General features: G+C 41.7%; 1 protein-coding gene across 1 annotated transcript; it reads left to right on the plus strand.

Annotated features, from left to right (window-relative positions):
* Positions 1 to 5,979: 5,979 nt before the first annotated feature.
* LOC124581194 lies at positions 5,980 to 37,980 on the plus strand. Its single transcript, XM_047131289.1, has 4 exons — positions 5,980 to 6,079; positions 16,594 to 16,805; positions 30,372 to 30,668; positions 37,324 to 37,980. The coding sequence occupies exons 1-4, from the start codon at positions 5,980 to 5,982 to the stop codon at positions 37,978 to 37,980; spliced, it is 1,266 nt and encodes a 421-aa protein (XP_046987245.1).
* The last annotated feature ends 34,109 nt before the right edge of the window (positions 37,981 to 72,089 follow it).

Consider the following 72,089-nt stretch of genomic DNA (forward strand, 5'->3'; position numbering starts at 1 on the left):
CATTCAGCACATCAGCTAGCGCTAGTTACCCTGCTCTGAGATCGCCTAGCAGAATTTTTAAAAAAGTTAAAAATGTACACTGAAATTATTCTGCTGTCCATCAGTGCTGTGCTGATACATTTTTTTCCGGTGTGTTTTCGATGATTAATGAGTTGAATAGTTGTAGAAACTGAGACCTAACATGGAAATAAAGCGTTTCTTGACCCCTGTTCATTAATCACCAATTGACGGCACAATCGAATTCTCGCCCCAAGTAGCAGGCAGATTCAGAGCATCTCTTGTGTTCCTGTGTCGCTGAGGGCGCTCATATTTGCTTAGAGCGCTAACACCGAGGTGGAGTGTGGCCAAATGCAGCAACAGAGGGCAGTCTGTTCACCAAAACTGTTTCGAGAACAACTTGACCCGGTATTGGGCAGCCATGGGCAGCGGCGGGCAAGAGTTTGGTTTCGGTACTGGGCGTGGCATGGCGCGCCACCATAGCACGGACTAGGAATTGGCGGTGACAGCACTGCTCTGTATAGTTGATGGACGGGGCAGCCGCTATCGTCATCAGTGAAGAGAGCCTCGATGGAACGGAAGGAGTCTGGAAAGGTGTAAACGGCCTATCGATGTCGACCGTTCATACGCCTGATTTCCTCTACCAAGTAATAAGGCTAGGGAGAAGCAAAGAGAAATTTAGCTGAAAAACAGAATCAAGCTATAAGTGGCAGATTAGCCGTGTACTCGTTGCTTTGGAACCTGTTATAGAAAAAAAAGCGTAGTGCCACGCAATGGCCTGGAGCACTAAGGAAAGAAGTACCTGTCCTCACCAGCACGTGCGGTGAGAGTAAGGCGACAATAGACTGGCCGCCAATGACCATCAGGACGACACTGCCGTCATTCAAGAAATGATAAAAATGTTGTAACCGTCAGTTGTTATACTGTCGAGCTAGCTGACAGACGTAAAGCTCATATGCTGCGCCAGGCCAGGCTATTTAAAGAAAACTGCTGTTAATATGAAATGAAGCATTTGAATGTGCGTAGGGAAATAATGATGCATTGTGTGTAGTGTTTATTTAAATAATACATTTCAAGTGCATTGTCCAGCATTTGGTGCTTCTTGTATCATTTCAGACACGAAATTGAATTATTTTTCAAATATTATTACTATTCCATAATAATGTAATACTGATTACATAAGTTCCTAATAATTAATTTTTTTCAAATACTACCATTAACATAACCATGTAGGCTTCTGCGGCCAGTGTCAAGATGATTAACATACTTCTGGATGTTGTAACACGTCAACGCATAAAATGTAAAACGCTTTTAAATCTATAAACTACAAAAAAACTAGCATTATGCGTGTCACGGTGTGGTGGAAGTTACAGCTTGCGAAACAAATGTGTGAACGACATGTTCCACACATAGTGCACCCTCTATACGCACACTTTCTACTTTGTACCATGCATCTACTTATATGAAATTATAACTTATACGTGTACGTTACATATGCTTAAATGTCTCACGAAAATGCTTATTTCAATTTGTACCACAAACCGCTTCATTATTCGCTTCGCTACAGACAAACGAACAAACCGACGCACAACAGTAACTATGTAATTGCTACTTCACTGCTGTAGACTTTATCTTGTATTCTTGTTATTTTTCTTGTTCTTCTTCTTCTTCTTATTATTATTATTGTCATAAGTGGAAGCGGTCAGGCACAAAGCTATGGTAGCCTGAAGTCTCCCAATTTCTGTCAGTTTAGAAGCAGGGGGTCCAGTAATCAACTATAGTACTATGTTGTACCTTGGGAGTGCTCGGTGTCGGTGAAGCAAACGCCGCTGGGGAGAGGAGTGGTGCAAGGGAAATACGTTTTGTAACAAGACTCTAGCGTCAATTTAGATACACTACTGGGCATTAAAATTGCTACACCAAGAAGGAATGCAGATGATAAACGGGTATTCATTGGACAAATATATTATACTAGAACTGACATGTGATTACATTTTCACGCAATTTGGATGCATAGATCCTGAGAAATCAGCACCCAGAACAACCACGGCATTGAGTCAAACAGAGCTTGGATGGCGTGTACAGGTACAGCTGTCCATGCATCTTCAACACGATGCCACAGTTCATCAAGAGTAGTGACTGGCGTATTGTGACGAGCCAGTTGCTCGGCCACCATTAACCAGACGTTTTCAATTGGTGAGAGATCTGGAGAATGTCCTGGCCAGGGCAGCATTCGAACATTTTCTGTATCCAGAAAGGCCCGTACAGGACCTGCAACATGCGGTCGTGCATTATCCTGCTGAAATGTAGGGTTTCGCAGGGATCGAATGAAGGGTAGAGCCACGGGTCGTAACACATCTGAAATGTAACGTTCACTGTTCAAAGTGCCGTCAATGCGAACAAGAGGTGACCGAGACGTGTAACCAATGGCACCCCATACCATCACGCCGGGTGATACGCAAGTATGGCCATGACGAATACATGATGACAATGTGCGTTCACCGCGATGTCGCCAAACACGGATGCGACCATCATGATGTTGTAAACAGAACCTGGATTCATCCGAAAAAATGACGTTTTGCCATTCGTGCACCCAGGTTCGTCGTTGAGTACACCATCGCAGGCGCTCCTGTCTGTGTTGCAGTGTCAAGGGTAACCGCAGCCATGGTCTCCGAGCTGACAGTCTAACAATAACTACTGCAAACGTCTTCGAACTGTTCGTGCAGATGGTTGCTGTCTTGCAAACGTCCCCATCTGTTAACTCATGGATCGAGACGTGGCTGCACGATCGGTTACAGCCGTGCGGATAAGATGCCTGTCATCTCGACTGCTAGTGATACGAGGCCGTTGGGATCCAGCACGGCATTCCGTATTACCCTCCTGAACCCACCGATTCCATATTCTGCTAACAGTTATTGGATTTCGAACAACGCGAGCAGCAATGTCGCGATACGATAAACCGCAATCACGATAGGCTACAATCCGACCTTTACCAATGTCGGAAACGTGATGGTACGCATTTCTCCTCCTTACACAAGACATCACAACAACGTTTCACCAGGCAACGCCGGTCAACTGCTGTTTGTGTATGAGAAATCGGTTGGAAACTTTCCTCATGTCAGTACGTTGTAGGTGTCGCCACCGGCGCCAACCTTGTGTGAATGCTCTGAAAAGCTAATTATTTGGATATCACAGCATCTTATTCCTGTCGGTTAAATTTCGCGTCTGTTGCACGTCATCTTCGAGGTGTAGCAATTTTAATGGCCAGAAGCGTAGTTACCTTTATTTTCTGAGAAAGTCTCGTAGATAGCACTCACAATCCACTTAGAATTGCTTCGTCTTCCATAAGAAAATGTTGCTAGAAATAATCAGTACCAGTTATTTCATTGACTCACTAGTTCGTGTTCTAATAAAACACATACAAGAGCTAAATAATCTTTTATCTTTCATCTTTTTGGAACAAAAGAGTTTTAAAAAAAGTTGTTTTTCATTCAGAAGTTTAGTAAGGAGCTAATCTTGGTGTTGATCGGGGCGAAGGAGGTGGAGGGGAGGGTACGAGCCAATACGTGATTACACTTTGGGGTAATCGTCTCAGAAGTGTTGGGTACCGATGGTTTAATGTGACCTGTGTTACCCTGTAGTGCAGACGGCTGTGTCAGGACCGGCCTATTTAAGCCAGTAAGTTTGTGAAATACAGCGAAACCGCTGCTGGGTCTGATGTATTCAGTCGGAAAGGTTACGTTTCGTTCAACCGTGCTTAGTGAGAACTTTTATCTGTCACTGCTTCGGCTTTCACTGTTTTACTGTCCTTATGCACTGTTTTCAGCAGAGTCTACTTAATGTTTGTATTTTGTCTTTCTTGTATTGCTTGTCTAGCGTAAAAAAATGACGGCTTTGTTTGGGTACATTTTAGGACTGGGTTCTGGGATACGATCCTTTGTTGAGCATGTTCGTATTCCTCTTTTTCTGTGTGCTCCTGTTTATGTGTTTTAATTCATGCTCATAAGACGAAGGAAGTGAATTTTTCTGTATGAGTCCGCGATGATTGTGATTTTTTTTATGGATAAGGCTTCCTAAATTGCTTAATAAATTTTTATATTTATTACTCCGTTTCGGCTACTGCCATCATCAAATGTCAAAACACGTAGAAATTGCAAAACAACTTTCAGCGTCACTATTAACAACTATGACCCAATGGATAACAGCTGGAACGCTAGAGGGACCAAGCTGCACATCCACAAACCACAAGCCCGTAACTTACGAGAAATACTCGAACAGTGCGTAAACATCTGGCGTCACATACCTCCTAAGATTTAGCGACGACTTATCGAATACATGTCACAAAGAACGGCTGCTGCACTGAGTTCCAAAGGCGGACCAATGCGATCTGAGCAGACGGTCACACTGTTTATGCTCGTCGGTGTATGTCCTTCCTTCAGGCAAAAAACGAGAGAGCTTGGGCTTATTCGTTGAATGCTGGACAAATAAATGTGAAAAATAACTCGTCGTCAATGTCTGAAATGATTTAAAAGAAATTCGTATGACTTTATGCAGCAATTTTTTACTGTGAATGAAGCCCACGCCGTGAAACAGAAATCAAATCAGTGTCTGGAAATCGTCGGTCCTGCACCAAAGAAGACAAAGTCTGAAAGGTTACGATATGTGTTTCCTAGAGTTGAAAAAAAGCGAGCAGTGTACTTACTGATGCCCTTGAGAAGGGTAAGCCGGTCGGGTTGGCCGAGCGGTTCTAGGCGCTACAGTCTGGAACCGCGCGACCGCTACGTTCGCAGGTTCGAATCCTGCCTCGGGCATGGATGTGTGTGATGTCCTTGAGTTAGTTAAGTTTAAGTAGTTCTAAGTTCTAGGGGACTGATGACCTCAGAAGTTAAGTACCATAGTGCTCAGAGCCATTTGAACCATTTTTTTGAGAAGGGTAAACAAAGAGTTGGTGACTAGCACGCAAGAGTCCACCTCCGTAGCTGATTGATTAGGGCGGTTGACTGCCGTGCCGACGACCCAGGTTCGAGTCCCGATACTGCCAGAAATTTTTCCTTGGTGGCAGGACTGGTACGGCGTGCACTCACCCTTGTGAGGCGAATTCAGGCGCTTCTTGATCAATTACTAGCGGTTCCAAGGTCATTAAACCCGACAGCGTGCGCGAGAGTTGCATGTAGACCACGTGCCCCTTCCGTACCACATCAAATGATCCCATTGGCAGAGGATGACACGGCGGTCGATCGTGCCCGATGCACTCGTTAGGGCAGAACGGGGAGTTTTACCTTCCACTCTCCAGTTCACTTGGTCACGAACATATTTTAGCAGTCCTTAAGTATTTGAAGCGCGTACTCTAGGAACATCTACTCTATTCATCTTAATTGACACCCTTTGCTTTTCACGTTCTTCTGCGGCTAAAGAAACTGGTGTGTGGAAAACACATTGTAAATTTGTACTGTGCATGAATTCCAGAATCGAACTGCCGGGATGACATGTAATCAACGAAAAAAATGTTGACCGAACCACTGTTGAACCATTTCGAGAGAAACGAGTAGCGAAGTCTAGATACTCTCTACCTATCCTCGTAACTCACTGATATCTCGGTGGAGAAGTGTAAATCGTCCGATTAACAGGATTTCTTTTTTCTCTAATTACCGTCAGGGGTTCAGAGCTCTACAACCATCTGAGTGGAGTGTAGTGCTTTACAGATGCAGACTTAAAAACGCGCAAGAATATCATGCCTACTAGTCGAAGGACAAATATCGAAACAACGCAAGATTTCGTACAGTGTCGCTTAATTAAATACGCTTAAGTGCAGCCACTTGAAATCTTGATTACGAAGACTTTGCATACGTACGTGACAATTAGGTTTTCCGATGTACTTGAGAAGTATGAGACTAACAAATTGCTACGATAACGGCTGCCGTGGAAGATAAGAGAGATTTGCTATAAAGGACACTAGCGGCTGCCAAAGGGTAGGTTGAGATCATGTGGAGCCGGGGTCGTGACGTCCAGCTGTGTGCCCTTGTGGTGGTGGCGCTGGCCACCCTCCAGCAGGCAGAGGCGGCCGCATTACCGCCCGCAGCAGGTACTGTTCTCTAAGGCTTTAATCTTGAATTTGATCGTTAAACCAGAAGATTATCTCATCATCTTTGAAGTGTCTAAGATCCTGTACTTATTCATCGCGCTATGGTGTTATGTTTTCTGGTTTCAGAATTTTCCATAGTTATTCATTTGAAAATATCAGCCACATGTCGTCATTGTATTCACTGTGAGGTGTTGTTCTTATTACCTATCCCGTATTCCGGTCGCATGAACTTTGTCACCATATGAAGGCCTTCAAAAGTTTATTTTTATTTCTTAATGCACTTCCCGTTGAGCTCAGTGTATGTAATTTGGCAAGAATCAAGGTTTTACACTGTCAATAAAGGAAAAAATGCGGTAATTTTAATTTGTAAGTATATCACACGAAATTTTTGTTTTTGTTTGCTTTCCAACTGTCTGTCTGCCCGTCCGTCTGTCTGTTAAAATCCGTTTCCATGAGGAACCGGTAGACGTATCAAGCTGAAATTTATGTCACTTACTAACATGAATGGCCCCTTGGCGGTGCAATGAATGTAAGCTAAGTCAATGCCATTTATGTGACATATTTTGATCCTTGCAAATTCACTCATCAAAAACTATAGGGTACTTTACGTTGGCCTAGAGCCATGAAACTTAGCAAGAGCCGAGGTTTCCCAGTACCAGTAAAGCAAAAAAAATCGGAGAACTGTTAATCTGTAATTATATCGCACGAAAAAAATATTTCTTTGTCATTTGTTGTCCGACTCTCTGTCTGTCCATGTGTTGAGACTTCTTTTACCCAGGAACGAGAAGGTGTATCAAGTTTAAATTAATGCCCGTTGGCGGTATAAAAATTTAAGTTTCTGTGTCAACGCGATCGAAACAAAGGCCATTTATGCCGTATATTTTAATTCTCGCATACTCACTCATCAAAACCTATAGGATAATTCTCATTGACCTAAAACCATGAAATTTAGCAAGAAGCTGGGCTTCACAGTGCAATAAACGGGAAAAAATCAGAAAATTGTTAATTTTAAACTATATCACACGAAAAAATATTTCTTTTGTTGTTCGTTATCCGACATAAAACTTAAAACATTCTGGGAAGTCTAGGCATTCCCAGGACCGATACCTTGTCAGTATTAATGTCGATAACAAGCAAAAATTTGTCGAGATTCTCGACTTCTGGGATGAACGTACTGTGTATATACATAATTAAGTTCGTATGGAATCCTCACAGCGCAAAGTCCTACTCTCTCCTGACCATTTTTTTGTTCAAAACATAAGAGGTATAAAATGAACTTTCATGCCATTCGAAACTAATTTCCATCATCATCAGTGCGAGATGTGAACCGTCCCTACCCCTCCTTTCTAGGCACGGATACACTCTTATATACACTCAGCCTCCGAATGTGATCTTGAGAAATTCCTTGTCATGCCTGAGACATCTGTTATGTCAGTTAATCAAGACTGAGTAGCTTCCTGTGTTGTCAAGCAATATTACATCTGACCCTGGCTGTACACCATGAGGTGTCTGTTGTGTGCTGTATGGAATCAGCCGTAAACGATAGATGGTAACTCGAGATTTCAGACCAGCTCCCAGCAATCTGTTCCCGACGGTTAGTTGTGAACTCACTGCCTGTAACCTCTGCCCTGATTCCAGCTGTTGTCATCCGTCATTCACCCAAGCCAGTCGAACAGTTCTACGATCTTCTAGTGGTGTAGCTGTTCTGGGGGAACCTACTCTCCTCGCCACAAAGTTCTCAGTCCACCTCGTCACCAGTCGTTGTGCATTCACTGCACTGAAGCAGAATCCCTGTGTGGTCTATCGATACGGTGCACCCGTGTTCTTCACGCCAATGATTCGGCGTTTCTCGATGTCTGAACTGTGGCGATAAGCTGCACGATCACGTCCTATGGGTACGCTGTGTTGCGACCTCCACCTGCGCAGTTCAAAAAATGGTTCAAATGGCTCTGAGCACTATGGGACTCAACTGCTGTGGTCATCAGTCCCCTAGAACTTAGAACTACTTAAACCTAACTAACCTAAGGACATCACACACATCCATGCCCGAGGCAGGATTCGAACCTGCGACCGTAGCAGTCGCACGGTTCCGGACTGCGCGCCTAGAACCGCGAGACCACCGTGGCCGGCACCTGCGCAGTTCCAGGGACGTTAAGCCACACCTGCCAGCCATCACGTACACTCACCACTCTTCATCTGTAACCATGGACTTTTTTCTATGTTGAAAATAAGCTCGCTTAAGGACGAAACAGTAATTAACATACTTCACAGAAATGGAAATTCTGGTGTAACAGTTTGGTAGTGTTAAGCGAGTGTATCCACGGCGTAAGACCTTCCAGTTCCTTCAGTGTATTTCTGAATCGCTAGCAAACTTGTTTCTCTGATATTAATTCGAGGCGCCCTTTCCCTTTTTCGTTATATTCGCTGAAACGTTTCAGTTATAGTTTTAATTTTTTACAAATCTCTCTATTGGAAAGTCCGTCTGCACTTGCACCTTTCCTTGCTTTCTTTTCCAGCTTTCACTGTAGCGTTCTATACATATTTTTTAATTTATTGGCTACGTCACTGGCGTGCTTAAACGATCGCGCCCTCGTACTTAAGCACAGTCTCTTACACAGGAGACACCTTGTAACCACACATTAAAGGTACATATCTAGCTTGAGCACTGTGTTTAAATGCTCATCCGAGAATAATCAACTTTTTTCAACAAAACACAACTTATATTTATGCCTGCGTGACTTTCTTTCTTTCTTTATTTCTCGCAATCTTGCCTAATATGTACATTTGTATTCTGGAAATATACGAATCACTACACAGTGTTTAACTTTACCAGTTCTAATCTCCACACACTGACCACTTCTTTTCGACGATGCCGAAGAGTGACTAACGATGCATCGTCGTGTAAGTCCGACTTCTCTTTCTGCAGAAGTGGTCACTGAAAAAGAAGATTGTGGGAGGAAGTTACGCATTTCTTGGCTCATCTTGCTCTCGGAATTTTAATGCACAATGCAACAGTTACCCATACAGCTGGCTGTTCATTCCTGTGAAGCTCTCGCGCTGACTGAAAAAATCCCTGACGAAAATTCTGTTCCATGTATTCAACTTCTTAAGTAAAGCACTCGAAATGCGGGATGGAATAAGTACATAATAGTAATGACTCTGGGCGATCTGTACTACTTTTCATTTAATTTGTGAAGCCATAGGCTTAACTTAAAATATGTTGATTGTAATTAAAACATCTTCACCTTCACAGTCTTGTGATCTATCCAGTATTGTCCGACCCTGGTAGCTGAGTGGTCAGTGCGATAGAATGTCAATCCCAAGGGCCCGGGTTCGATTGCCGGGGGTCGGAGATTTTCTCAGCTCAGGGACAGGGTGTTGTGTTGTCCTAATCATCATCATTTCATCCCCATCGACGCGCAAGAGTTGCCGCAGTGGCGTCACATCGAAGGACTTGCACCCGGCGAACGGTCTGTCCGACGGGAGGCCCTTGTCACACGACATTTATTTATTTATCAAGTATTATGTGATATTCTTACACAGTTTGCTTTCGGCCTCAAGACGATTATTCAGCGATAGATATACTTGTTCTGCGTCTTTATATGTGCATCTAGATAGAGTTTATTATCTCTGCTATGGCAGGGCATTACAGTGAGACACAGAAGTCATCAATATCGAAAGATAAGATTGTTCACTACGTGGCTGACTTTGTAAGTTTCTATCATTTGCTGTTACTTGCCATTTCGTCCAGTAAACCTTCTTGAAACAACTAAAATAAAAATAATTTTTACAAACTTTAAAAATCTACGAAGTTTGTAAACAATAGTGTGGGAGTTGATATCACGTGAATTGTTACAAACAAGTTCCATCTTGGCAAGGCTTTGTGAAAAGCACACAAGGTCATATATAGAACCCTAAAATGGGCGAAAGTTTCATAATAATGGCAGTAGATTAAGTACTGTGTTGCTTCCAAGACTATTTGGTATATTTTATGTATACCGATTGTATTACTGATTATTGCTTATTATTCTTCAAAATGTTATCAGAAGATAAGCATATCATGCTCACGTGCACTACCATCCACTCACTTGGTTATATAACTTTTATCCGTTTTGCCGGCCGGGGTGGCCAAGCGGTTCTAGGCGCTACAATCCGGAACCGCGCGACCGCTACGGTCGCAGGTTAGAATCCTGCCTGGGGCATCGATGTGTGTGATGCCCTTAGGTTAGTTAAGAGTAAGTAGTTCGAAGTTCTAGGGGACTGATGACCTCAGAAGTTAAGTCCCATAGTGCTCAGAGCCATTTGAACCATTTTTTATCCGTTTTAGGGTTGTTACCTTTCCAAACTCTCTGTCCTCTAGACCTCTACCTTACAGTCTACAAACATCGAATTTACCTAATTAAAACAATGAAATAGCTTGAATTAATACTCCACCCAAAGGTTACTGAGAATCCCCACCTTACAAAAGAAAACCGACTGTAGACTAAAACTACTATCCGGCCAGATGTAGGAACTATCACACCTACAATGAGCTCATCCATCCTGTCTGCGCTATGCAGGTGATGCATTTGTGTATATCACTCTTAAGCTTTTCCCATCTGCTCCCCCAACTACAAAACTGGTGATTCCTTGATGTATCAGAGAGTGTCTTATCAACTGATCCATTCTGTACTCAAGTTGTGCCATAAATTTCTTTTCTCCCTAATTCTGTTCAATACTCCTCACTATTTACGTGCTCTACCCATCTCATCTTCACCGTGTTTCTGTAGCACAACATTTCAAAAACTCCCGGTCCCTCCTTGTTTAAATTGTTTATCAATCACGTTTCACTTCCATATAACTGCAGACAAATAACTTCAGAAAATACTTCCTAACATTTAACTCTGCACTCGATGTTAACAAATTTCTCTTCTTAAGAAATGCCTTTGTTGTCATTGCAAGTATATATTTTATATTCTCTCTGCTTCGACCATCATCAGTTATTTTGCTACTCAAATAACAAAACTCATCTACTACTTTTAGCATTTCGTTTCCTAGGCTGATTCCCTCAGTATTCCCCTGATTTAATTCGACTACATTCCAATACCTTTACTCTGATTTTTTTGATTTTCGTGTTATGTCTTCCTTTCAAGACAGTGTCCATTCTGTTCACGTGCTCTTCAAGTCCTGAATTTTAAGTCCTTCTCCAAATTTTCCTTGGTTTCCTTTGCTACTTACTCAATATACAGATTAAATAACGTCGGAGATAGGCTGCAATCCTGTCTCATTCACTGCTTTCCTTTCAAGCGTCTCGACTCTTATAACTGCCATCTGGTTTCTGTACAAGTTGTAAATAACCTTTGCTATCTGCATCTTACCTCTCCTACCTTCAGAATTTCAAAGAGATTATTCAAGTCAACACTGTAAGGCTTTTCTAAGTCTACAAACGCTAAAACGTAGATTTGCCTTTCCCTAACCTATCATCTAAAATAAGTCGTTGGGACAGTACTGCATCGCGTGTTCTTACATTCTTATGGAATTCAAACGGATCTTCCCCGAGATCAGCTTGTACCAGTTTTTGCATTCTTCTGTATAGAATTCGTGCTGATATTTTGCAACCATGAATTTTTAAACTGATAGTTCGATAATATTCACATCTATCAGCACTTGCTTTGTTTGGCATTGGCGTTCTTGATTTCTCCTTGAAGTCTAAGAGTATTTCGCTTGTCTCATTCATCTTGCACCGCACATATTGCACCGCATTCGTAATTTAAATATAAATTTCCGAAACCAGTCTGTGGACAAAATCGACCTATGCACACAGTTGAAAGAAATATTGTAGCTGCAATAAAGTCTTCACGGCTTTGCTGCCGTACAAAACCTTGGTGTGAGCGCTCTCACTGCGATGTTACGCGGCAACAAACCCATGAAGATTTTATCGCATTGCCACGCCTCGAAAACTTTTATAGACACGAAACATGTAGCTGCTGGGCAGATGTCTTCTGCTACTAAAATGATTATACCGTTGATGACCAGTGCAAGCATCCACTACATGCAAATGCTTCTGAAGACCACAGCGCCATATTCCTTACAAGTCTCAAGACCAATTACATCTCCATGTCCTTGCGACTAAAATAATATTTCTCTTCTCATAAATGTATTTTAATCAATTTTTGTGTATTTGATTGTTTTAATAGAAGGCTAAAGAGCGAAAACATGGCAGCTGCCAGCGATACCCTCCCCGCTCCCATCTTGTGCAAAAGGGGAACGAAAATTGCTATGTCCGCGGACCTGATGGGATACCAGTTCGATTTTACACAGAGCACGCGAAGGAACTTGCCCCCCTTCTTGCAACGGTGTACCGTGGGTCTCTAGAAGAGCGTAGCGTTCCAAAGGATTGGAAAAGGACACAGGTCATCCCCGTTTTCAAGAAGGGACGTCGAACAGATGTGCAGAACTATAGACCTATATCTCTAACGTCTATCACTTGTAGAATTTTGAAACACATATTATGTTCGAGTATAATGACTTTTCTGGAGACTAGAAATCTACGCTGTAGGAATAAGCATGGGTTTCGAAAGAGACGATCGTGTGAAACTCAGCTCGCGCTATTAGTCCACGAGACTCAGAGGGCCATAGACACGGGTTCACAGGTAGATGCCGTGTTTCTTGACTTCCGCAAGGCGTTCGATACAGTTCCCCACAGTCGTTTAATAAACAAAGTAAGAGCATATGGACTATCAGACCAACTGTGTGATTGGATTGAAGAGTTCCTAGATAACAGAACGCAGCGTGACATTCTCAATGGAGAGAAGTCTTTCGAAGTAAGAGTGATTTCAGGTGTGCCGCAGAGGAGTGTCGTAGGACCGTTGCTATTCACAATATACATAAATGACCTTGTGGATAACATCGGAAGTTCACTGAGGCTTTTTGCGGATGATGCTGTGGTATATCGAGAGGTTGTAACAATGGAAAATTGTACTGAAATGCAGGAGGATCTGCAGCGAATTGACGCATGGTGCAGGGAATGGCAATTGAATCTCAATGTAGACAAGTGTAATGTGCTGCGAATACATAGAAAGAAAGATCCCATATCATTTAGCTACAATATAGCAGGTCAGCAACTGGAAGCAATTAATTCCATAAATTATCTGGGAGTACGCATTAGGAGTGATTTAAAATGGAATGATCATATAAAGTTGATCGTCGGTAAAGCAGATGCCAGACTGAGATTCATTGTAAGAATCCTAAGGAAATGCAATCCGAAAACAAAGGAAGTAGGTTACAGTACACTTGTTCGCCTACTGCTTGAATACTGCTCAGCAGTGTGGGATCCGTACCAGATAGGGTTGATAGAAGAGATAGAGAAGATCCAACGGAGAGCAGCGCGCTTCTTTACAGGATCATATAGTAATCGCGAAAGCGTTACGGAGATGATAGATAAACTCCAGTGGAAGACTCTGCAGGAGAGACGCTCAGTAGCTAGGTACGGGCTTTTGTTGAAGTTTCGAGAACATACCTTCACCGAGGAGTCAAGCAGTATATTGCCCCCTCCTACGTATATCTCGCGAAGAGACCATGAGGATAAAATCAGAGAGATTAGAGCCCACACAGAGGCATACCGACAATCCTTCTTCCCACGAACAATACGAGACTGGAACAGAAGGGAGAACCGAAAGAGGTACTCAAGGTACCCTCCGCCACACACCGTCAGGTGGCTTGCGGAGTATGGATGTGGATGTAGATGTAGACCTAACCGAATCAAGCGCGCCCTGCCGTCGCTCAGCCTGGCCGCACATGCGCGGTGGTCGGACTCAGCTTCACGTCGCGGTCGCCGGAGGTTCATGGCGTTATCTCCGGCTGAAGACGTCGCGCCATTCAATAGTTCTTGCCTGCAGCTTTCTCTATGGCCACAAGATATAACGGGAGCACAGACTGGACGCCACGGCCACTCGCTCTTGCTCGCTAACTGTGTCAGTATCGAAGTGTTATTGTATAGGCCGGCCGGAGTGGCCGTGCGGTTCTAGGCGCTACAGTCTGGAGCCGAGCGACCGCTACGGTCGCAGGTTCGAATCCTGCCTCGGGCAGGACATCACACACATCCTTAGGTTAGTAAGGTTTAATTAGTTCTAAGTTCTAGGCGACTGATGACCTCAGAAGTTAAGTCGCATAGTGCTCAGAGCCATTTGAACCATTTGTCATTGTATAGATCTTATATGACAACCTTGGGCTTAGAACTTGCAATAGACGGTGTCTGCTTCAGTGTGGAGAATAAAGATAAGTAATCTTCCTGAGTGCTGTCGCCTTACTTTGAGACTAATCTTTTCTCGGCCATCAGATCTTGCGTCACACCCCGGTCACGTCCTGCTACCAATTCCAACTTATGTTTGCTACTCCAGGCAGACATATAAGAAATAACATACAAAATTTAGGTTATACATAGGATTTTATGTGTTTTGACAAAGTTTTGTCATAATGCAACTTGTGTACTCATAACTTACGTATGTGATAAAAATTTCCACACTGTGCTATTGTTTTCTAACTCTGAATATTCTTTAAAAAGATTTAAATTTATAAAATGAGAAATGTGCAACAATATATTGGTTGAGTGAGAGTGTAGATAACCCCCTCCCCTAAAAAAAATGAATTGTGTGTCCGTAACGTACTGCAATTACCCAACTGAGAAAAGGGTACCTACAGCTTAACACGTAGTCCGAACCGCCTGTTGTTTCTGGTGACTCCTCACAACGTTGAGAGGTGAAGGCTAGATTAAAGCGAATACCGAAAAGTCTGTGGTACGACCGAAATTCTATCACGAGACTTCTCGGTATCCTCACACACGCTTTATCACTAGGCCACCAGGCCCCACATACATATAGATAGTTTCTCTATATGTTTTGATGCCGGCCGAAGTGGCCGTGCGGTTAAAGGCGCTGCAGTCTGGAACCGCAAGACCGCTACGGTCGCAGGTTCGAATCCTGCCTCGGGCATGGATGTTTGTGATGTCCTTAGGTTAGTTAGGTTTAACTAGTTCTAAGTTCTAGGGGACTAATGACCTCAGCAGTTGAGTCCCATAGTGCTCAGAGCCATTTGAACCATATGTTTTGATAAGTGACAAATATGGCCATATCCTGTTATTCTACTGACAAAATGGTTCAAAAAGCTATGAGCACTACGGGAATTAACATCTGAGGTCATCAGTCCCCTAGAACTTAGAACTACTTAAACCTAACTAACCTAAGGACATCACACACACCCATGCCCGAAGCAGGATTCGAACCTGCGACCGTAGCGGTCGCGCGGTTCCACACTGAAGCGCCTAGAACCGCTCGGCCACTCAGGCCGGCTTCTAGTGACAGAAGTTTAAATTATTTGCCCCGCCAAGGGCCATAGAACTAAGTATTAGACATAAATTTCAACTTTATACTTGTATCTGTTCCTGAGAAGAAGGGGTCTTTACAGACCGCTGCATCTTCTGTTTGCATTGATTTGGAACCTTAAAGTTTTGGCAATACCAAGGAAACATAGACCTTATCACAGCATCTGACATAAATTGCAACGTGATATCTCTACTTGTTTCTAAGAAAGGGAGGAAAGACAGATAGGTGCACAACAAATGACAGAAAGAAATTTTTTTGTCATAAATAAATCCAGAGTAGCCGAGGAATTGCAACATAAGGTGGTTTTATTCAACCTCTTATCATGATTTCGACAGATGTAAATCTGTCTTATTCATTAAAAACGTGTAACATAATTTCACATTGTAAAAACACCAAATAATGAAGCTCTCTGGCATGTCATCCATGTTCAAAATATTGATATTTTTTATGTGATTAATTACAAATTTTCGAATATTTTCCTTATCCTGTACTGTGAAAACTTGTTTCCTATCAAGTTCATGATTCTAGGTCCACGGGGGAGTGGCCTTTGGATACGTACCACCGACTGGTTATAATCACTTTGTAAACACACAGCGTCATTGACAACTGTCAAATATTACGTGACTTTCTTTTACCATTATAAAAACAGAAAACCTGACCAAAGGATTCATCAATGACAGCCAGCCAGATGTAAGTATACATGTGCTGTTCACACTACGTACAAATATCGCAACTGTAATATTCCCAGGTGTACTTAGAAATACCAATATTGCCGAAATAGGCCGATTGTATGAAATATAATAAAGTTATTAGCAGCTGACTTGGAAAATTAAATTTAAAACTGACGACTAAATTTGTGAGTACCGAAACATGTGACATACATGGCAGTATCTTTTGAATGAATTCACTTAGAAGCTTAACTTCATACTGCCAAAGGACGTAGATGTGTATGTGAGATACCTGTATCCTTTTCTGGGAAAGAGGGGTCTTAACAATCGGAGAGACAGAAAGCAGACAGATGGACAAACAACAAAGTAATATTACTAGGGTACCGTTTTACCGACTGGAGTACAGAAACCTTTTTAGGTTCAATTTCTTTTTGATTTTTGATTTTTTGCATTTTCCTTTCAATGACGCGCCCCGCCGATGCCCCAGGACGAGCTGGAGGCTGCTCGGTGGACATTAACGACGAGTCAGCGTTCCCGGATCCGCAGCCACTGTTCCTGCTGCCGGGCGGCAGCGCCGACGCGAAGGGCTTCTGGGAGCCGGAGGTGTCCAGCGAGCTGCTGACGCTGCAGCAGGGCGACCAACTCAACCTCGCCTGCACGGGCGCCGGCAACGTCCTCACTGTGCTGGGCGTCGCAGAGGTGAGGCGGCGAGCGCGTTATGACTCAGTTACACCGCGTGGACACCCGCTACATCACGTGCCCGGTTTAAGCTTCGAAGTTTCCGGCAACTAACTGTAGAGTCCGCACAGCATACGGTGATCGAGGCGCAGTGATAAATTTTCGTCCGAAGCGCTGGACGTGTTCATTCGTTTGTTCAGAAGGGGAGGCCGACATTGTTTTCCCGATTTCGGCCTATCGACGACGGCAGAATCGAGGCGGATGCCCTGCAATCTTCCTCTGACGATTTAAGAGAAACTACTCAGTAAGAAAGTTACATTTTTGCGTTACTCACAGTTTTACATGTTAGCCTCGTGAAGACGTGCCCTTTATTTCGTTAACGGTCATAGTTATAGTGATATTTCAATGTAAGACACTGCCCGAAATTCTAAAACGTTTGCAATGAATAATTGGAGTCTCTGTGGTCTTGCGTTTGATGTGTATTACATAATACACTACGGCCATTAAAATTGCTACACCAAGAAGAAATGCAGATGATAAACGGGTATTCATTGGACAAATATGTTATACTAGAACTGACATGTGATTACATTTTCAAGCAATTTGGGTGCATAGACCCTGAGAAATCAGTACCCAGAACAACCACCTCTGGCCGTAATAACGGCCTTGATACGCCTGGGCATTGAATCAAACAGAGCTGGGATAGTGTGTACAGGTACAGCTGCCCATGCAGCTTCAACACGATACCACAGTATAGTAACGAGCCAGTTGCTCGGGCACCATTGACCAGATGTCTTCAGTTGGTGAGAGATCTGGAGAATTTCCTGGCCAGGACAGCCATCGAACATTTTCTGTATCCAGAAACGCCGCCCGTACAGGACCTGCAACATGCTGTCGTGCATTATCTTGCTGAAATGTAGGGTTTCGCAGGGATCGAATGAAGGGTAGAGCTACGGGTCGTAACACATCTGAAATGTAACGTCCACTGTTCAAAGTGCCGTCAATGCGAACAAGAGGTGTCCGAGACGTTGCACCCCACACCATCAAGCCGGGTGATACACCAGTATGGCGATGACGAATACACGCTTCCAATGTGCGATGTCGCCAAACAAGGATGCAACCATCATGATGCTGTAAACAGAACCTGGATTCATCCGAAAAAATGACGTTTTGCCATTCGTGCACCCAGGTTCGTCTTTGAGTACACCATCGCAGGCGCTCCTGTCTATGATGCAGCGTCAAGGGTAACCACAGCCATGGTCTCCGAGCTGATAATCCATGCTGCTGCAAACGTCGTCGAACTGTTCGCGCAGATGGTTGTTGTCTTGCAAATGTCCTCATCTCTTGACTCAGGGATTGAGACGTGGGTGCAGGATCCGTTACAGCCATGCGGATAAGATGCCTGTCATTTCGAGTCCTAAGTGATACGAGGCCGTTGGGATCCACCACGGCGTTCTGTCTTACCCTCCTGAACCCACTGATTCCATATTCTGCTAACAGTCATTGGATCTCGACCAACGCGAGCAGCAATGTCGCTATACGATAAACCGCAATCGCGATAGGCTACAATCCGTCCTTTATCAAAGTCGGAAACGTGATGGTACGCATTTCCCCTTCTTGCACGAGGCATTACAACAACGTTCCACCAGGCAACGCCGTCAACTGCTGTTTGTGTATGAGAAATCGGTTGGAAACTTTACTCATGTCAGCACGTTGTAGGTGTCGCCACCGGCCCCAACCTTGTGTGAATGAAAAGCTAATCATTTGCGTATCACAGCATCTTCTTCCTGTCGGTTAAATTTCGCGTCTGTAGCGCATCTTCGTGGTGTAGCAATTTTAATGGCCAGTAGTGTACGTTGCTGCATATGGAATTTAGCTGACGTATTGAATTTTTTTATAGACTGGTGGAAGTCTCCATCTGTCAAGAATCTAGAGAAAATTGATCTGATATAGTACACTCGTTTGCGATCGAGCGTGCCAGCCTGAAGCCAGAGTGCAATATGCATAACATTCCCGATATTTCATAAACAGTTTGAGGTATCAAAATGACTTTTTGGCAAATGGCACCACGCGAATAAAAAGAGTCTTTTGCCATTTGGTTACTATGCATAACTTCATTATCTACTGTGTTATTGCATTAACGACAGACTTTTTCGATGAAAGAACGTAATTTCTAAAGGCCATCAATAAGTGGTGAAACGAGAAATGCTGTGGATTTTGGAACAAATTAGGTGAAGATATTACACATTTAGCCGCGCGAGATTAGCCGAGCGGTCTATGGCGCTGCAGTCATTGACTGTGCGGCTGGTCCAGGCGAAGGTTCGAGTTCTCCCTCGGGCATGGGTGCGTGTGTTTGTCCTTAGGATAATTTAGGTTAAGTAGTGTGTAAGCTTAGGGACTGATGACCTTAGCAGGTAAGTCCCTTAAGATTTAACACACATTTGAACATTGAACACATTTTTTTAGTTTGGTGACGGGGACGTACTTTATCATATGCTATTGATGTTACTTCTCCTCAGTTCCTCACTTAATAAACCACTGGTTCAGAATTCTCTGCGTCTGCACAACATGTCAGTGAGGTGACATTCTGTAAACTCCGCTGTGTTTTGGCAAAAGATGCAGACTTAAGGGGCTCCGGAACGCCCTATACTTGCAATGTTAAAATAACGCTTATAAATTACATCTTTCCTCACAAAGTATTTGAGGTAGGAAGTTGAACTTTTTACAGATTATTTATTGGAATATGGGCTACAACTTAACACAGGGATTTTACAAAATTTTAGTTCAGTTATTAAAGATGATTTTTTTTTCAATTGTAATGAAAATTCACAACATTTTTTTGCAATTTTTTATTTATATATTCAAAAATATACAGTTTTTTGGAAAAAGGCTGTGTTAAATTATGCAGAAGGTACTGTGTAACATTTACTGAAAGTTTGAAACAAATATGTTTGGAAGATCCTTAGAAAACATGTAATTAGTATGAGAAAATAAAAGTTTTGGGAATCGAGCGACAAAGATTGGATTAACCTTTTAGCGCATTCCAGGTCCATAGGATGGATTATCTTCATCCTCTGCAAACTCCTCCTCCAGCTTCCTCTTGTTCCTCCTCCTGTTTACTCTTGCTTGTATTTCTAGACTCTTTACAGCCCTGTCTGCAGCCCGAAGGCGTTCCTTGTCTAAAGCAAGCATCGCTCGTTGTTGTGTTCGTAGATTTTGCTACCATTTTCTTCAGTTGCAGTTTCTGCAACACTGTTCCAAAAGGTGGTCATGTATGAACACTTATCACATTTCAGTTGTATTTCACTAGCAAGTCCTACGTGCTTTATTATGGAGAGTTCCAGACCAACTTCACTACAATGAATACATCTTACACAGTTTGAAAAAATTCCTTTGAGAACCGACATATCAAATATTTCATTCACATCCGATTCGCCCATAAAACATTCATAGTTTTCACTCATTGAACCAAGCTTCTTCTGTGAAGTATTTTCCTTCCCACTTTGACTGCTATGGGCAGGTGTACTTGAGAGGTTAGGTTCACTCACTTGGTTATCGTCTTTATTGTTTACAGTAATAACGCATACCTTTGGCTTTCCAACATTTCTCCTTTTCTTAAAAGCCTTCAGAGGATTTCTAATAACTTTACTTTTACTCATTATTATACTTCAACAAAACAGAGACTCAAGAAACAGAATTAATCACGAATATTTTCGAGATAACGACAGAGTAAATAAACATGAAACAATCGACAATCACACCAGCGATATATATTGAACCATCACAGGTTAGCCACAACACATACTTTATCTCACATCACTAAAATGTACCTGATGAACACGGACGTTAATAATAACACCATTTGACAGCAGTTTAACAGCGCCACAGTGGGTCACACCCATGTAGAACACATTTCAAAAAAAATTTAAAAATAGTTGTAGTCTTCGGAATTGAATAAATTATATATCTATTAAAAGGTAATAGTCTGCAGATACAGAAAACGCAAAAAAGTAAAAATTGAACTTTTCATGATTTTGAGCCTTTCCGGAGCCCCTTAAACATGGCTATAAGAGAAACGTAGGTTACAATTCGCCACTCATGACGCTTCTCTGAAAGTTACAAATGATTAACAAGCTGGGCCTCAATAAATCGTTGCTTTTGTTGCATTACCGGAGAAATTCTTCTTAGACTCCAACCAAAACAGAGGTGGCAGTAGATCTTTTCATACGGTCACCACGCGATTACGGGCATGCTGGGGCTCCACTTAATTCTTACAAAGTATGTCAGTGTGGGCTCCAGTTTAGACCGGCACCTTCCCTCTAGTGCTCGGCAATTCGCCTGCTGCGCCTGCCCACAACCCCCACAACCACCATCCACCCTACGTGAAACCTGCTGACTGTATATCTACTGGGCACGTTATTCTGTGTGCAGTCTACGACACGAAGCGAGTGCTTTTCAGCATCATTAATACTCTACTACAACAAGCGAGAGTTTTTCAGCGTCATTAATAATCTGTCAAGAGTTTGAAACACCTATTGTCGTATTATGGAATAATTTTCTTTTATTAACGACAATCTAGGGTTTTGAAAAGAGAAGCAGAGTGCTCTAACATTTACAAACATTTGGGATAAATTTCGCCACACGTGATTACCTTTATTTTTTTCTGTCCTAAGTGTACAAGACAAGTTTCGCTTTTATTAGAAAATCATGTTGTTTCTTTTTACTTTCTGTGGTAAAGGTTTTTATTTTCGTTGTCACTAGAGGCAGGAGTAAAATATGCTCTGTGCTTTCATTGATAATTTATTCTCAGCTTTTAGATGACCACCTTTCTTACGTTGTTTATAACCCTTACTTGCTTTGAAAAATTGTCCTAGATGTACGCTATGAAATTCTAGTGTCGAAAAACACGAATAGCCACAGCGAAATAGTTTTGTTTAGAGATAGTCTTCGACGACGATTTCTATAGAATTCACTAGACATTCCAGTATTCTTACTTCAAGATCATCACAGAGGCGTCACGTCTCATGTAGGAGATATTCTCCCAAATTACTTGCATACGTTGCTTCTTCTGGTCAGTGAATTTTCACGATATTACAAACCAGATCAGACGCAGTCCCGTCAGATCAGATACGTCTACACTAGGGAACAGGTCTGATGATCACTCTGGATGTGGAAGCTTATCTTAGAAACGCGTTGGATAACGGGAAAAGTGTACATGTGGAAATTATATTGTGGAAAGGACATTTCTTTGGCGTTTCAGTCACGTGAATGAAACGAGTCGAATGATTTTCTGAATGTAACCTCCATTGTTGAGTGTTGTATCAACAATCAGTTAGCACTATGGCTCCTCTACCCCATTGCGTCCTTTCTGCAAACGTTTCAGCGATTGCCATTTTTCTCGTTTATGCTACATTCTCATATGCGCGTTGCTGTCACTATAATAAACACAATTCCACGCCATTCACACTTCAATTAGCATCTTTCACGAGGCACGCTTCTTGGGGTTGAGTTGTGAGAGGAAACCCGACGGTTGATACTCTCGCTGTCCACCCGGCTTCCAGGCTGAGGACCTTAGATGAGGCAGTGCAAGCATGAGTATTAATATGGCTCGTGGCTAGTAGAGCTAAACTGATTCACTGCATCCACCCAAGTAGCTGAGTAGTCATGCAGGGGGCTCGGGTGCGACTGCCGGCCCCGTTCTGGGGCTGGATAGCATGTTGTCCTAAGCATCAATTTATCATCGTCAACGCACAAGTCGCCGAAGTGTTTTAATTACATGCGGCTAATAAACATCACGACATTCTGTGATGGATTAGCTAGGCTATCACTGACATCAACATCGTGTACAAGTAAGTAGATTTATTCAAAAATAAGTGGATCTTGGAACTATATATAATGTTAAGATCTACGCATAATGAGAAATACGATGATAAATATGGAGTACAGTGATAGAACAAAGGCATAATGCAGCGTAGTACGGCAAACAATGGTCTGAGATTGTACCCTCGAAATTTGGCATAAAATACGTTTCTTAGGTACCCTGGTTACTCCTTCATTTAATTTTCTTGTGTTTTGTGAGACATATGCACTTTGATAACAGCTGAGCCGATAATAAGGTTTTTAACATGGCTGTCAACCAGCGACTGTTGTATAATACAAAATTTTGAAAAAACACAGCCCTCAGTCGCGAATACAATTAATTTGTGACCTAGGTTTCGGTGTCACAAGAGACACCTTCTTCGGACAGAATTAAAACTAAATGTCACATCATAACGCACCAAAAAATACGAAAGCTGCGGTCATACCTGACAGCGTCAGATAGTCAAAATTAAATAAAATGCAACAGAGGTGCAAAGCCACAGCCCCCCCCCCCCCCCCCCCCCCCTCAAGCGGTTGGCACAATATGTGGAATGGTTGGTACAGATTGAATGGTTGGTACAGACGAGATCTAACACTCAGGTCCTGCGAAACACCATTACCTTTTTTCCTTTGGGTGGGACCTGCAGGAAATTTGAGCTCGCATCACAGCGGCAGCAGCACACGTTAAAGAGGAAATGTTACGCCGGGCATGGTACTGGAGTATCGCTTAAATATCCGGTGTGCTATACATGACGCACACATTTAAGGTCTGCCCCCTTCCCCTTTTTTTTATAGCTTTGTCCCGAATTTCTTGAAAAGTCATTCGGAAGAGCCATTAGTTCTGGATATAACAACTATTAAATGATATTTCCCATATTGGTTCTTCATTTCACCTGCCACTGTGCTGGTACTGAAAGGCTATTTTCCGAAGTAAGTAACGTATGGAGCTATGACAAAAACAGTTTCTTATTGAAACTCCGAAAGTAGTGTTAGAGAATAGAGTGAATTATGATGAAACTTGGGTTGAATGTTTTCATATGCTGTTGAAGAATACAGATATGATGAAGGAAATTTACAGCACTGTATGTCTGTCCTTAATCTTAGAAGGTAGTTTTTGTAATAAAATTAGTGTGATCGTTTGTCTCTATAACGTACAATTAAGACTTTTCTTGCAATATCAAGATTTTTTAATGGTCCCGAATTTTGGTCTTGAAAATATTGTCACCCTAATGCACTGAACTCTGTTAAGTGGCTACTAGAACCTTTGGTATGCATGAGCATCATGCTGCAAACAGCACGTTTCTATCTCTCCCCATTTCTGAAATATACGTATTCAAATTCTGAAGATAATTTTGGAACAGCCTGTATTTATTGAGACAATGAGAAGCCGCCGACAATCGGCGATCGCTTGCACCACAATGCTGCCCCGCCCGCCAGGGAACTGAATATTTTAAATGTCGTTTGCCGTATTGAGCAGAATTAAAACTGAGTTAATTTACGTTAATTTGCTTATTGCGAATGAGTACTACATTTTACCGTGAACATCTTTTTAATGGGCTTTCACAAACCCTTGTTACTCTCATGTGGAATTTATGTCTGCTGATCGGAAGGAAGCGCGCACCTGCTAGCATTGTCAGCACTGAAGCGCATGTGAACAAACATTCCCCCTTTCATGTTCCCGCTCGCGGCGCTACATCGTTGCCATCGGTCAACTTAGCCTATAGTCTAAAGACTGTGTGTGTCAGGGAAAATAATCCGATCTGACCAAGATATTACAGGTTTTCGACAATTTTGTTTAGATGGGGTCGGTAATTTAAGTGACGGCAGGGCTTCTCCAGCATAATTAGATAATGGCGCCTGGGACCACTTAATCCACGACAATGTATGAAACAGTTTTAAAAGATAAACCACTTCAAAATTAAATTAACAAGTATAATGCTTATTTTAGCTTGAAATACATCACAGAGATTTCTTCACTTACCCCTGACGGTTGGGGTACCCTCCAGCAGTATACTGTAGCACTGTTTTAGTTCAACTAACGAAAGTACTGCAAGCTGGTTTCACTCAGAAGAATGAATGGATAGCTCATCCTGTCCCTTCTACTTATCAGTGTTTTCCACACATTCCTTTCCTCTCCGATTCTGCGGAGAACCTCCTCATTCCTTACCTTATCAGTCCACCTAATTTTCAACATTCGTCTGTAGCACCACATTTTAAATGCTTCGATTCTCTTCTGTCCCGGTTTTCCCACAGTCCATGTTTCACTACCATACAATGTTGTCATCCAGACGTACATTCTCAGACATTTCTTCCTCAAATCATGGCTGATATTTCATGTTAGTAGACTTCTCTTGGCCAGGAATGCCTTTTTGGCCATAGCTAGTCTGCTTTTGATGTCCTCCTTCCTCCGTCCGTCATTGGTTATTTTACTGCCTAGGTAACAGAATTCCTTAACTTCATCTACTTCGTGACCATCAATCCTGATGTTAAGTTTCACGCTGTTCTCATTTCTACTACTTTCATTACCTTCGTCTTTCTTCGATGTACTCTCAATCCATACTCTGTACTCATTAGACTGTTCATTCCATTCAGCAGATCATGCAATTCTTCTTCACTTTCACTCAAGATAGCAGTGTCATCAGCGAATCGTATCTTTTGTATCCTTTCACCTTGAATTTTAATTTTACTCCTGAATCTTTCTATTTTTTCCATCATTGATTCGTCGATGTACAGATTGAACAGCAGGGGCGAAAGGTTACATCCTTGTCTTATACCGTTATTAATACGAGCACTTGGTACTTTGTCGTCCACTCTTATTATTCCCTCTTGGTTGTTGTACATATTGCATATGATCCGTCTCTCCCTACAGCTTACCCCTACTTTTCTCAGAATTTCGAACATCTTGCACCACTTTACATTGTCGAACGCTTTTTCCCGGTCGACAAATCCTATGAACGTGTCTAGATTTTTCTTTAGTCTTGCTTCCATTATTAACCGCAACGTCAGAATTGCCTCTCTAGTGCTTTTACCTTTCCTAAAGCCAAACTGGTCGTCATCTTGTGCATCCTCAATTTTCTTTTCCATTCTTCTGTATATTATTCTTAACAGCTGTTAAGCTGATTGTGCGATAATTCTCGCACTTGTCAGCTCTTGCCGTCTTCGGAATTGTGTGGATGATGCTTTTCCGAAAGTCAGATGGTATTTCGCAGAGTCATACATTCAACACACCAACTTGAATATTTGTTTTGTTGCCACTTTCCCCAATGATTTAAGAAATTCTGATGGAGTGTTATCTATCCCTACTGCTTTATTTGATCTTAAGTCTTCCAAAGGTCTGTTTGAATCTAGTACTGGATCCCCTATCTCTTCTAAATCGAATACTGTTTCTTCTCCTATCACATTCAGACAAATCTTCACCCTCATAGAGGCTTTCAATGTATTATTTCCACATATCCGCTCTCTCCTCTGAATTTAAAAGTGGAATTCCCGTTGCACTCTTAATGTTATTACCCTTTCTTTCAATGTCACCGAAGGTTGTTTTGGCTTTCCTATAAGCTGCGTCTGTCCTTCCGACAATCATTTCTTTTTCAATTTCATCACATTTTTCCTGCAGCCATTTCATCTTAGCTTTTCTGCACTTCCTATTTATTTCATTCCTCAGCGACTTGTATTTCTCTATTTCTGAGTTCCCCAGAACATTTTTGTACTTCCTCCTTTCATCGATCAATTGAAGTATTTGTTGTTACCCATGGTTCCTTTGCAGTTCCTTCTTTGTACCTATGTTTTCCTTCCCAACTTCTGTGATGGCCCTTTTTGAGATGTCCATTCCTCTTCAACCGTTCTGGCTACTGAGCTATTCCTTATTGCTGTATCTTAGAGGACTTCAACCGTACCTCGCCATTGCGTAGTACTTCCGTATCCCACTTCTTTGCGTATTGATTCTTCCTGACGAATGTCTTAAACTTCAGTCTACTCTTTATCACTATTATATTGAGATTTCGAAATCCCTGTCTGACCGTGATGTAATGTAACTGAAATCTTCCCAGACCACCAAGTGAAACAGGCCTATCAGACAATGAGATAATGTGTCTATATGACTTATCATGTAATCTGCACCAAAACGTCGGCAAGCAGACACTTTCATTTCAGGGAAGTAAAGACAGCATTGATCTTTGCAGAATTTGAAACATATTTCATACCGTAAAGTACTTTTTCTAAAATGATACTTGGTTTAATCTTGGTTCCATGTAATTTATTGATGGAATTAGTGATCTTGAAATATGTATTCATGTGAAAGACTGTCAAATAATTTTATCGCTTCCCTGAAACCAGCATAAACACACTGGACAAAAAGTTAGTCACACCAGGAGATAACAAACTGATACCGTGTAACATCGCCTCTAGCCTTAATAATGAACCCTGTTCAGTGAAGAAGAAATTCCACAAGCTTCTTCAGGTATGCCATACTCAGCTGAAGCCGTTCATCGGTAAGCTGCTAAATTTTGAGTATGCTAATTGCTGATTTTTAACCACAGTTGCACATACCCCCAGACATTTTAACTGGATAAAGAATGGTTGATTTGGTGCGTCAAGTGAGGTGCGGTAGGATGTCTGTGTACCTGTAAAATCAGGGACACTTTCGTACGGCCCTATGAATGTGGCTGTTGGCTTGTTCTGTAGCCTCTTTTCTATAGCTCCAGTTGGCGATAAGCCTTAGCATTGGGAAATTGTGTTGTTACAGTGTAAAGTATGGAACCCTCCGTAGACGGTCAGTCAATGCAATTTGATGAATCTCCTTTGGGGTGACACTTTCTGCTGGCAAGAATTCAATGACTGCACGTTGCTTAAATCGCATTGATCGACCGTCTGCGCAAGGGTCCTTACTTTACACTGTTACAACACAACTGTTCAACGCTAAGGCTTCCCGCCAGCTGGAGTTGTAGAGAAGAGGCTACCGAGCAAGCTAGTACCTGCCGCATACCAATGCTGCCAACTATTGAAGAGTTACGAAGGTGGAGGCATTGCTTTTCAGTCAACCCTCGTATATGTTGATGGATGTAATATGTAAGTAAGCTAATAAAGTCGAACTCAATCCGCAGTTGTAAGTTTTTTAATTACATCAGGCTATACCACTTCGTCCTAACAAGCAAGAATCTCGTTTTTCTTAGTTTTAGGTAATGAATGGAGAGCGTCATTTTTAGTCTTCTTTCTCTTATTTTGGGTTTTCAGTCTTCTGACTGATCCGATGTGGCAAGTTACGAATTTCACTGCTGTGTCAACCTATTCTCCTCAGAGCACAACTTTCATCCAACATTATCATTTATTTGTTGGGTTTATCCTAACCTCTGTCTTCCCCTATAGTTTTTACCTCATGCAGCTCTCTCACCAACCACGGAAGTTATTCCCTGTTATCTTAACACATGTAGTACCATCCTGTCCCTTTTCCTTCTTATTGTTCTCCAAATACTCCTTTCCTTGCCGATTCTGCGGAGAATCACAACTTACTTTATCAGTACCCTAATCTTTAAGTGCTTCTATAGTTCACATCTCAGTCGCATCGATTCTCGTCTTTGCTGATGTTCTCCTATTCCATGGTTCAAGTCCAAACAATGCTAAATCTCGTGAAAAAGTTCCAGAAGTGCTTTCCACTGCTTAGTTATACGCAAGAGGTCAGGGTCAAAGAAACTGTAGCTAGAGAAGCTGGAAACAAGGTATCAGTAGTCAGGTTCAAAAATAATTCGGAGAGTGTGCGTATGTGCCATTACTGGTTATCCCTTCATCAGACCTGTTTTCTGACCCCAAAGAAATGCGTTGACTGACACATCGAATTTCCTTGCTTGTGTTGGGGAAAATTAATCCCTGTTCATGTAGGTCATCAATGATTAATGAGAAACTCACACATTTGTCATGTGTTGGATCTAGTTATTTCTGATGTCGGGCATCTTAATCTACATAGATGAGATTATTCTGCAAAATTCAGAATTAAGTGTCTGACGGAGGGTTCATCGAACCACCTTCGAGCTATTATACTACCACTTCACTCTCTAAGAGGGCGGGGAAAACGAATACTTAAATCTTTCTGTGAGAGCTCTGAATTCTCTTATTTTATTATGATGACCCCTAAGTAGGTGGGCATCAAAAAAATATTTTCACACTCTTAGGATGAATCTCGTGAGCTAAAGTTCATTAGAAAATGCTGTCACAATGAAACAATTGCCACTGCAATTCGCGATTTTATTCGTGGCACCTTGTCCTCTATTTCGTAATAATACAAAACGAGTTGTCCCTCTTTGAACTTTTTCTGTGTCCACCGATCAATCCTATCTGATGTGGAACCCACACCGCACAGCAGTATTCCAGAAGCGAGCGGACAAATGTTAGTGTAAGGAGTATCTTTAGGAGACCTGTTGCATTTATTAAGCGTTCAGGCAATAAATCGCAGTCTTTCGTTTGCTTTACCAACAAGATTATCCATGCGTCAGTCCCAAATAAAGTTATTCGTAATTATAATGCCTAAGTATTTAGTTGAATTTACAGCCATTAGATCTGTGTGATTTATCATGTAATCGAATTTAGCTGATTCCTTTTAGCACCCATGTGGATGACTTCACACTTTTCATTTTTACAGTCAATTACCACTTTCAAGCGATACATATATCTCATCTGAATCATTTTGCAATTGAATTTGGTCTTCTGACGACTTTACAAGACTGTGAATGTCAGAATAAGCTGCAAACGATCTCAGAGGGCTGCTCAGGTTGTGTCTTAAGTCGTTTGCGTAGATTAGCAAAAGCAGACTTCCTTGGTGAACACTAGATACTACTTTTGTTTTACGTGATTACTACGAACTGAGCTTTACTAAATACTGAAAGAGGTCAAATACGCTGCAGAAAGGCTATCGACTGTTACGGCGTAAAGTCAAGAGCCGGCACCATAGTCGGGAACGATAGAGAAGAGATGGCTACGAGAAGACGTCAATCGCACGCTGACCTGCCCCTTTCCAGGACGAAAACGCGACAGCACCGCACCCTGTGTGAAGAGGGCCGCGATATACTGGTAACGCCCAGTTGAATAGCAGCTGCAATGTTAGCGAGTTGGATAGAGGTGTCAACTCTAGTTGCTCCGCTTGTACTTTCTATGTAGCACAGACTTGGAGTTGTTGATACTGAAAAAGATTCATTATTTCGTATGTAACCCTTTGCTTGAGACTCATATGTGTAGTTGCAAAAGTTAAGTATTGTAATTTACTTTTTGTAATAAAACTCATTAATACGATTTGTTTGAATGTTTGTCTAGCAAACCGAGTACACAGGATTTCTGGACTCCACATACTTGACAACGAGGCTGGACGTAATATCGACCATGATGTTGAATGAATTTAGGGCACTGAATACGACATGTGCGGATCTGTAATTTGTCACACGTTCCGTTTTAATATGTAATATACATTCAGACCACCAGTGTCTCGCAACCTGAAACCTGTTAATATTTTGTTCATGCTTCTCGTTGTCACCTGAAGTAATTCCTAGTTTTATGCACATAGTTTCGAATTATGACGACAATTCACCCCTATCCCCTCCATCTCCTAGCCTGTTAAATGTTTCCGTCCATTTCCGTTTTTGAACTGACAAGAAAACGCAGAAAAAGGGAATCTGATACTTGTTTTCTCAACAGATAGTAACCATTCGAGATTTATTTTCAAGAGACCGCTGTATTGCGTGTGTGCAGGCGACAGCGACGTGCGTGTCCGGCACGACATTCTTGGTGGACGGGCGCAGCTACGCGCTGAGCGACCTGAAGTGCAGCTCCCTCCCAGACAGTTCGCAACGTGACACGCAGCAGACCTGTGGCGCCTCTGCCGGCGTCTACCCGCTACTGCAGATCGGCTTCGAGCTATCCACCGGTTTTGTCAAGCTCATCGACATCTGCTTCGATGACACGCGACTGACGACGCTCTACGCGCAAGAGACCATAGTGGCTGGCATCGGTGGCTACCAAAGCGGCTTCCCTAGACCCAACTGGATGGTGAGCTACACGACAATACTGTTTACACAATTTGATTATGTGGCTGTGTTACAAAAAGGTACGGCCAAACTTTCAGGAAACATTCGTCACACACAAAGAAAGAAAATATGTTATGTGGACATGTGTCCGGAAACGCTTACTTTCCATGTTAGAGCTCATTTTATTACTTCTCTTCAAATCACATTAATCATGGAATGGAAACACACAGCAACAGAACGTACCAGCGTGCCTTCAAACACTTTGTTACAGGGAATGTTCAAAATGTCCTCCGTTAGCAAGGATACATGCATCCACCCTCCGTCGCATGGAATCCCTGATGCGCTGATGCAGCCCTGGAGAATGGTGTGTTGTATCACAACCGTCCACAATACGAGCACGAAGAGTCTCTACATTTGGTACGGGGTTGCGTAGACAAGAGCATTCAAAAGCCCCCATAAATGAAAGTCAAGAAGGTTGAGGTCAGGAGAGCGTGGAGGCCATGGAATTGGTCCGCCTCTACCAATCCATCGGTCACCAAATCTGTTGTTGAGAAGCGTACGAACACTTCGACTGAAATGTGCAGGAGCTCCATCGTGCATGAACCACATGTTTTGTCGTACTTGTAAAGGCACATGTTCTAGCAGCACAGGTAGAGTATCCAGTATGAAATCATGATAACGTGCTCCATTGAGCGTAGGTGGAAGAACATGGGGCCCAATCAAGACATCACCAACAATGCCCGCCCAAACGTTCACAGAAAATCTGTGTTGATGACGTGATTGCACAATTGCGTGCGGATTCTCGTCAGCCCACACATGTTGATTGTGAAAATTTACAATTTGATCACGTAGGAATGAAGCCTCATCCGTAAAGAGAACATTTGCACTGAAATGAGGATTGACACATTGTTGGATGAACCATTCGCAGAAGTGTACCCGTGGAGGCCAATCAGCTGCTGATAGTGCCTGCACACGCTGTACATGGTACGGAAACAACTGTTTCTCCCGTAGCACTCTCCATACAGTGACGTGGTCAACGTTACCTTGTACAGCAGCAACTTCTCTGACGCTGACATTAGGGTTATCGTCAACTGCACGAAGAATTGCCTCGTCCATTGCAGGTGTCCTCGTCGTTCTAGGTCTTCCTCAGTCGCGAGTCATAGGCTGGAATGTTCCGTGCTCCCTAAGACGCCGATCAATTGCTTCGAACGTCACACAACACCCAGTCATCACGAGGCAGAGAACTAGTGACAACAGCACTTTTATTAATCTTTTTAGGTACTTCAGCTGTCCTTTTAGATGTTTAGTCGATCCCGAATGTTTGAGCGAAGCTCAGTAGGCATGTTTCTGGTCAGCTTTCTCATCATACGTTCCTGCTACATCTGAAGCCCAAGTTGATACAAATATTGTCTTCTTGTAATCTTTTCTGTTATTACTTCTTGCCATGAACAGTACCACTGCATTTATTCCCGCCTGATCCAACAAACGTAAGCAAACCTCAGAGACCAACTTCTGGTTTTGCGTTGCACCATGCAGCAATACGCCATTTGGTCCAAAGTATCTAACCCTCCTTTTTACTGTTATAAAACTTCGATATTTTCGGTTTCTTGGTCTCTTAACTTATTGAGTTGCCTGACTGTATTTTTGAGAGTAAAATAACAGCTTCTGAATGGCTCTGAGCACTATGGGACTTAACATCTATGGTCATCAGTCCCCTAGAACTTAGAACTACGTAAACCTAACTAACCTAAGGACATCACACAACACCCAGCCATCACGAGAAAATCCCTGACCCCGCCGGGAATCGAACCCGGGAACCCGGGACAGCTTCTGATATTTAGTGTCGTGAATGATACAAGAATCAGCTTCTCGCGATAGCAAAACTGCGATTGCAGCAATTCATCCTTTCTGTTCGCAAAGAGGAAGGAGGTATCTCTTTCTTGTTGTGTGTGACTGTTCCCACAACTGCGAATTTATGATTTTTCAGCATACCCTCTGCTGACAGTAGATGTGAACTAATTGCTCATCGTTATATTAAGATTGGTCCCGTGAATTGAACTAGTCGATGACTTTACTAAATGAACAGCTATAGGCTCTTGAGGCCCTCTTGCTTCTTTCCCAATATAGGGAACTCACTGATCATATAAAAGGTTCTACTGTCACGCAAAGTTACTATTTTCAGCCCGCACTTACCGGATTTAGAAGCTATATACACCCGAAAAAGGCAGTGACTTCTAACGCCAAGTCATTATTCTTCATCTGTACAGTGGGGATAGAGTGTATAGCATGTAATACAAATCTGTACGGAAGTTTGCCAGAGACACGGAATTGGACAAAACTTGCATCTTGATTTCTTACTTCTTGTCATGGAACATTGTACAGTTGGGTAGACACCTAAATCTTGACTCACTCATGATACACTTGTACATTCTGGGTCCTTATTTCGAAAACATATCATTCATGTACAAATAGGAGTCCTTTCGTACTCATGAGATTTACAGAGTTAAAATAAGGGAACATATTCCCTCCTTATCAGTTGCTTCAACATGTCCAGAATGTTTGTACTTCAGCTTATGTCTCTCAATTTCTTGGTTGGTGTGGGCTACAATTTGATGGAAGATATCGTCATCGAACAGTACATTCTAAGAAATCCTCTGTATACAAAGAGTCTTTGCCGTTCCTTGACACTCGGAATCCTGACTATTATGTTTCTGGTGATTGTTCTAGTTTTGGGAGGTTCCTTCGTACGACACATAAACATTCTTCTTACATGTATACTGAAGCGCCAAAGAAACTGGTGTAGGCATGCGTATTCACATACAGAGATATGAAAACAGACGGAACACGGCACTGCGGTCGGGGACGCCTATATAAGACAACAAGTGTCTGGCGCAGTTCTTAGATCGCTTACTGCTGCTAAAATGGCAGGTTATCAGGTTTTAAATGAGTTTGAACGCGCACGAGCGATGGGACACAGCATCTCCGAGGTAGCGATAAAGTGTGAATTTTCCAGTACGACTATTTCAGGAGTGTACCGTGAATATCAGGAAACCGCTAAAACATCAAATCTCCGACATCGCTGCCTCCGGAAAAAGATCCTGCAAGAACGGGACCAACGATGACTGAAGAGAATCGTTCAGCGTAACAGAAGTGCAGCCCTTCCACAAACTGCTGCAGATTTCTATGCTGGACCATCAACAAGTGTCAGCGTGCGAGCCATTCAATGAAATATCATCGATATGGGCTTTCGGAGCCGAAGTCCTACTTGCTTTACGCCTAGCCTGGGCGGTACACGCATAATTTGGACTGATGATGACTGGAAACACATTGCCTGGCCGCACGAGTCTTGTTTCAAATAGTATCGGCCGGCTGGACGTGTACGGGTATGGAGACACCCTCGTGAATCCATGGGCCCTGCATGTTAGCAGGGGACTATTCAAGCTGGTGGAGGCTCTGTGATGGTGTTGCGCGTGTAAAGTTAGAGTGATATGGGCTCATGATGCATCTAGATACGACTCTGATAGTTGACACGTACGTAAGCATCCTGGCTGATCATATACGTCCATTCATGTCCATTGTGCATTCCGACGGACTTGGGCAATTCCAGCAGGACAATGCGACACCCTACACGTCCATAGTGGCTTTAGGAACACTCTTCTGATTTTAAACACTTCCGCTGGCCACCAAACTCCCCAGACATGAACATTATTGAGCATATCTGGGGTGGCTTGCAACGTGTTGTTCAGAAGAGATCTTCACACACTCGTACTCTTACGGCTTTATGGACAGTCCAGCAGGATTCATGGTGTCAGTTCCCTCCAGCACTACTTCAGACGTTAGTCAAGTCCATACCACGCCGTGACACTTCTGCGTGTTTGCGGGGGCCATACACAACATTAGACAGGTGTACAGTTTCATTGGCTCTTCAATGTATATTGCTGATCCTCAGTATCATTAATATCGTTTATGTCGAACAATTTACGCTAAGAAGTAACACTTCCATGATCTGAGAGAACTTCAACATTATCTTCAAATTGATTGTTGTCATATTGGCTATCTGCTTCCAACTCATTCTTTCGCATATTTAGAACGCTCTCTTGGTTCGCACCTATTAATTTCACGCTAATGCTAGCCGCTATAATCCGAAATTCAAAATTATAACTGAAATGTACTTATGTAGTTGGATACATATCCAACATATATGGTTCTCCTCTTCGATAGGAGTAATTTGTTGAACGCAGCCAGCAAAAAATGCATCTGGGGCATAGCTGATAATACATTAAGCATCAGGTCTACCAATATAAAAAATAAACATCCTCAAAACGTAAGTAATCAAGTGGGGTAACGAGTTACACCTGTATCCTTTCTAAGGGTAATAATATGCATGTAGATGGCTTCGTTTGACGATAACTCGTAGTTTGGATAGAGAATTTTAGCTGCGTAGCCCCTTGGCTACTGTGTTGTTGGAGTCTGAATGGAAGGAAAGCGGAATGCTTAATGTTCAAAATCGAGCGTTTTTTGGTCATAAAAGGCTTGCACCTAGCTCGGAACGGACAAATCTGGGACAGAGAATCGGACCTCGGCTTGTCGAAAAAGCTCACTTAGATCGTACGTAATGTGATGTAAAGAAACTGTGAAATACCTAAATTAGAAAGTCAGGATTGAAATTAAACTTCCATTCCTCCAGCAGGTGGCACTAGCGAGAACCTGGCCACGTGTTCTTCCGGTAGAATTCACGAACTTATTCATGTGTTTTAGACGCCGTTCATCTCCCTGTCATCTTCTGTAGACATTTGCCATGAATGGGAAGATACACTCTATGACAAAAACAGTACTCACCACAAAGGAATTACCTGAATGGGACGGAAATCGGTTGACGTGATGTACATGTGTAAACAAACAAATGGTTACAGTTTGAGAAAAATGGAATATTTATTCAAGAAAGAGAGCTTTACAAACTGCGCGAGTCCATAACGCGTCGGTCTACCTCTGAATTGCCACGATATCCCTCAGGAGGACGTCTAGTAACTCTGTCAATAAATGCCAAGACTAATAACTGTTTGCATAAGGGCCAGAGGTGGACCAACGCGTTGTGGACTTGCTCAGTTTGTAAGGCTCTTTCTCCTGAATAAACCATCCAATTTTTCTGAAACTGTCTGTACTCGTATATCACATCTACCGATTTCCGTCCTATTTGAATAATTCCTTCGTGGGGCGGCGTATTCAGTCATTTCTGAAGTAAAACCCGTATGTGTAAGAGAAACAAATATTTCCGCACTGGAAATTAGAAAAATAGATAGAAATCTGAATCCTCTCCACTGCCGTCGTTAGGGAGACACTTGACGTATCCCACTTGTTTTCCTTCTCGAAACACCAGCCCCAATGATCGATCGGGTATTGTCGAAGCGAATGGAGGAAAAACTCGTTATTGCAGTGTTTCCCATATACCTGTAATTAAGGAACGCAGAACGTCAGTAGAAAGTGCGAGACTCCGATGCGACAGATCTGGTGGAACATATAATCAAAAAGTTGTCCGTTTGTCAAGTCCGCAGCTCGTGGTCGTGCGGTAGCATTCTTGCTTCCCGCGCCCGGGTTCCCGGGTTCGATTCCCGGCGGGGTCAGGGATTTTCTCTGCCTCGTGATGACTGGGTGTTGTGTGATGTCCTTAGGTTAGTTAGGTTTAAGTAGATCTAAGTTCTAGGGGACTGATGACCATAAATGTTAAGTCCCATAGTGCTCAGAGCCATTTTGTCTAGTCAAACTAGTTCAACATAGGAAACTTTTGAACTATTAGGAAACTAAACTTCCTGGCGGATTAAAGCTGTGTGTCGGACCGAGACTCCAACTCGGGACCTTTGCCTTTCGCGGGCAAGTGCTCTACCATCTGAGCTACCCAAGCACGACTCACGCCCTGTCCTCACAGCTTTACTTCTGCCAGTATCTCGTCTCCTACCTTCCAAACTTTACAGAAGCTGGCTAAGCCATGTCTCCGCAATATCCTGTCTTTCAGGAGTGCTAGCTCTGCAAGGTTCGCAGGAGAGCTTCTGTAAAGTTTGGAAAGTAGGAGACGAGATACTGGCAGAAGTAAAGCTGTGAGGACGGGGCTTGAGTCGTGCTTGGGTATCTGGGATGGTAGAGCACTTGTCCGCGAAAGGCAAAGGTCCCGAGTTCGAGTCTCGGTCTGGCACACAGTTTTAATCTGCAAGGATGTTTCATCTCAGCGCACACTCCGCTGCAGAGTGAAAATCTCATTCTATTAGGAAACGGATTCGTATATCGTGAATCCGATCGAACTGACGTCAGCTATTTGTGAGACATAAAAATTTGTATCGGACCGGGACTCGATTCATAAATTTTTGCTACGTGAGATTTGGACGTTTGGATCGGTCATCGAGGCGTGTTCGGATAGCCGCAATGGTTAAGGCGACCGCTCGCGACAAGCGGGAAATCTGAGTTCGAGTCCCGATATGACACAAATTTTCTTGTGTCGCAAACAGCTGACATCAATTCGGATTCACAGAACGCGAATTCATTTCGCAACATTTATCACCGTTCTAATCAGAACACTGTCTCTTCCTTCAGACATGCATGTGTGAAGGACATTGTGGTGTGAAGATGCAAACACTGTAAAAGCACAGGTATTGTAACCAGCCATTTTGAAATTCTTTTGTTCACAGCAAGGCGACTTCTTCGGCGACATAGACGTAAACACGGCGTACACAAAGAACAAACAGCGCGAGACTATTTCGGAGATACTCGGTTCGAGCGAGCTGGGGGACCAGTACGTCGCGTCTGGCGACTACTACTTGTCTAGGGGCCACTTGTCTGCCAAGGCCGACTGGGTGTTCGGCTCGCAGCAGACCGCCACCTTCTGGTTCCTCAACGCGGCACCCCAGTGGCAGACCTTCAATGGTGCCAACTGGGAAACGGTGGAGAGCAACGTACGCTACTACGCGCGCAAGAAAGGTGCCGACCTGACGGTATACACTGGAACCTACGGCGTCGCCACGCTGCCCAACGTGGACGGCGTGGAGACAGAGCTGTACCTGGTGGCTGACACCAAGCAGATCCCCGTGCCGAAGCTGTACTGGAAGTTGGTGCACGACGCAGCCAATGACGCGGGCGTAGCTCTGATCGGTATAAACAATCCGTATGTGTCCGACCCCGGAGACGACTACTACCTGTGTCCCGACGTGTGCAGCAAACTCAGCTGGGTCACTTGGGACTCCAGCGACCAGACGAAAGGCTTCAGCTACTGCTGCGAAGTCAGCGAGTTCCAGAAGGTCGTCTCGGTGTTGCCAGAAATCAGCGTCAGCTCACTGCCTACTCTCTAGTCATAAACCTGACAGCGCGTCAGCTATCAGTTCAGCAACTACACTGGAGAATTAACAGTCTCAGCGGGGATAATCAGCACTTCTCATCTGTGTAGCTACGACAAACTGCCAAATTATTCACTTTCTGCGATTACTTTTGACTCTTTCTCTACCACCGATACTGTACATTAAATACAATAAAAGTCATCTGCTACATCTCAACAAAATGCTGTCGACTTGTTTGAATATATTAGAATAACTTATCGAGTTTGCTACAATTTATAGTATTTACCTAAAGTTTTTTTCAGATTTAAGAATTGTGTTATCATGTAGTACATACATTTTGCGAGGTGCCGGGGTGGAGAAGAGTTTGTACCTCTTTAATTCAGACGAATTTTGCATGACAACGAGACATGCACTCGACCCCCTCCTTATCTACCACCTAATTGATTATGCGCTCAACGGTAACGGAAGAAAATGATGGTGGACCCTGCTAGTTTGTAAAATAAGGAGTGCACACTGACAATAATTTAATAAAAATCGTAAGCTACTCAGAAAAAAAGAGAACTTTATCATAATAAACGACAGGAAATGGAATTCTGCATATATCTACGAAATGATATGCGAATTAAATATTACAATGAGATTTATTATACATCAGAACATAAATGCACATGATTGTCGACGCACACAGTAGATTATATTAGATTAGTACTTGTTCCATAGATCATGAATGCGACACTTCGAGATGATGGGGAACGTGTCAGGTTAATAAAAGGTGTCTATACAAGATATTACATTAGGCAAAATATTACCTGACACTCAATATTTTTAATTTTTTGTGGAGGTTGGGAAATTACCCACTTACTATATCCAAAAATTCATCTAATGAGTAGAAGGAGTTGCCTCTAAGAAATTCTTTTAATTTCCTTTTAAAGGCTATATGGCTATCTGTCAGACTTCTGATGCTATTAGGTAAGTGACCAAAGACTTTTGTGGCAGCATAATTTACCCATTTCTAAGCCAAAGTTAGATTTAACCCAGAGTAGTGAAGATCATCCTTTCTCCTAGTGTTGTAGCCATGTACACTGCAATTACTTTTGAATTCGTTCGGATTGTTAATAACAAATTTCATAAGTGAATATATTGTGAGGCTACAGTGAAGATTTCTAGCTCTTTAACTGTCTGCAGGATGATCTTGGATGAGCTCCAGCACTTATTCTGATTCTTTTGTGCAACCAACACTCTTTTACTCAATGATGAGTTACCCCAGAATATGATGCCATACGAAAGCAGAGAATGAAAATAGGCGTGGTAAGCTAATTTACTCAGATGTATATCGCCAAAATTTGCAATGACCCTAATAGCATAAGTAGCTGAACTCAAACGTTTCAGCAGATCCTCAGTGTGTTTTTTCCAGTTCAACCCCTCATCAATGCATACACCTAGAAATTTTGAATATTCTGCCTTAGCTAACGATTTCTGATCGAAGTCTATATTTATTAATGGGGTCATTCCATTTACTGTGTGGAACTATATATACTGTGTTTTGAAAGTTTAATGAGAGCCCATTTGCAGAGAACCACCTAATGATTTTCTGAAAAACATCCTTTACAATTTCACCAGTTAATTCTTGTCTGTCAGGTGTGATAGCTATACTTGTATCATCGGCAAAAAGTACCAGCTTTGCATCTTCGTGAATATAGGATGGCAAGTCATTAATATATATTAAGAACAGCAGAGGACCCAAGACCGAACCTTGCGGCACCCCATTCTTGATTGTTCCCCAGTTTGAGAAATCACCAGTTTTTAGTAAATTATGGGAACTGCTTAATTCAACTTTCTGCACTCTTCCAGTTTGATGTGATTTAAACCATTTGAGCACTGTCCCATTCATACCACAGTACTTGAGCTTATCTAAAAGTATCCATGATTTACACAATCAAAAGCCTTTGACAGATCACAGAAAATCCCAACGGGTGACTTCCGGTTACTCAGAGCATTTAATATTTCATTAGTGAAAGTATACATAGCATTTTCCGTTGAGAAACCCTTCTGGAAACCAAACTGACATTTTGTTAAAACTTTATTTTTACAAAAGTGTGAAGCTACTCTACAATACATTACGTTTTCAAGAATTTTGGATAAGGCAGTCAGAAGAGAGATTGGGCAGTAGTTGTTGACATCAGTCGTATCCCCTTTTTTATGCAGTGGTTTAACAATGGCATACTTCAGTCTATCTGTGAAAATGCCCTGCTTCAGAGAGCTATTGCATATGTGGCTAAGAATCCCACTTATTTCTTGGGAACAAGCCTTTATTATCCTGCTGGAAATGCCATCAATTCCATGTGAGCTTTTATTCTTGAGAGAGTCTATTATCTTCCTAATTTCAGAAGGAGAGGTGGGTGGAATTTCAATTGTATCAAATTGTGTGGGTAAGGCCTCTTCCATTAACTGCCTTGCTTCTTCTAATGTAGGTTAAAGGATAGGGTACATTGAACTATTATGAGAACAAGAGTTGGCTCGAGAACAAGGGGCTCCTACTCTCTATGATGCAATAGATTTACAATAATGACTGGAGGTCCTAATGAATCAAATATTTATCTCCCAAATATATAGCAGTATTGCAATTAGCAGTAAGAGCCCAAATGGAATCACATAGAGAAGCAAGCAAGGTGGACTTGTAGCAAAGCGAGCTCGCATGCTGCTGAGGGATTCAGTATAAAATTGATAAAGTCTTACAATGCCGGAGCCGCAAAATGTTGTACCAGACCTGAAATCTGCAGCATGTCGTCAGTAGGCAGCGTTCTGATGATATAGGCGCCTACTTCTGCTGTGCAGTAACTCTGCTTCAACCCCTGGTCTCGAAGGCTGTCCGAGAATTCTCAGTTCTGCCAAAAAAGCGCGACTAAGTCGAAAGACTGCCCGACTCAGACGAAGATCAGATCCCGAACTCCTGCGCCCGCGCAACGCAAGAGCGAAGCCAACATTGCTCAACTCCCTAATACTCTCTAAAACCGCGAATCAGCATTCAGTGCTGATTCCAGAATTCCCCCACACTGTCTCAGAACATCATTCACGCCAATAGAGACTGTTCCCCCCCAATTTCGAGAAGAGCTTTATGCCGTCAGCTAGCCTCAGTCTGAGTTGACCAATCATGCCTCTGCTATTCAGCTGAGGTCACTGAACTTGCCGTTTAACCGGCTACGAAAACAACATGCCTAGACCACCAGCCATCCGGCGCCAGACAGTCGCACCCAGCAGGGTACAGTCCACAGATATTCTCAGAATCATGAGGACAATGCAGTCAGTTGGTGCCAGGAATCTTCGTTCCGGACGCGCCGGAACGGTAAACACATAAACTGCGGCGACACTCTGACGCCGCGCAGGTCGTTTCGCCCTGCATACAACAGACGAAACTCGACCGACGTCAGTCGTCCCGCCAGGCGCTTCAGCCTATTGTACAAACTCCTCAGAATTCAGGGAAGTGCAGCCCCCAACCGGAAATTCCGTGTGCCGCGTCCTCCGATGCTTCCCTCGCACAGGCCACCCAGGGAACTAACCCAGCATGTTTAGGAATCAAGTGAAAAGTATTTTTTGAGCTCTCAGTACAAATACTCCCATTAAAATAACCTTATTCGGTCTTTTACCACCGTGCAATGACATAGAACATCAGTAAAATTGAAGAAAATGAGAGGAGACATGCAAAAGAGGGCATGGAACCTTTCAATATTCCATAGGTGATGAGAAACCTTGGTGCCAAAAGTTAGTGGTGAGGTGCTTTTGGCAGTGACCGCATCCTATTGTCTTTCTGTGGACTATGAATGAGTACACCTGTCGTACTGACTGTGACAAGTGTATAGGAGGTATATTCTTCTACCATATATTACGTCTTAATATTACAAAATGAGAGGGAAGGACGAGACGTGTGACTAATATGCATTGTACTCTTTCTGAAAAATATAAAAACTGCACCAAGAAACTGGTTTGCAACAAGTGCAGCATCAGAAATCTCTTTTCGCATTTTATCTTACAATCGAGACGGATGGCGTGTTTGTAATGCAGTGAACTCTCACAGAGGATGAGCAAAAATACGGAAATACAAAAAATACAGGATATTACCATGTCTAATACGGAGTAGAAAACTCGTTGCCACTCAAAACGCTTCCAGTCGTTTCGGAACGGATAAACACAAGTACTGTGTGGTTTTCAAGGTATTCTTATACCTTACTTTCTGCAAATTAGTGGTAAGTTCAGTTAACAATGATGGAGGTGGGTAGCGATCACACACTCTTCTCTCCAAAGCAGACAAAAAAGGCTAAATTATATTGAGATCGGTGACAGCAGTAGCCAGGAGAGGTGGCCAATTCGACCTCATGCTCATAAAACTAGTCCTGGACTGTGTGAGCTATGTGAAGAGGGGCCCTATTGTCTTGGAATATAGTATCATCAATGGGGAATAAACATTGTACCATAGGATGGACTCGATCTGCCAAAATGGTCGCATAGTCCTGCAGTAATGCGGCTTCGCATAGTAACCATGGGCCTATGGAATTCCACGATACGAATACACTCCTAGGATGGGCTTCGGCACCACGTCTTCCCGTTACGGACATTTGCGTCGCTGATGTGTGTGTTTTGATTTCTATATCGCCCTGAAATTCCCAGCTTATGGAGCTCCCTTCGTTTTGTTTCACTGCGTTGTGACGTTCAGTTCTGCTGTGACATTTCCAGCTACCGCTATCTTATTTTTCGTCACAACCCTCTTGAATGTCCGTGCGTCAGGGTCACTCAATAGACACTTTCGTCTGTGTTGTGGCATAGCAGATTACGTTTTCCCACTTTCCTTGTGTGTGGTATAAGTTTTCGATACAGTACCTCATAAACACGAACCATTTTGGCTACGTTTATTGGAAGTACTTACCATATTGGCACCAGCAATTTGCTCACTTTCGAATTGACTTAGCTCCAACATGAGGCATTAACAATTACACAGAACACCGTTCTGACCACGACTGGCACGTACTGAGGACATCGCACGGGTGCGCAGCCTGCACTCTCAGCTAGCATCTGCATCTGTGTTGAAGCGTGCATTTCTCGCAGTTTTTCCGTTTTGGTCCAAACCGTGTATTTCTTCCAAGGAAGGACCTGGTTGTAGCCGATGAAAGCGAGATATTCTGTGGATTTTCTACTCTTTAAAGACCAATACCGGCGTTGAACGAGTCACTGTCTATTGCATTCCCCTAACGTCATACAACTAAGATTGTGTGCTCTCGACACGGGTGAAATGCTGAACACTAACATTTCTCCATATGAATCCTGCCACACAAGGAAGAATTTAGCGATGGCGTTCGATATTGTGGTAGCCAGACTCAGATTCCTGTTCTTCATCTACATCTACATCCATACTTCGCAAGCCACCTGACGGTGTGTGGCGGAGGGTATTCTGAGTACCTCTATCGGTTCTCCCTTCTATTCCAGTCTCGTATTGTTCGTGGAAAGAAGGATTGTCGGTATGCTTCTGTGTGGGCTCTAATCTCTCTGATTTTTTCCTCATGGTCTCTTTGCGAGATATACGTAGGAGGGAGTAATATACTGTTTGACTCTTCGGTGAAGGTATGTTCTCGAAACTTTAACAAAAGTCCGTACCGAGCTACTGAGCGTCTCTCCTGAAGAGTCTTCCACTGGAGTTTATCTGTCATCTCCGTAACGCTTTCGCGATTACTAAATGATCCAGTAACGAAGCGCGCTGCTCTCCGTTGGATCTTCTCTATCTCTTCTATCAACCCTATCTGGTACGGATCCCACACTGTTGAGCAGTATTCAAGCAGTGGGCGAACAAGCGTACTGTAACCTACTTCCTATGTTTTCGGATTGCATTTCCTTAGGATTCCTCCAATGAATCTCAGTCTGGCATCTGCTTTACCGACGATCAACTTTATATGATCATTCCATTTTAAATCACTCCTATTTTGTAGCTAAATGATAAGGGAACTATCTTTCTATGTATTCGCAGCACATTACACTTGTCTACATTGAGATTCAATTGCCATTCCCTGCACCATGCGTCAATTCGCTGCAGATCCTCCTGCATTTCAGTACAATTTTCCATTGTTACAACCTCTCGATACACCACAGCATCATCTGCAAAAAGCCTCAGTGAACTTCCGATGACATCCGCAAGGTCATTTATGTATATTGTGAATAGCAACGGTCCTATGACACTCCCCTGCGGCACACCTGAAATCACTCTTACTTCGGAAGACTTCTCTCCATTGAGAATGACATACTGCGTTCTGTTATCTAGGAACTCCTCAATCCAATCACACAATTGGTCTGATAGTCCATATGCTCTTACTTTGTTCATTAAACGACTGTGGGGAACTGTATCGAACGCCTTGCGGAAGTCAAGAAACACGGCATCTACCTGTGAACCCGTATCTATGGCTCTCTGAGTCTCGTGGACGAATAGCGCGAGCTAGGTTTCTCACGACCGTCTTTTTCGAAACCCATGCTGTTTCCTACAGAGTAGATTTCTAGTCTCCAGAAAAGTCATTATATTCGAACATAATACGTGTTCCAAAATTCTACAACTGCTCGACGTTAGAGATATAGGTCTATGGTTCTGCACATCTGTTCGACGTCCCTTCTTGAAAACGGGGATGACCTGTGCCCTTTTCCAATCCTTTGGAACGCTGCGCTCTTCTAGAGACCTACGGTACACCGCTGCAAGAAGAGGGGCAAGTTCCTTTGCGTACTCTGTGTAAAATCGAACTAGTATCCCATCAGGTCCAGCGGCCTTTCCTCTTTTGAGCTATTTTAATTGTTTCTCTATCCCTCTGTCGTCTATTTCGATATCTGCCATTTTGTCATCTGTGCGACAATCTAGAGAAGGAAATACAGTGCAGTCTTCCTATGTGACACAGCTTTGGAAAAAGACATTTAGTATTTCGGCCTTTAGTCTGTCATCCTCTGTTTCAGTACCATTTTGGTCCCAGAGTGTCTGGACATTTTGTTTTGATCCACCTACCGCTTTGACATTAGACCAAAATTTCTTAGGATTTTCTGCCAAGTCAGTACATAGAACTTTACTTTCGAATTCATTGAACGCCTCTCGCATAGCCCTCCTCACACTACATTTCGCTTCGCGTAATTTTTGTTTGTCTGCAAGGCTTTCGCTATGTTTATGTTTGCTGTGAAGTTCCCTTAGCTTCCACAGCAGTTTCCTAACTTGGTTGTTGTAGCACGGTGGCTCTTTTCCATCTCTTACGCTCTTGCTTGGCACATACTCATCTAACGCATATTGTACGATGATTTTGAACTTTGTCCACTAATCCTCAGCACTGTCTGTACTTGAGACAAAACTTTTGTGTTGAGCCGTCAGGTACTCTGTAATCTGCTTTTTGTCACTTTTGCTAAACAGAAAAATCTTCCTACCTTTTTTAATATTTCTATTTACGGCTGAAATCATCGATGCAGTAACCGCTTTATGATCGCTGATTCCCTGTTCTGCGTTAACTGTTTCATATAGTTCGGGTCTGTTTTTCACCAGAAGGTCTAATATGTTATCGCCACGAGTCGGTTCTCTGTTTAACTGCTCAAGGTAGTTTTCAGATAAAGTGCATGGGGGCTTAATTATATAAGGAATGCAAATACTTTTTAATTTTAGTCGCTGTATGTCCGGCTACGAAGTCTCGTAACCGGTTGGCCCTGACTGGTATTTGTACGCAATCTGACTGCATAGAACAACAACAAAGAATGAAACGAAATTTCCGTTTACACAATAATTAATTAAGTCCCCAGCAACTATGAAAGCTACGAAACAACAAGGCACAAGTGTAGCTGTTCTGTGTGTGGAAGTGTGATTCAACGTACACATCTGGCACGGTTCTTCCTCAGTAAGACCAGATATTTTAAACACCATTTATACTGAAGTAATTAAAAAAAAAACAGAAATTCTATAATTGCACATAGAAACCAGAAATACAGTCTAATACAAGAACACAAGCCAGATGCTTTGTTGACTGAACCTGTGACCAAGAGGCATTATTGTTTAAGACATTGAAATAATAAAAAAAAGGAATTTTTTACCTTCATATATATTGACAAAAAGCACACTCTGATCATTAAAGCATCCCCAATCCAACAATATCTGGTGTCTATCCCATCAAAACAATATGACAACATCTGAACAAGCACTCTCCATGGGAACTTCTCAACATCGACTCACCACTGCTACATCTCAACAAGCACTCTCCACGACGACTTCTCGACAAGAACTGCCTACTGCTACTTCTCAATAAGCACTGGCAGTGGAGGCGGCGGAATAAAAAACTCTTTGGCGCAATCTCTGGCGCTGTGGCTCAGTGTAGCGACCTTTCATATGCCCCTCCTCCACGGGCCAGAATTTGATGGTATTTTTGCCAGCATTGGTGGTGAAAATACCACCAAATTCGTCCAAATAAAAATACAGACAAAAATAAAAGATAATATTAATAAGTAAATATCACATAACCAAATAAATTTTGGCTTTGCACTGACCCTTCAATAACCTAATATATAAAATACAGTAAGGAATACAAATGCTTGCATACATGTGAGTTTACATAATAGTTTACATAAGTATTATTCAATCAATGGCACCCAGTAATGTTGAGCAGGTGCAGACACCAACAAGTGACATCATCTCAGTAGAAGCAGTTCCAACAGTGGCACCCAGCAATGTTGAGCAGGTGCAGACACCAACAAGTGACATCATTCAGTAGAAGCAGTTCCATCAGTGGCACCCAGTAATGTTGAACAGGTGCAGACACCAACAAGTGACATCATTTCAGTAGAAGCAGTCCATCAGTGGCACCTAGCAATGTTAAACAGGTGCAGACACCAACAAGTGACATCATTTCAGTAGAAGCAGTCCATCACTGGCACCCAGTAATGTTGAGAAGGTGCAGACACCAACAAGTGACATCATTTCAGTAGAAGCAGTCCATCAGTGGCACCCAGTAATGTTGAGCAGGTGCAGACAGCAGTCCATAATATTCACTATCACTAATCACACTGTTCATCAGAGTTTATCAGCAGAAATTAAACATTTCCAATTGGCACACATCAATGTTGAACAGGTGCAAGCACGAACAACAGTTTGAATGCACACACAATTGCTTTTACAAAATTATTATCAATGCTCTTACACTAAACATACAAATTATAATAAACACACAAATGATATCAGATAATTGTCATATTAACTATTACAAACACACAAATGACAGTAAACCCATAATATTTATGGGTGTCAGCGCAAGCCACAACAAACAAGTAAAATAATATTTAGGAGATAGGTCGGTACCAATTATCTGGGATTAGGAAAGGAAAACACACAAAACACACTCACTCATCTTTCATCCACATTAATTACTACTGTGTAATTGAATAGTGTTAACTGTGTAAATGCAATTCTGTCAAAAATTTGATGTTCGACATGTGTATCAAGTAGTAGTGGCAGCAATGTATAACAGTCAATAATAGTTAGTCTACGTCATAGTCATCATGTCAAGACCAATGTTTGCCAAGCCAAATCAAATGTACTGTTGCTGAACAACTGTCAGTGTGCCAAGATATGCAAATACTTCCTCTCTCCAAAAAAAAAAGTATATACTGCTTATTGATTTAACAAAGTGTGTGTGTAGACAATCTTCTTTCCACTTGAGTCTTCTAGTCTGCTATCTTCATCCTCCTTGTTTTATATAGACCAACAACAAAAAAATGCTTCTCACTTACTTCACCTCTTATTCACCAAAACTCAAATAATCATCATCATCACACAATCTTAATACTTCAATAATACCTCTTACGTCGATACATATAAACCTTATCATCAATATCAGTTAGCTTACCTCTTGTCCACCAAAACTCCAATAATCATCAACTTCACACAATCTCAATACCTTAATAATACCTCTTCAATACGTCGATACATATAAACTTTATTACCAATATCATTTCCCTTCCATAACGACTCTTTCCTCTAGTCAGTCTCCTCGAACAAGTACAGATAAAATCCTAGTGCAAACTTCAATTCATCATCCCATGCAATCCGAAGACACAATGTCCACACACAACCTCTGTGTAGTCCACCTGAGCCAAATCTTCTACTCATTATGAATTATAAGATACATTTTGGTTACCTTGTCCATCATTAAACAAAAGACCTCTAACAGCCTTTAGTTTAAATAACTCTCAGTAAGTAAGTAAGTACGATTACGGAGTGTGAATGATCGTAATATTTCAGTGTGTACACCACTTTAAGAATCATGGCAAAACAGAAGCAAACATGTGAAGTATTTCTTGTGTCAAGTGTCATTTGTTCAAATGGTTCCAATGGCTCTGAGCACTATGGGACTTAACATCTGAGGTCATCAGTCCCCTAGAACTTAGAACTACTTAAACCTAACTAACCTAAGGACATCACACACATCCATGCCCGAGGCAGGATTCGAACCTGCGACCGTAGCGTTCGCGCGGTTCCAGACTGAAGCGCCTAGAACCGCTCGGCCACAACGGCCGGCAAGTGTCACTTGCTATTTCATTTGCTCACGAAGAATGCAGTGTAATAACTGTCAATGGTCTAAATCTAGTGTTGGTGTGTCATGTCGTTAGCTTCCTTCCTAGTAACATAAATTTATACAGCTTCCATAAAACCTCCAGCTCATGTGACTTCTATGGCGTTTCTTGTACTAATGTCGTTCGTCGAATTATAGCAATTCATTTTCTTATCTTAAAATATAAAGCACTGAGCGTAAGCAAAACATGCAATAGCGAGTAAATATACCAGTGGAGAACAGAATGTCAACAAGTGTAGATGCAGCACAATTCCTACAACGAGGCTCTGCCAAGCGAACAATCTATAATTAATGCCATAGTGTGACCTAAACTCTATGTTCGTACACAGTACATCAGCATTTCTATATACCAAATTAAAGAGTAGTTATGACAACAAAACAGAAATGTGTAAATATGCAATCCATACGAAAGGAGAAAATATGTATCTTACATAATAAACAGGTCATTAGCATCATATCAGCATAAGCAAATAAATGTTCATATGTAATCTTAATAAGTAAACATGAAGGCGCAAGCAGATAAATCACAAAGTATGACTTACATAAATAACCATATCAGCACAATTAATCATGTGACAATTGTAATTTAAATAAATAAGCACAGCAGGCACATAATAGAAAAATATGACGTCAGTGAAGAAAGCAGTGCAGCCAAGCGATGCATAATATATATAAGTAACAACCCTGTTCATTAATCAATCATTGTCAAAATCAGATAACACAAAGTATGAATCACGTAATCGCGAGCAGCATATTACGTCTAAAGTACGTACCTAAGTGGAAATATGTTTCCTGAAAAATAAACTCAATTAATAGTTACCTTTTTTAGTTTATTACTTTCTTCTTCGAAATGACATTCTTCCTGAAATTTTCTCGATGGCAAGTCCTCTTAACGTCGGACACACACAGAATTTACCTGAAGGTTTTAAATATTTTATACAACCGTATCCTGAAAAATACTGAACGTTAATAACATAATTTATCAAGTCACTATAGCTTTATACTGAATTTAATCAGAGAAATTAAACTGTGTATTTGTTTACGGCTGTCAGTGCATTCGCACTAAGCGCTCGATCAGCTGTAGGTACGCGTGACGTAGGAAGTAATTGTTTGCGGTCAACGACTGCCTTGTGCGGCGCGCAGACTTGACTGTTGCTTTGAGTATGTTCCGCCGCCGGAACACGGCGCGGTATCCTTGTATTCCCTGCATGTTTACGTATAACTGTTGGTTTCTCGAAAGCACGTCATTCCACAAAAATTTTAACGTTCGATATATGATGTATTCCCTTAGAGCGTCGAGATTTAAGAGTTTCTACTTCAACATTGTTATCATGAATAATTTTGCGAACTCTATATGGACCGTTATAAAGCAGAAAAAATTTGCGACACAAGCCTTTTCCTTTGTGAGACAAACGATGAGACTTAATTAACACCTTTTGACCAACTGACAAGGTTTTTAAACGACCAGGACGTTTATCTGATTTCTCTCTTCTAGCAGCCGCAGATGCAATATTTTGTAGAGTCAGGTTGACAACTTCAGAATGCCGCAGTTTTCGTGAAGGCGGAAAAGGAACGATTTCAGAAATGCGATTTGTCGGTGCTTTATTTTTTAATATCAGTATAGGCGGTAAAGAAGTTGAATCATTAGGGAGTTCATTCAGAATGTTTTGAAAGATATGAAGATACTGATCCCAAGTTCTGTGATTCTGATGACAATAAAGTCGACACAATTTATTGATTTCCTTCATCCATCTCTCTGAAGCGTTAGATTGAGGGTGAAAAAGTGAAATGAAAATTGGTTTAATCTTACTACGCCGTAGAGTACGAAGCCAAATTTTAGAGCGAAACTGTGATCCATTATCTGATATAACCTTATCAACATGACCCACTTCTTTAAGAAAATGTTTGATGAAAGCGTTAGATACTTAACGAGCTGTTGCTTTGCGTAAAGGTGTAAAACACACATATTTTGATGTCAATTCCACTGCTACCAAAATATACGCAAAACCATTAGTAGAACGAACCACTGGACCGAACAAATCGACTGCAGCCATGTCCTTTAATTTCGCTGGAATGATAGGAAACAACGGTGATCTGTGAGAAATAGTTGGTGGCTTAGCCTTTTGACATAATTTGCATTTGGCAAGAACAGATCAAATACGTTTTTCCATATTACTGAAGTAGCAATTTTCTCGTAATTTATGAAAGCATTTTCTGGGACCAAAGTGTGCATAACTGAAATGTGTGTACCAAATCAATTTATTAACCCACTCATAAGGAATACAAACTAACCAAACAGTGTTGTCGACCGATTTTCGTTTAAAAAGAATACCATTGCGAACTAAATAAAACTGTCTAATCGCTACGCTTTCCTTTCTCCTCCACTTCACCTTAATGTCCTTCCAGATTGGATCCTTATTTTGCTCCTTAGCGATGTCCTGGAGCGAAGACGAAATAAAATTTTCAAACGCAACAGCTTGAATATACATCAAACAATAATTATTTTCTTTGCAGTCCTCTTCAGCACTTTGTTTCAAACCCATAGGTGCACGTGATAAAGCATCAGCAATAATATTTGAAGAACCCTGTATGTAAACAATACTAAAGTCAAATTCCTGTAGATACAGCGCCCATCGTGACAATCTTCCATGTGTTAATTTTGTTGACATAAGAAATTCCAGAGCTCGATGATCGGTGTAAACCTTAGTATGTCTGCCATACAAAAGTATGCGAAATTTTGTGAAAGCACATACAACAGCCAAAGCCTCAAGTTCCGTAATCGAATAATTCTTTTCTGATTTAGAGAGAACACGACTTCCAAATGCAATAGTTTTCTGTACTACAACGCCGTTTTCTTCTATCTCTTGAAATAAATGAGCACCTAGGCCTTTGTATGATGAGTCCGTCGCCAAACAAAAATCTTTAGATAAATCCGGATGTGAAAGAAGTGGAGCAGCAACTAAAGCATCACGAAGTTGTTCAAATTCTGACTGAGCTTCCTCATCCCAACACCAATTAGAATTCTTTCCAGATAGTTCACACAAACGAGGTGTCGCCAAATTATCCAATCTAACAAAGCGTCTAAGAAAATTACAGACACCAAGGAAACTACGAACACCACGTTTTGTAGTAGGAACAGCATAATTACGAATAGCGTATAGTTTCTCTGGATCAGGAAGAATACCTTCTGTTGAAATAATATGACCAAGAAATTTCACCTGAGAACGACCAAATTCAGATTTTTTCAAGTTCACTTTAATGCCAACTCTTGCAAAAATTCGTAATAATGAATCCAAAATTTTGTTGTGCTTACTCCAATAACGTTTAGCAATAAGAATATCGTCAGCATATGAAGTAATATTGTCACGAAGATGAACAGGTAAAATTTCGTTTAAGCTACGAATGAATGCTGCTGAAGATACAGTAAGCCCAAACGGTAATTTCCGAAATTGATAACAGTTACCAAAGGCTAAAAAGGCAGTGTATTTTCTACAATCCGGGTGGAGTTCTATTTGCCAAAAACTTGCGCGCATATCAATCGTGGATAAAACTTTAATTCCATGGAAGTGTTGAAGAAGTTCATCTAAATTTTGTGGACGGTCAGTTTCAGGAATGATGATATTATTAACCTGTCTGGAATCCAGAACCAAACGAATTGACCCATCCTTTTTAAGAACGACGTGTAATGGGCTGGTATAAGGACTGACTGCTGGCTCAATAATGCCTTGATCTAACATGTATTGAAGTTCACTCTTAACCTCGTCTCTGTAAGCCAAAGGAATAGCGTACGTTTTTCCTCGAAATGGTGTGTGTTCTTTTACTTTAAATAAATATTGTAAGCCTTGTATAGTTCCTGTGTGATGACTAAATACTGTAGCATGTGAAGTCAAAATTTGGTGCAGTTCTTCTCTTGCAACGTCATCTGGCACTTCAGCTTTCTTAACCTTTTCATTAATTAATTCTTCATTATTAATTATATCATCCATCGTGTCTCTGTATCTATTGTCATTGTCATGAATGAACACATTGTGGTCATAATGCTCGGCGAAAACATCAGAAGTAAGAAACCTTAAACATTTTGTGTCTGATACAGATTTTGTTAAACACTCGAAAAATTTCAAACTTTTCGGCATTCCGGCAACAGTCAAATTCACACTTCCTTCTTTAAAGTTTAAAATTGCCTTATGTGCGTTAAGAAACTCCATACCTAATATAATTTGTGTACTGAGTAATGGAACAATAATAAAATTAGCAGAAAATTCGTATCCTTGACAAATGAAATTTAGGTTGGTCTGTTGTTTGACTTTCACCCTTTTTCCAGAAACAGCTCCTCGAATTGTAGTTTTAGAAACAGGTAACACAGGACAAGCAATAGTTCTTACACATATACGAAAAACTGATTCACTAATGACATTCAATGGGCTCCCAGAATCTAAAACCGCAGTGAACTTATTCTTACCCACATATACTTCAATAACAGGATGTAAAAATGCGTCTACATTATTTTCCTTTTCGTCTAGCAAAATGTCTCTCATGTCTTCCAGGCGTACGTAGTGTAAAGTCGTAGTGTCATTACTTTTTGAACCGTCTATAATGCTGCCAGAAGCCCAAGCTACAAGTCATTGTCGAATGCCTGCGTCACGTCTTTGATTATTCGCGTCATTTCGCGGATCAATTTCTACGATTTGCACTTGTCTCTCTGAAGTTATGTCACGTGGAGGATGCCAATTGGGTCCTTCCTGTCTGTTAGATGCAAATTCTTGGTTGTGTCTGTTATTAAAATTTCTATTTTCCTGTCTGTCTGCATGACTACTTCTTGTGTAATTTCGACTGTCACTTCTGAAATTACTGTTAGATCTACTACCCTGGTTATTTCTGTAGTAAGAATTTCTATTATTGTATGAATAATTTCTGTCTTGATGATACCGATTACTGTTTCCGTATGATTGATCATTCCGGTAGGAATTACCATTATTATAATTGTCTGTATAATTTCTGTTAGAACGTCTGTTATTGTCATAAGACTGGTATCTATTGTCCTGTCTGTTTCGTCTGTCATTCTCAAAATTACCCGTATAACGTCCGTTCCGATCATTATCCCTTCTCTCTAAAGATCTACTGTGGTTACCGTTACTGAAAAAATTACGAGAAGTCCCGTCGTCATTGTCATACTCAAGTTCTTGTAGCAAAGTCTTAAAGGTCTCAATGTCGTCTTTACATCTTCCAGCTAAAGCAATTTGTCTTATGGATTGTGGCAGCTTTGTTAAACAAATGCGAATTAATTCAGTCGGGCTATAAGGGTTGGAAAGGAACTGATTCTTTCGAATCATGTCTTCAAAGTATTCTGCTGGCGTGCGGAACTCAGACTGTTTAAAATTACGCTGCATAATAAGACTATGTTTGACTCTGTCTTGCGTGTTTTCTGACCAATATGCCGATAGAAATGCATGATAAAAATCATTTAGATTATTACAATCTCTAATAAGTGCGCGCATCCGCGTCGCCCGTTCGTTTTCTAAATATCCACACATAAATTCCAGTTTGTGACTTAGTGGCAAATTTGGTGGAAGTGCGTACATAAATTGATCTAACCATGAACATGGATGTATATCATTCTTATAATTGCGAAAGATCTTAAATTTCCGAACAGTTAAGAAGTGTTTATAGTCAAAGTTTTCTCCTCGTGGCGACAAAGACCTACCGCGCGTCTGTCCCAGTCCGAATGTCGATTATTGTCAAGTTCGCGCGCCTGGCGCTCTCTTGTTCCATCTCGTAAATGAAACAAATTATTTTCTTCAAACCCCTCTGATATCTGTGATTCTAAATTTCTTCTGCTGTCTTTTCCTACGATTTCGCCTTCAATTTGTTTGACTTGCTTTCGTAATGCCTCAAATTCCCTTTTGACGCGTTCATTAAATTTTCCCTGATTTTCAACATGCTTATTTATGTACTGGTACTCTTCGGTTTCTGCAAATGTCAATGGAGCTGTATCATCTGAATCTCTGTCCCCATTTAAACTAAGACTTGTCAATTTATCTGAAATCTCCTCAACTCTTTCCGATAAGTCACCTAATTGTTCTTTCTGGTTATTTACATCTTCCGTAAGTGTCGCGACTCGGGTTTCAGTATTGACACATTTAGTAGTTAACTGTTCATACTGTTGTGTTAGGTTATTTATTCTGTCATTTGGTACGGATTCCTCGATTCTCTCAAATATTTCTTCCTTATCGTGTGCACGTTGTAAATTTAACTCTGAAAATTTTTGTACTATCATGCGATCTCTTTCTTCCTGTTCTCTATCCTGTTCCTTTTGTCTAATCTCTACTGCAAATAATCTATTATTGTGAGAATTCAAAATCGGTTGTACTTCGTCTCTAATTTCGTTCTTTAATTCATCTTTCATGTTTTTGAAACATGTCCCTATTCGTGAGTCTAACCGTGTTTCCATTGTTCCCGTCTCAGTTCTAATTGTTCCTATTTGTGATCCCACTGAGTCTAACCGTGTTTCCATTGTTCCCATACCAGTTGTAATTGTTCCTATCTCTGTTTTAATTGTTCCTATTTGTGATCCCAGTGAGTCTAACCGTGTTTCCATTGTTCCCGTATCAGTTTAAATTGTTCCTATCTCTGTTTTAATTGTTCCTATTTGTGATCCCACTGTTTTTAATTCAGATCCCAACTGTGATCCCAGATTTAATATTGCACCTGTCAACTGCTCCACATTGACTGGTTCGAAATTCCTTTCGCCCCTAACATTTCCCGCCAAACCAGCTTCTTTCGTCATAGCTGTAAAGCTATCTTTGTTCGATACTATTCCAAAATCTTCTGTCGTTAATCTCGTATTTTGAAAATTTTTTGACTGTGAAAAGTTTTGAACTGTTTCCGGACTATCTTCCCGACTTATTAAATTGTTTTCCACTTCATTATTCATCATACTGTTCTCATGTGTTGGCGAGTTCACCATGTCAACAATTTCGTCATTCTCACTATTCATCATTTTTGCCTTTTTCATCGATCGCGTAATCATTTACAAAACATACAAAACTCGTCACTATATGAAAATTACACACAATGACACTTTATCACCAACAATATCATTCACACGAAATGCTTCCCTCAAACACGATTAACGAACAATTGAAATCTTCATAATTGCACAAAATTGTCAAACCCGTATACAAGACAACAAAAATTAAATTCTGCAAAAAATACCATTAGAAGAATGACAATTACCAAATCTACACATGCAATATAGACTACAATTACTAAACTACAAATTACTACAACAATACTACTGTCTGCTATTTTTACTATCAGAAGATTCCAAGGGACGATCCGAAGCAGCGGTCGCCACGTGCATGGGGGCTAATGTTATAAGGAATGCAAATACGTTTTAATTTTAGTCGCTGTATGTCCGGCTACGAAGTCTCGTAACCGGTTGGCCCTGACTGGTATTTGTACGCAATCTGACTGCATAGAGCAACAACAAAGAATGAAACGAAATTTCCGTTTACACAATTAATTAATTAAGTCCCCAGCAACTATGAAAGCTACGAAACAACAAGGCACAAGTGTAGCTGTTCTGTGTGTGGAAGTGTGATTCAACGTACACATCTGGCACGGTTCTTCCTCAATAAGACCAGATATTTTAAACACCATTTATACTGAAGTAATTAAAAAAAGCCAGAAATACTATAATTGCACATAGAAACCAGAAATACAGTCTAATACAAGAACACGAGCCAGGTGCTTTGTTGACTGAACCTGTGACCAAGAGGCATTATTGTTTAAGACATTGAAATAATAAAAAAAGGAATTTTTTACCTTCATATACATTGACAAAAAGCACACTCTGATCGTTACAACATCCCCAATCCAACAATATCTGGTGTCTAGCCCATCAAAACAATATGACAACATCTGAACAAGCACTCTCCATGGGAACTTCTCAACAACGACTCACCACTGCTACATCTCAACAAGCACTCTCCACGACGACTTCTCGACAAGAACTGCCTACTGCTACTTCTCAATAAGCACTGGCAGTGGAGGCGGCGGAATAAAAAACTCTTTGGCGCAATCTCTGGCGCTGTGGCTCAGTGTAGCCACCTTTCAAAAGCACTTTAAAAAATTTCACTGGTTTCTTTGTCCCTGCCACCTGTTATGAGCTTTTGAGTCTCCCAGTCTATATCCGGCAAAATAAAATCTCCACCCAGAACTATAACATGGTGGGGAAATCTACTCGAAATATTACCCAAATTATCCTTCAGGTGCTCAGCCACAACAGCCGCTGAACCAGGGGGCCTATAGAGACATCCAATTACCGTGTCTGAGCCTGCTTTAACCGTGACCTTCACCCAAATTATTTCACATTTCGGATCTCCGTCAATTTCCGCGATACTATTGCAGTTCTTATCGCTATAAACACGCCTCCCCCTTCACTGTCCAGCCTGTCTCTGCGGTATACATTCCAATCTGAGTTTAGGATTTCATTACTGTTTACGTCTGGTTTCAGCCAACTTTCTGGCCCTAGTACTATATGGGCGTTGTGACCATTTATTAATGAGAGCAGTTCTGGGACCTTTCTATAGACGCTCCTGCAGTTTACTATTAGCACATTAATGTTGTTATTCCATGTTGCATTTTGCGTACTCCTTCCTTGCCGCGTCTCAGGAGGCGTCTTGTCGGGCCTAGGGAGGGAATTCTCTAACCTAAAAAATCCACATGTGCACTCCACAAGTACTCCGCTACCCTTGTAGCCGCTTCCGGCGTGTAGTGCACGCCTGACCTATTCAGGGGAACCCTACATTTCTCCACCCGATAGCGGAGGTCGAGAAATTTGCACCCCAGATCTCCGCAGAATCGTCTGAGCCTCTGGTTTAAGCCTTCCACTCTTCTCCAAACCAGAGGACCGCGATCAGTTCTGGGAACGATACTACAAATAGTTATCTCTGATTCCACCCCGCGAGCGAGGCTTTCCGCCTTCACCAATTCCGCCAGCCGCCTGTACGAACTGAGGATGACCTCTGAACCCAGACGGCAGGAGTCACTGGTGCCGACATGAGCAACAATTTGCAGTCGGGTGCACCCAGTGCTCTCTATCGCCGCCGTCTCGGTTGAGACCCCCCGGCAAGCAGACAGAGTGAACACTGGCCTTCTTCCCCGACCTTTCCGCTCTTTCCCTAAGGGGCTCCATCACTCGCCTAACGTTGGAGCTCCCAATAACTAATAAACACCTCCCCCCGTGTGCCTGCTCGGACCTTGCTGAAGGAGCGGCCACATGTCCACTCACAGGCAGAGCGGGCGATGCCACACGGCCAGCCTCCACATTTACCCTCCGCCTCGTGCGCCGCGAACGCCGCTGAACCCGCCACTCCCCTTGGGGAGAGGGTGGCCCATCCGCGCCCGGTACCCGCGAAGATGTCTCGACAGCAGGGACAGTGGGTGAAGCATGTAGCACCTGGGGTGTACCATGCGACGCACCAGACTCCCCACAGCCGCTACACTCCGAGGCAGCAGCCTGAAGACGGCCGACCGCGGCCATCAACACGTTCAGCTGTTCGTGAACAGTGGCCAGCTCCTCCTGCGTCCGTACACAGCAGTCACACAGCCTATCCATCCTAAGAAATCAATTTACTGTAGAGAGTTAATCAACTTTTAACTAGACTGCTAATTCACTAAAGGCGGCTGACTAAACTGACTTAACTGTGGTTACTAGCCACTTCTTGTAGAAAACAATGAAAATAGCACTACCTGTCTCTGGACTGTATTGAAAACAAACACTAGCACTACTGGCACTATGGTTGACTAAAGGGACTCTCTCTGACTGTATTCAAAACAAACACGAAATCTATGGCGCACTCGACAATTACAGTTTCCTAAAAGCAAAAACACACGGAAGAAGAAGTGACAAGTAAGAAAAATACAGTTAATACTTAAATTAAGGTAGCTTGCTGCACAGCAGACGTGAAGCAGACGGCAGTTACAACGACATTGACACTACTGGCACTATGGCTGACTAAAGGGACTCTCTCTGACTGTATTCAAAACAAACACGAAATCTATGGAACACTATTACTAGCGCTCGACAATTAAAGCTTCCTAAAAGTAAAAACACACGGAAGAAGAAGTGACAAGTAAGAAAAATACAGTTAATACTTAAATTAAGGTAGCTCGCTGATCAGCAGACGTGAAGCGGACGGCAGTTACGACGACACTGACATTAAGAGCATTTGATGGATATTCCCGTGTATCCATTGCCTTTAAATGGAAGACAAATTGTAGACGAAGCGAAGGTAAATATTGAAACTGATGAAGGAAGAGGTCGTGGAAGCACGAAATTACTCGGAATCAGTACTTGACGTATAAGAGACAATCAAACGAAAACGATACAGACAGGCACAAGTAAGTAAATTGTTTATTACTTCAAACGCAATCGCCGTAACTGTTAATATATTTATCCCACTGTGAGATAGGACGATCAATGCCTTCGTGGAAAAATGTTTGCGGTTGCCTTCGTACGCACACACATCTTCGAAGCAAATTGATGGCCACAAATGTCTTTCTTCAGAACTCCAAAAGTATGGAAATCGCATGGACAGAGATCGGGACTGTATGGATGATATGTCCTCTGCAGCGTACTCGCAACAACTTTGGAGACATGTGGAAGGTTTCGCTAGGAAGCCACTCACATTCTCCATACAGCACCCAACTCTTCCCATGCGATTTCCATATTTTCGGAACCCTGAAGAAAGACATTCGTGGGCGTCGATTTGCTTCGGACGAAGAGGTGCGCGCCTGGATGCAATCATGCTTCTGTAGGCAACCGTAACCACTTTTCCGTGAAGGCTTTGTCTCACACTAAGGTAAATTTATTTCCATTTATGGGGAGCACTTTTGAAATAACAAACAGTTTTCTTGCTTTTCTTCAGATCTGTCTCGTTTTCGACTATCCCTTATACCACTTCATATTACGCTGCATACCATTGAGCAGTCGCGCTATGTAGTTGCGTACGAACGTTACACCCACTGCAAACAAGTAAGCAAAATTGTTGCTTATGTAGCAGGAATTCTACAAATCACAGAAAAAGATCAAACTGTAGCTAAAAATGTAAAAAAAAGAAAGAGGAAAAAAGCTAAGAAATGAAAGTACAGATAATCGCTTTAGAAAGAGGTTTTTAAAATATAACATTTTAAAACAGCAGCGACGTAAAGTAAAAATAATAATATTTTAGAACTAAAATAGAAATACAATGTGAACGCTTCCACAATTCAGTTGTCAAACGACGACGCTTTTTGGCTGAAAGTAAGGAAGACTGTAAATGCCAGAAAAAATCGGAAGTGTTTAGCAGTATTATACAGGACAATAATCACTCTGTGATGGGGAAAACACTGTAAGAAACAAAAGAATAAGATTTGTTGGAAAGAAAATTAACAGAGTATGTCAAAAGCAAGGATGATGATCGTGAGAAGTACATTCTATTCCATGAAAGCTTTCTTGAATAAAAGATTTCCAATACATTTCTATTATCCGTAACGCCACACTATGTAAGCCAAATATGGACCATGGGAAAACCGAAGGTGTATAAATTGAAAGCATGTGATAAGTGGTGCAGCAGGATGATTTAAAAAGTTACATGGACAGACATAGAACGAGCCGAACATATGGGGACAGACTTTTTGTCTTCAGTAATAAGCATATGCTTCTTGCCATATAAGCATTATTATCGGTGATAACTGATTTATATCATGTTTTCGGCCAGATTGGCAAAGGAGTTATTAGGGGGCATTGCTTGTAAGGTTACAGTACTAAGTTGCTTTCCTCACGAGTCTACCATCAAAAATTTCGGAAACACGAAATATAACATTGATACAATGATAAGTTCATCGCAGCCAAATAATCATACAAGTTCAAAGTACATTTACAATAATATACGAAATCAGAAATTTTACATATTGTGGTTTGCATAGCCACTTATTGACTGAGTCCTTTTGGTACAGAATTCTGTACGGCAACGATTACATATCTGATGACACGGTTTAGACTCACACATTGCGTTTTGTTCATGATATGACACGCTGTTGCAAACAAGGTGGTGGAATCCATGGACGGCTATTCTGGTGATCACGTGTCTCATCTTAAAGTTTTCCTTTGCCCGAGTTCGGTCAGTATTACGGTATAAGCGTATATTTTATATTTTTATCATTATATGTTTTATGATTTTGGTTGGGGTGGATTTAAATATTGTGGGCTAGCATGAGACTTTTAATTAACTTATACCGCGATAACAGTGTTCAAATGTGGGTGAAATCTTATGGGACTTAACTGCTAAGGTCATCAGTCCCTAAGCTTACACACTACTGAACCTAAATTATCCTAAGGACACAACCATGTCCGAGGGAGGACTCGAACCTCCGCCGGGGCCAGCCGCACAGTCCGTGACTGCAGCGCCCGCAGACCGCTCGGCTAATACCGCGCGGCCCGCGATAACACTCGTACGGACATCGGCTGCCCCGAAGTATGTTCGATATAATATTTTTTAAACACAGCGCGCGGCTCACCGCCTTCTAATAAATAATTTGCGTGAGCGTTGCTATTTAGAAAAAAAAATATGCGTATTATTACGCAAACTGTAATTCTTAATGTTGGTCTCAGGGGCTACTGTTTATTTATGTACCAAATTACATAAAGGTTAACTGAGATATTGCGGAACGTAATGATTTCCAATATTTCTTGTTCATTATTTGCAAGGCAAAACTGGAGAGAATCTCGTCTGCCATTAGGCGGCCAAAATGAGACATACTGAACTCATTCAGTGCTGTGAATTTTCGTAACTTAAATTAATTTTATCTTCGAAATTAATAAAAGATCAAAATTGAGAAGTCTCTCACATTTACATTTAATAACATGAATCGTCAGTGTAATGGCTGACTAAATCCTGCTAGGGGAGATGAGCTCCCTGCACTACGAAGTCCTGTAAAAACTTTGTTAATTATAATTAATAGTTGCGATCATGAGAGATGACAACTAAATCAATCATACACACTTTCTAATAACAATTTCTATTATATGTTTCAAAAATACAGATAAAACTTCCGTTAATTATCAGACAGCACTACAATGGCGGCCTACCGCTAGACGAAGCAAAACAGGAGAGATAGTTCAATCAAAGCACTGTCTCTGATCTTTATGGCCTATGTTACACAGAGATTATACAGAAAAAAACTGTGTTTTGTTAATTACATCGATATTTGTGTTTTGATAATAATAACTTACGTTCTTTATTATTTGTTATACATCGCGCACTCGTACACAGTCTTGAAATGATTTATAGTTCACACGTCTCATAACAAAAACCTCCTTCCCCTTTCTCCAAATGGCCATTTATGTGACGTACCGTCACATCAATCATTGCACCTGCGCTGTATAATTCTGGAGGTACTCTTCCCTTTTTTTCTTCACTGTTTTTAGTAGACTTTCCGAAGCGTTGATGATTGATATACAATCAGATAAGTTTAAAATCACTGGTTCCGATTAGTTACTAGTGAGTTCCAATGCAGTGTTTCTTACGGTAAAACAATAAAATTAACAGTGGGACATTTCAAGTTTATTTAATAACAAGTATCGCGTTAATCACATTGCATAATGGCTCTTGCGAAGAACAACAGACCAGCTTTATACGAAGACATTGCAGAAATAACCTAGATTGCGTTTCTCTCTACAGATTTGTAGAACATGTTTAAATGGAAATAGATCTGCTACAGATGTGGAGGTTAAGGGATTCACACCTCTTTGGATGAAGAGAACACTACCACATCATATTTTATCACTGTATGGACTTTGGTGGCATAAAAAAGCCTACAAGTGATTAAGCACTCACAAGGGATGGCGATACTGGATGTATTATCAATAAATGCATAGATTTAAGATTGAAGCTAAAAGTACTTCAAACCATTTTTTAGTTATTAAGCACTGAAATCTGATATTAATTTTATGTGTGTTGCTGAGGTGACTGACAGATCACAACATATTGATGTTCCTAAGGTATAGCGATGATTTTTCGGTTTAATGCGGATTAGTAAATAATGGCGTTGTTAAGAACAAAGATTTCCATCAAAACGGAACCCTTGACTGTAAGAGCTCATCTCGATGTGCAGATATACTCCAGTAAGATGAAACCAGCGCTAAACGGTTCCAAAGCCCCGTTACCTATGAGGGCCCAGAGTTCCAGAGTTCTCCCGACAGGACTGACTGCAAAAAAATCTGAGTAAGATGGTCAGAAAAAGTAATGCCAAACTGATCAGTCGACTATTTTTATCCAGGTATGAACAGAATAAGGGCTGCTCTGACGTTTCAACTGCACTTCGGTGGAACAACACGTGCTTCTGAGATTGCTGTATCCAGCCACCAGGCCACACAGATCAGAGCTGAAGCCTCAGGAACGGCTACAGCCACGACCAGCAATCGTTCAGCTCGTTTTATTGCTCGTAAATCGCGACGGCTGATTTAACGATGGTTGGTACGATTATTATCGAGTCACGGGGTCACCCGCGCTGCCCACTCAGCAAACGCGAAATGTTCTACTGCCGTTGTGTCATTACTTGACGACATCTCATTCTCACTCACGTCATTATCTAATGCTCTTTATACACGTGATTTCCGTTCTCGAGTTATCCGACGAATTTCTGCCGGATTTCCTCTTCTATTCAGGTTCAATGATTTAGGTACTCTTTACTACCTATTTCAATGCTATTAGTATTGTTCAATCTGTGTGCACTGCACAGAGATTGAATACCTAAATAACTTAGTGAACTAAAAAGATGAGGTAAACAGCATTCGATTATATTACTACTGATTTCATAGAAACTACTAAAAGTTTACGAAAAGAGAATTGATAAGATTCAAAACGACACCAATAATATTGTAGAACTGTCTCAAATTCCTTTGGAGCGGCCCTAGAACTGTGGACTACCCACGAAGTATTGTTCAAACCCTTATTACATCCTACCGAAAGAATACAATTATTAAAAGGGTATGCAGTTTCGGGGCACTCAGTGAACAGTTCATTCCCCAATAAACTAATACCCTCATTTGATGATTTTTTTCCTGTTTCATGCTTTGAGAAAAGTTATTATCCAGTTACTAAAAGATATCACTTTTTTTAAAATTACTTGCTCTTCGACTTTCTGACGACTCTGCGTTAAAATCTGTACAGGACGTATCATAATTAATGGCGTAAACTCATACAATTGAAAGTGCACAATTTTATTAGCAAAAAAGTCTCACTAAGAGAGTCACTAAAATGCATACCTTAAGAACAATAAGTACTTCTTCATCTTCGATACTGTGAAACAAATCTCTTCTATTACAATCTCTTTGCTTTCCATATTTTATGGAGGACGGAATATGGTCGAAAACAAGAAAAATTTGTCCAGCAAACATGGTTTCTAAGGTGCTACGAGCACTTGTTCATCTTCATTACTGTGAAACACATCACTTCTCCTGAAAAAGTGCTCATAGCTCTTAAGGTATGCATTTTAGTTAGAGCCCATGCTTACTTACACTTTGTGTACTTTCAGCTGTGTGCGTTTACGCCACTAATTTTGACACATCCTTTATTAATGACGAGTCGAACATGCTACAGGCAGCCATTTACGAATTGCAGTAATACGTGCAACACAGTATTAATAAAGAAAATAATCATGAATCCAGAGTACAGTTTGACCATTTCAGCTCTTTACACGAAGATTAGTGTTCACTTCCAATAGACGATGACTTCATTAGAGAGATTGAGCATAAGTTCATAATAGAGAGAGATGGAGTATGACTTTTTAAAGAAAACCATTTAGCTCTTCCCTGAAGTAATGTAGGAAAACTTTCGTCAATTTAAATAGGGATATTGTAGCGGGTTTTGTTGTTAATATAATTATGTTGAATTCTTCTTTCGGTTTGTAAATCACAGACCGATAGTGAGCAATTTATATTTACCTCCCTGATTGCTTCAGAAATAAGTCCTTTTGTTTATTATAATCTAAATTTTTGCGTAAAAAGTTAGCCCATTTTCCTTAAAAACAGCCATCAAATGCAGAAGTTCTTGGGTTAAGCTGTCCGCGTCGGACATGGCATATGCTCTGCTTACCAAAATCCTAAGGACACCACTGCGTTGGTGTGGTGGATGACAACTCTTAGAATGCAGATTCCGATCTGTGTGCGTCGGCTTTCGGTGAACACTGTGTCCCAAAGTACCATCTGGTTTTTTATAAACCATAACGTCTAAAAATGGAAGCATCCCATCAATTTCAACCTCCATGGTAAATTTAACGCAGGGATGAAAACAGTTGAAGTGGTCAAAAATCTGTTAATAGCATAACGTCCATGCGGCCAAACGAAAAAGGTATGATCCACATATCTCCAGAAGTTCGTTGGTTGCAACGCTAAAGTCCTCAGTGCCATATCCTCGAAGTCCTCCATAAATAAATTGGCGACTGTGGATGACAAAGGACTGCCCATAGCCCCTCTGTCATTCTGCTCAAAAATGCTGCCGTTAAATAAAAAATACGTGGATGTCAGCACATGACGACAAAGCTTCACCAACTCTTCAACCAGTTTTTCACTAATCAGACTAAGGGACTCTTCAGAGGGACTCGTGTAAACAGAGATAACACATCAAAACTCACTAATAGACCTGAAGGACTCAGCTTCAAAGATTTCAATCGTCGAATAAATCCACCGAATTGGAGATATGGTGTTCACACTTGCCAACATGTTGACTGAGAACAGAAGATAAATACTTCGCCAGGTAAGTGGGTGCACCTAAATTATTAACAATAGGCCTTAAGGGAACCCCTTCCTTATGCAACTTATGCAGTTCATACAACCTAGACGGAACGGCAGCACCAGGATGAGGTTTCTTACGGAAACCTTCGGACAACGAACTCTTTTTCAACAGTGAAAGTGTCTTGCGCTTAATCCTTTCTGTGGGGTCACTAGATAGTCTTCTGTACCCCGGTCGTTGAGTAGTAAATCCATTTTTAGGACATAACCATCCCGTGTCATTACAACCGTGGCATTCTCCTTGTCAGCTGGTAAAGGAAAATGGATATTCCGAGAAGCAGATTCGTCGGGCTAAGGAGTTTGGACCATCACTGGAGGTGCATGAAGTGGAACATAGAGACGGCTTTACTTCCTTATGCTGGAGGCATAACGTTTAAGATTGGACAAATTTTAAGGAATTTTAACATTAAGAGTGTGTTCCGTCCACCTTCTAAGATTAGGGCTTAGGAAACCGGTGTACACAAAATTCCGTGTCAATGTTGGAAGGTTTACATTGGCCGTTCGATTCGCACACATCATGACAGGTATGTGGAACATCGCCATCATACGAGGCTGCAACAGCCGGAAATAACGGCAGCATGAGGGACACGGTACGATATTTGACGAAACTGTGGTTGTTGCCAACATCCCGGTTTTTGGAACAGTGTCCACAAAGAGAAGATTGAAGTTAGGTTGGCGGGTAATTTAATTAACAGGTACAATGGGCTTCCTCTTAGCAGGACGTGGAATCCTGTACTATCCCGCATCAAAATTGAACGTTCTTCGGTGCGGCCCTGAGTGCGATATATCGTTGCCGCCAGTTTCTACTAAGGGCATCACCACCTCCCTGGCTTGGAGGGCAGCAACCGTGATGGGCGGCGCATGCGCCGTGTACTGAACCGTGGCCTATATAGGACGGCGATTTGCAGCCTGGCGTCAGTTCTCAGTGGGACTCATCAGCAGAAGCAGCATTCTCCTGAAAATGGTGGCCAGTTGAATCGCCGAAATATCGAGTCAAATTGTAGGATCCGCCAGCAAACGCGAAGAGACTTCCATGAAAATGTTGGAAATAACTTTTATAAGGAAAAACCAATACGAGAACTCAAACCACATGAAGAAATACGATGAAGAAAATATAAGTAAAAAGATTAACATGGAGAGTGCCAGATAATTTCAAGTAATTTTATATAGCAAACGAAAATGAACTAACTTTTTACGCAAAAATTTAGATTATAACAAAAAAAAGGCCTTATATCTGAAGCAGTCAGGGCGGTAAAGATAAATTGCTCACAATCGGTCTGTGATTTACAAACCTAAAGGAGAACTCAACATAATTATATTAACAACCAAACACACTACAATATCCCTATTTAGATTGGGATCCGGCAGCAAACCCGAAGAGACTTTCATGACTTAATACGCCGGGAAAGCCTACGAAGTCATATTTCCAACATTACTAAGATTTGTTGGAAGTAAGAATCACCTTTTATTCGCAGTTACGTTATAAGTCTTGTGGACGATATCTTCCAAGGACTAATCCCGCATAGCTGTCTTTGAAAGCATTCGTACCGCGATTCACGCGGTTTGTTTCTTCCAAAAGACGATGTTCTGAGTAATTGAAACATCCATTCAAGAATATCGATAATCTGAGAATTGGTTTTACTTGGAAAATTCTGGGCCCAGTTTTGTAATCTACAAATCAAAGAAAGTTTTTCTAAGTATGTATATATATTAAGAGCATAGTCTTTGATTTTTATTTTAATCTTTTGTAATAATTTTCGTTTTTGTATACTTTTTGATCTTCCATTCCCATGTTAGGTTGAGTCAGTCAATGTATTATAATATGCGAACAGGACCGGCAATATCTGGAGATCCTCGAAATCTGTTTTAATCCACTGTAACATACTGACGTTCAGAAGCATTGTAAACCATAGAAACGTCGATTTGATTCACAATAATTCTAGCATAGGGATTGGTTGACGCCTTAAAAAATCATGTCATAAACTATCATAATAAAAGATGTCATCTCATTCGAAGGTGAGCGGCTGTGAACTGTTCTGGAGAATTTTCAGTGTGTTTGGTCAGTTGCTAGGAGAATCATGGGCGCAATAATTGTAATTAATTTTTGGTGGCAACACTGATAGCACCATGTTGAGGTGGAGCAATAAGATTTTATCTTGTGATGAATAATAATAAAACAAGAACCAGTATCACGCAAGTTCTTGTTTGTAATTTATAATTTTGAAATCATCTGAAACATTATGTGTAGTTACGGACGCAAACTTGGACAATCCGACGATCACTAGATGATTATATTCAGAGGAGTTGTGGATTTGAGAATGTATTGATAGACTCTCGATTTTAATGTCAAAATAGCGAACAGAAGCAAATCTGGACGTCACTCCATCCTTACGCAACTCCAGTACCTTAAACAATGTACTTTGCTACTAACTCTTTTACTCGAATTAGTATGTGGCAGGTTCACTCAGTCAAATATTTACTTGTGCCTTTGTTGCAACCACCAAGCTTAGGGCTTAAGACCAGATGATACCTAGCCCTCAGACTCAAATACCTAAACAGTACGAAATATATAAGAATAACTATAATAGCAATATGACTAATACCCTATAGTAAACTGAATATTTTACGACATGGTATTTACGAGTTATGCTGATCATCAAAAACATCAAGATACTGATGCAAGTCGTTGCAGTGATACATAAGGAACACTGGAGTATTTGAAGACACAGGCAGAGGAAGCAACATAAAGGAGAGAGAGCAGTTAGTGGAAGGGAGAACAGAGAAAGATGACCGTTGGTACAGGAAAAAAAGAAGGCCGACAGAAACGAGCGATAAAACGCTGAGGACGAGACAAAAATTCTGGTACGCTGTAGGGAAAAACCCCACTGTGGGGCATCTGTGGTAAGCCAAATCGATGGCAAAAATCTCTGCATTTTCTTCTCGAAAGCAGTATGGTAGTTCAATGTTAGGCCATTCCAGTGAGGAACAGGTGCAGAGGAGACGAAAGGAAGGAAGGAGGAAAATAAGACTTTAACATTACGTCGACACCACAGTCATTAGAGTTAGAGCATAACTTCGAATTACGAAAGGATGGCGAAGGTAATCAGCCAGTCTTTTCAAAGGTATCATTCCGGAATTTGCTTGAAGTGATTTAGGGAAATCACGGAAAACCTAAATCTGGATGGCCAGATGTTTTTTATAATTTTTATTTATTTATTAGAGCCAGCTCCCGGCGAACCCCTGACAGGGTTAAGGTTTCGCACGAAGATCCTTTCCCCAGCCTTAACCTGATGGGACCTCCTGCCCTGATTATAACGTTTCCTCAGCCGACGGTGGGCTGGTTCAATGTTTCTCCACACCCGTCACAAATTCCGCCTAATAACATCTGAGTCAATGATCTCAGGTAAAAGCTCATTGATATTCCAAAGGTTAGACAAGAGGGAAATAGGGTAACCAGAGCCGTTTCAGAGACTTCATGCTGCGCGGAATTAACAGCAAGGTTGATCGAGGGAATGAAACTGTCCCACAAGGTTTGAGACCATGCGTGGTAAATTGTAAGGGCGGCCTTCAGATTCCTATTTCACCTTTCCACAAAGGAGGACTGCGGATAATAGGGGTGGTGGTAATATGCTTGATGCCATTGCCAAAAGAGAAACGCCTAAGTCTCCTGGGAACAACGGCCGGCGCGTTATCACTTACTAGCGCCCTAGGAGAACCAAACAGAGAATATATTTTGATAAAGCGGTGAACAGTTACAGACTCCGCCGAGTAGGAACAAGCCAAAGGAAACAGGAGAACGCGTCCACGACGACCGGAATGCAATGGTTGCCAAACCTAATGCGGGGTAGGGGTCCCATGTAATCAATAAACAACTTATCTACCGAGTGTTCCTCACGATCCGAACAAAGAAGGCCCTAGTGTGAGTTGGGGTTAGGCTCAGCTATTTTACAGAGCGCACACTCCCCCACTAAGCGGCGAATATCCTTGGAATATTTGGCCAAGTGTCACGGCGCCGAATCGTCGCAATTGTCTTGTGGATGCCTAAGTGGCCACCTGGTAATGAGCTATGAAATTAGTGGTAAAACGATGGAACGACTCGATCAGCAAACAAATTCTAAGTTGTAGGGGCCTACCTACTTCTCGGAAAAGAATGCCTCTGTGCAAGGTGTAACCTGGGGCCGAAATGCCGCCAAAAGCTGCTTACTAATAGGCACTAGATCAAGGTCTTGATCCCGTTTACCCTCCAGATAGCAATGACCTGGGGAACCTCGGTAAGACTACTACTACAGGAACTCCTGTCTCAGGGGAACGTTGAGGAACTGGCTCATTGTCCTCTCCGAACATCCGACTGAGTGCGTCAGCAACCAAGTTATCAGAATCTCTAACACGGCACGCTTGAAAATGGAAGACGGAGATACGGATGGCCCACCTCACGGTCCTTGTCTTTCTAGGCCGAGCGACGATTCAGCTATGAGCTTGGTTGTCAGTCTCGCGATCGAACTCCCTGTTTTCCAAGTATAATTTAAATTGCTCGAGAGTGAACAACACACCCAACACCTCACACACATAAAACGAGTATTTAAGTTCGGGTCTCTCTTTTAGAGACTGGCAAGGGAGCGCCTCTCTCCTCTATCTTCCTGGAGCAATACCGCGCCAACGCCAACATGGGATGCACCGGTGTAGACAATGAATGATTTATCAAAATTAGGAATGGCTAAGACTGGGGGGTTAGTTAAGGCGGTTTTAATTGCCTCAAAGGCGGCCTGCTGGCTTTTTCCCCACACAAAATCTTGCCCCTTCCTGCACAGATTCTTAAGGGGGGCAGCGATTTGGGCAAAATTAGGCATGAATTTAAGAAAGAAATTTTCATGTCAATAAACCTCACAATGTCTTTCTTATTTACCGGAGGGGAAAGTTCCTTTTTGCCCGCATCTCGTGGTCGTGCGGTAGCGTTCTCGCTTCCCACGCCCGGGTTCCCGGGTTCGATTCCCGGCGGGGCCAGGGATTTTCTCTGCCTCGTGATGGCTGGGTGTTGTGTGCTGTCCTTAGGTTAGTTAGGTTTAAGTAGTTCTAAGTTCTAGGGGACTGATGACCATAGATGTTAAGTCCCATAGTGCTCAGAGCCATTTGAACCATTTTTGAAAGTTCCTTTTGCCAACTCTGTGTTCATGATCAACTCTAATTCCGTCACCGGACACCTGGTGGCCCAAAACGAAAACTTGGCGTCTGGCCAAAATGACCTTCGATGGTTTAACAATCACACCAGCCTTACGTAATCTAACCAAAACCTGACGAACATGTTCAAGACGTTCTTGAACGACTGATTGTAATGACCATATCGTACAAAGGCGGTGGCTGGCATGGAATCTTCAGTAAGAGATATCTCATAATACGCCTGATATAAACTGACTACCGTAAAATAAGAGGCACCCGAAAACCACTTAGAGGCGTCATGGAGATCAAGAAGTGGTACTGACTCTAAATTTACTTTCTTATTAAGGGCACGACAATCAATAACTGACTTGTAATCATTGTCTCGATCCTTGAGAACCAAAATGATCGGATAGGCATAAGTGGAATGGGTGGTATAATGACTCACTGGCGAAGCGTGCGTTTTATTTTGTCCCGAAGGGTGGGGAGAGGCGGTAGGCGTTTCTCGTACCGGGACATTGTCAGTAAGATGGGCATTGTACTGGATGAGATTAGTAGCACCGAGTCTATCGTTCAAGACATCGGAAAATTCATGCAAAACGCTTAACAATTCTCGTACCCTCAATGACTCCCAAATGACTGACGTCAAATTCCGGGTCTTGCAGCTCGACAGAATTGATACTACTGACAGAAGGGTAAGAGCACAGCGCCATATTTTCTAAAGAAGAAATTTTAAAATACAAGATGTCAAGATCAAGGTTGACCACCAGTTCAGTCCGTTGTATAAAGTCACAGCCAAGGATTAGCGCGACAGACAAACTCCTCGGAAGAAAAAAGGTAATGAGACGAAAAGCCCACAAATAGTCAATTTCCCCTTTACTTCTCCAATAAGAGGTAACTGTGGAACGTCCCCTTTGAAGAATTATATACGACTGTGCTTAAACTGACACACAATATTTTTTAGCGCAACGCAATCTGACTTTCAAAATTCCCTACAAAAGAATGGCCCTGACTAACATTAAACTATACCTTTCACAAATCACTTACCTCACAAAAATCTTCGCTGCTCAAGCTACTGCAATACAGCGAGTGCCACTACTGCCAGCTAAATAAAAGATTCAAACTACGGAAGGCACTAACTACTGATAGGGATAGTTAGCAAATGAAAGATATTAATAGAGAACAAACAATGTATTTACCTTGATATCATCATATATAAATATAGCAGTTCATGACAAATTTCAAAACTCCGCCATCTCTCTCCCCACATTCACCACTGCTGGCGGCTCACCTCCAACTGCGCAACGCTACGTGCTGTTCACAGCCAGCTGCCTAACACTACAATGGCGAGTATTACAACAATGCAAAGCAGCCACAGACTGCACACAGCACAGCCAGTGATTTTCATACAGAGGTGGCGTTACCATAAAAAAACCTAAACAGCCTACTTACATAGAGAAAGCATAAACAGCCTACTTACATAGAGAAAACATAAACAGCCTACTTACATAGAGAAAACATAA

This window comes from Schistocerca americana, chromosome 1 (genome assembly GCF_021461395.2).
Source record: "Schistocerca americana isolate TAMUIC-IGC-003095 chromosome 1, iqSchAmer2.1, whole genome shotgun sequence".
In the NCBI taxonomy this organism is placed as follows: domain Eukaryota; kingdom Metazoa; phylum Arthropoda; class Insecta; order Orthoptera; family Acrididae; genus Schistocerca; species Schistocerca americana.

Coding starts and splice junctions, on each gene's coding strand:
- LOC124581194 (XM_047131289.1), top strand. CDS start 5,980: ATGTGGAGCCGGGGTCGTGACGTCCAGCTGTGTGCCCTTGTGGTGGTG. Junction 16,806..30,371: donor CTGTGCTGGGCGTCGCAGAG/GTGAGGCGGCGA, acceptor GCGTGTGTGCAG/GCGACAGCGACGTGCGTGTC. Junction 30,669..37,323: donor TCCCTAGACCCAACTGGATG/GTGAGCTACACG, acceptor TTTTGTTCACAG/CAAGGCGACTTCTTCGGCGA.